At 41.0% G+C, this 72,089-nt stretch overlaps 2 protein-coding genes across 2 annotated transcripts; both read left to right on the top strand.

Moving 5' to 3' along the window:
• Positions 1-8,364: 8,364 nt before the first annotated feature.
• LOC119904410 (sodium/potassium-transporting ATPase subunit alpha-1) lies at positions 8,365-25,637 on the top strand. Its single transcript, XM_038721051.1, has 23 exons — positions 8,365-8,532; positions 8,993-9,103; positions 12,754-12,813; positions 14,829-14,930; positions 15,077-15,178; positions 15,278-15,391; positions 15,660-15,794; positions 16,335-16,452; positions 16,746-17,014; positions 17,114-17,422; positions 18,248-18,382; positions 18,700-18,892; positions 19,003-19,178; positions 19,430-19,566; positions 20,298-20,448; positions 20,579-20,747; positions 20,837-20,991; positions 21,162-21,285; positions 21,490-21,635; positions 21,762-21,892; positions 22,397-22,498; positions 23,872-23,963; positions 25,470-25,637. Exons 1-23 carry the CDS (start codon positions 8,521-8,523, stop codon positions 25,496-25,498), a joined length of 3,072 nt encoding a protein of 1,023 aa, XP_038576979.1. The 5' UTR covers positions 8,365-8,520; the 3' UTR covers positions 25,499-25,637.
• A 4,160-nt stretch (positions 25,638-29,797) lies between these two features.
• Positions 29,798-59,578, top strand: LOC119904401 (sodium/potassium-transporting ATPase subunit alpha-1). The gene is made up of 23 exons (XM_038721037.1): positions 29,798-30,024; positions 45,218-45,331; positions 46,166-46,225; positions 47,546-47,647; positions 47,824-47,925; positions 48,135-48,248; positions 48,919-49,053; positions 49,838-49,955; positions 50,079-50,347; positions 50,443-50,751; positions 52,347-52,481; positions 52,988-53,183; positions 53,314-53,489; positions 53,695-53,831; positions 54,104-54,254; positions 55,777-55,945; positions 56,085-56,239; positions 56,968-57,091; positions 58,116-58,261; positions 58,355-58,485; positions 58,792-58,893; positions 59,044-59,135; positions 59,447-59,578. Exons 1-23 carry the CDS (start codon positions 30,013-30,015, stop codon positions 59,473-59,475), a joined length of 3,078 nt encoding a protein of 1,025 aa, XP_038576965.1. The 5' UTR covers positions 29,798-30,012; the 3' UTR covers positions 59,476-59,578.
• Positions 59,579-72,089: the final 12,511 nt, after the last annotated feature.

The raw sequence follows: 72,089 nt of genomic DNA, 5'->3' as shown, positions 1-72,089 counted from the left end.
GTGACTTTAACTATGAATACAACAATACTAACAATAACAATAATCAAAATGCATCTATCGCCCTGTCTGTCTTGCTTGCTCTTCCTCCATCCATCTCTCTTTCTCATTCCTCTAATTGCAGCCGTAATCCATGGCCAGATTAGAGGGATGTGCAGGGTCTCAATGTGTGTTTGTTTGTGTGTGTCTGTGCGTGTGGTCTGAATGAACGAAGCATAGGATCTCTCTGACTCGATCCCTGTCATCATCACACGGGTTGAAACTGACAAGAATCCAAATCCAATTTACTCTCCGCCGATGTTTACTTTTAAGGGAAATGGAATCTGGCATCTTGTGAAGCCACTAAGCCAAAATACTAAGCATTTCCTTCATGGCGAGATGCTGTAATGTTTGTTGTTGTAGCCAAGTGTACAATTTGATCTGTCAGCGGTCATATCTGTTACTGATATTGGTGCTGATTTGTATCCTTAATATATTCACTAATTCTGCTCTAGTTTTCCTCTGATATAAAAGCCTGATTTCATAAATCCTGCCTGCTCTCTCTTTAATACAGGTTGGCCTGGAAGGAATGGCGTTTCAGGCAAATGTTTGGACCTATAAATAGCAGCAGATTCCTCTCCCCTGCATAGTCTGACCTGGTTGTCTTGTGTCTTAATTAGTGTGTATTTATTGTCCATCCTTTTAAGTGTAATTTATTACCTTGTCTTTTGTTAGTTCTTTTAAACAAGGCCAAAATTCCTAAATACATTTTTATCTCTGGGCAGCCAAATAGAGAAGCATCCTCACTCTGTAACAGTTGCACTTTAATGATTGAAGCTATAATTTCCCTGAGCTGTGTGTGAATTTTTGCAGAGGAGTATTTTAGCTCATTGTGGAATGAATTTTCATTGCTACACAGAGATATAGGAGATACTGCCAAAATGATGCCTTAAGAGTTTAAAGGGGCAGGACATTTGGTGGCCAGTGGTTGAGATGCGTACTATATGCTATGATCAAAATGTCCCCCTGGCTTGGTTCTGGTCGGGGACCTTTGTTGCATGTCATTCCCTATCTCTTTCTCAATTCCTGCAATCTCTCCACTGTCTGCTTTCAAATAGAAGAAATGTGAGTGCATTTACTTAACAGTCCAGACTCTTTTTCCGACAAGAAGAAGCTTTTCAGCATCTCACTTGCTTAATATTGGCTGAATGCTTGCATATTTTCTGAGATGAAAGAATATTGTTTTTGTTAATCTGTTAGGCTCAATATTCATGGATAGTCTTTTGCTCATAGAGTGAGCCAAAAATAATGTTGGCTTGCCTTTGTTGAGGTTTGCTCCTTCACTGACTTTAAGGCATTTGTGTCATTTTGCTCTACTAAATAAAGTTTCATAAACTAGATTCTCGACTCCACCGGTTCCCGCACACCTTCTTGCCAGCAGAAACTGGTCTGCTCTTCACTCACGCATCCATCGGCACGGATCTGACTCCTTCCCTTCATCCCTCACATGTCTTCCCCCCAACCCTTCATTCATCACGCCTCGACCCCTACCCCTCTTCCCACGACCGTCTCCCCCATCCCTCAACCCACCCTCTGGGCACTCGATCCGTTCTTTTCGTACAATCTACCTCGGCTCCATTACAAGCAATAAACCATTTTAAATCTTCTATGTTCGTGGGCGTGGTCTTTGTTAGTGAATAAACATAATTGTGTCATCGGCATAGCTGTTTAAATTGTAGTTGTGCTTTCTGATAACATCAACTGGGGTAGCCATGTATACTGTGAAGGTCGTTGGAGCAAGTCACTTCCTGTTCCTGATGGTTGTGATTTTTTTCTATTTTTTTTATTTGCAGTATAATTTTTAAATATATTTTCTGAAGATGTTCTTGTTTCACAGTAAGTGCAGAGCTCATAAGTTACTTTTGCACATTCCTGTTAACATCACTGATTGAAAGCAACTTAGTGGGATCCAGTTACATTACGTCCAGTTCCTTTGTCAGGCGTCAGCTTGTTGTAGACGTAGAGGAAGACCAGGGAGGCAAACTTTTTGTGCCGTTACTGTTCATATCAGGCTTGCCAGCCTGGGCAAGAGCGTGTTGTTTTCTCTTTCTGTTGTCACTTTTATCTGTGTTTTTGACAATTTCCAGAGAAGGGATACTGGACCTTGACCCAAAGATCCCCCATAGCAGATGAGTGAGAAGACTGGGGTTGATGGAGTCACATGTCTGGTATCCATGGTGTCTTTATCTCCCTCATCTGGGATTTTTCTCTGTAAAAGAGGGAGGCTTAAAGCACATCTGAAGCCCTTACATTTTTGTTCTGTTCTGGTGAAAGCCAACCATTTGAAAGCAACCTCTGTTCTCCAAAGACAAACCTTAATTCTCAATAACAATGAAATTTGAAACCACACATGCTGAATTGAGCTAGATGTAGAGCGCTAAGAGTCAACAGAGAGATTCCACTCTTTCCTTGAATGAGGATCAGGCCTGGGTTGGTAATTTCACCTGGGTTGGGAATTTCGAGCAGGTGTGCGAAGTCTCTTTTTGGGATCTCTGATTCCCTACTGGGGTAAATATTCTAGGCCAAGTCCCTGACCATGATGTTCAGTAGACTTCATGTTTTTAGCAGTTTGCTCTTAAAGCTTCTTGGCTCTCAAACCAAGACAACTGTTACTGGCTTGTTGGTGTGCTTTTATACAAAGACATACTTACTTAGAGCATTGGCACTGCCAGCGTTAAGCTTGTGTCTGGCAATGACGTCGGCGTGCGTCAGAGAGATGCTTTCATGGGAATTGCAGGTGTCACCAGCCGATGCTTTCCGGCTTCATTTTCAGAGAAATAACACTGGATACAGTCTGTTGTCGGATTATTTTCAATTCCATCCTGTTTGGTTTGATGCACCAGGAGTAGAACATGAGATAGTCTTTTGACTTGCACTATGAAAAAGCCAGTAAGCCATTCACCCAAATCTCCGACATGGGGTGGATTGTGAAGTTCATTAGGTCCATGGAGTCCAAGATTTTCTCGTCTTTCTGTGTCTGGTATAAGACAGGTTCTGCTTTCAGCTTCTGCTATAATTCGAGAACTCTCTGTGTTTTGCTTTCCAAATTGGCTGCAATTTTGACTCTCAGCTTGATACAGCCAGTGCACTCGGCACAGGGAAAAAAGAGGGAGATGACATCTTGTTCAGTGTGATTTAAAGCTCAAGATCCTGTAAGAGACTTGCAGTGAGTATACTGCAGTTCACATGTTAGAGAAATGCACAGCAGAAAGTCCCTAGGTATCAATTCAGACTGATGGAAATATTAATTTTTGATTGATCCAAATTATTTATTAATAAATTATAGAAAAAATAAACACATTGGAAAACCTACATTTAACTGTGAAATGACGTTCCATTAAAAGCCTATATTATTTATGAGTAAAAGAGTTGGTCTGTTCTCTCATTTTCACTGAATTTCTGGGACTCATTGGGAAATGTGCTATGCTTACAGCATCTACGAATGTGTTATATATTACACACAGAGCAGTAAAGGAATATATACAAGTCATGTGCACTGTTAGTAGTGCTGTAGAGGCAAAGAAAATCAGCGTGAGAGGTGACTGTGGGGAGTAATTTTCCACAAATAAAAACACATTTTCTGGCTAGAAAGCTCATTTGAGTACAAAGAAAAGGTTCTTTTGATAGCTTGATAATAAATAAGTTACATTGCAACGTGGAAATACTGGAAGGTCAGTGTGCTGAGAAACATACTGTTCTCATAATGTGGTGGGTTGGAATTTGACTCATGACTGTGGTTATTCACTTCCTCGCGGCTGTCTTTCCCATTGCATGTTGTATGTATAGTTTATATTATAATATCATAGAAACATAGTCAGTAACAAAAGTATCTTAATGTTGAATTGAATTTAACACATAGTGGCTAAAATAAAATAAAAATAAAATCCAAAAGGGTATAAATAAGAATGAGTTTTTCAAACAATAATGCTTTTATGACTAGATCTTTTAATACCATATAGCAAAGTCTAGTTACCATTTCTGTCGATATAATTTTGGTCTGTTGCCAACATTATAAATTGAACTTTTGTATATCCTAATTTAGGCTCAATTTAAGGACCCTGTACTACAATATGTTTGGTCTAATTTTTAAGGGGTTTATTCTTGGTTTTCATTCACAGACAGTTTTGAGTCTGTCTGACACACAACGGAGGTGAGTTTAGCTCTACAATTCCTCAATGAATAAAAGTTTCCATGCTTTGTATGCCCAATGCAAAATGTTCATTAATAATGGTAATAGAGTTGCACCTGTGCGATATTGCAAGCAGGCCCAGTGAACACACATTTACATGTTTGCCAGATAAACTTCAGACAGCTTGTCAGTATGTAAATGTAATCTCAGGTAGTGGTGTTGGAATAACCATTTATCTATTTGGATAGATGCTGACTGTCTCCAGCTGCATTTCCCCTCCTCCCCTTCTCTGTGTCTGACTCTCTTCTCTTTTCTGTGTCAATCAGTGCCGGACTAACAGTCATTTTAGGTTTGATTATTAAACATTTTAAAATGCCTCTTTGGTGCAAAGTTCAGAACAGTTTGAGTACTACAAGGGCATCCTGCAGCAGTGTGAAACATTTACAATGTATGTATGTATTTACACTTTTGGACTATCCAAAGGAATATTTAAATGTAGTTCAGACTCCTGCACCCAGAATAAGTATAATAAATGGGAAACTGAGAGAGCCTTTGAGATTTCTCCCTCCTTCCCACTTACAATAGAGGTGACTGGACAGATATTAGATATCTGTGTCGCTATATACAACTACAGGTAAGTCAGGAAGTCTTTTTCTAATTGAACTGAACCTTTAACTTATTTTCGATTGTAGAGGACACAAAACATTAGGTATGGAGTGCATAAAGAAGACATAAAACAGCTCTTCTTACTACATACACTAATAGTGTTAAATCTAGTACAAAAATGGGTATTAAATTGTAGTTATCCTACGTCACTTGCTACTAATATGTTTCCACTAATAATATTACTCATTGTACTTGCTACTACAGTGGCATTACAAAGGCTGATTTTTATGTTTTCCTGCTGTTTATGTATGGCAGAGCATTGTTTGGGGTTAAACAAGAACTTATACTGCATTAATTATGGAGCTGAAACCCCCATCAGCCACCTAAAAACTCAGAAGGAGCCACTTAGGCTCAATCATGGTTTGCAGTATTGGTTTTATTGATGCAGCAGTACCATCACTGCAGCGTGGGAGGTCGTTTTCCCAAAGACTTACATACTCAAGTACAAATCGAGCAAATGAAAGTGCAAACAGAAATTGTGTGTGTGTGTGTGTGTGTGTGTGTGTGTGTGTGTGTGTGTGTGTTCAAATGTGTTTGAATAGGAGGTGTGGTCATATGTCATTGTGAAGCTAAAGAGGCAGGTACTGTATACTAATTAAATCCAGTTCTGTTAACAGGGATGGAATTCCAGGAGAAAGAGGACGGTGATGCAAGACATTGAGAAACAAATTCAACAGGTTTGCAACTTATAGAGCATTTTTAACCATGAATTCAATTTTACTGATACACATGCATGTAACTGTTATCTACAATTACAAATTCCACTGTCACAGTTGTTTTGCTCCAGTAATAGCTTCATAGAACAGAAAGTATGCCCACACACATCTACAGCTGTTGACATGATGTGCTGTGAAGCACATGTTGTTAACATCTCAATGAATTTCAAGGGATTATCATGAGTAACTGCACCACAAGCCTGTTTCCATTGGGTTATGTTGTATTGTGGTGAGATGTAGTCATTATCTCTGTGGATATGCAGCACTGTGGGTAAGAAGGAAAATGAGCTTTATTTTATTTTGGGTTGAACTGTCCCCGAAAGGGTTTTCTCAACCTTTCTCTATCTCTTACATCACCGTCCTCTTTCTCGTGGATCTATTTCATCCTTGTAGATAGAATTGGAACAAACTGAATTCAATACATTGCAGGCTCCACTGCCATGGCAGGTTCTATAGACCTCTGTACTACCAAAGCAGCAACACAGTGAGCTACTTTCATTGTACAAAAACAAGAACAATACCTGCCTCTCATACTGTTGTCCATCTTTTGCCCATTTAATTTTTTCCTCCTCCCTTTCATTTCCACTTTCCTCTTTTCTCAGAATTCCTATTTTCGTCCTTCCCTGCCATTTTACAATCTCCCCCTCCTTCTTTCTCTCCCTTCCCCTCAACTTTGTATTATAACATCCCCCTCCTCCCATAGTCTAATGACTATAAACAGTCGGACGTTTACTACAAACACATCCAACAACCCCCAACAACGAGCCAAGCGATGAGGGCAATCCCTCCTCCTCTCTGCAAGTTACAATGAACAGGAAGAGCACTTCTTGGTTTTGTAGAGACTTCAGGGTCATGAGTGTCCTTTGGTGCAGCTAAGGGGGCCGCCATAGATCTGTGTTGACATTGTGACTTAAGTGAGACTCAGAAAGCTGGGCCAGAAAGGTTTTTTACAGTGCATCTCCTGCACAAGCATACATAATTTTTGCCATCTAGCTTTTCTTTACCAGCCTGATGACCAGTTGCGAAATCACTTTGTCTGTTCAAGGACACGGTGTATTTCAGGGTCATTAGGTGGCTCAATCATTCATTTAAAACCCTCTCACTTCAACTTTATGGCTTTGCTTTAGATTTCTGCTAACCGCAAGAACAATGAGGTGGGGCTTACCCTTGTAGCCACAAACCTTTTGGTTCCTGTTAGTGTATCAGCTAGGCAAGTTAAATACATAGTTGTCTCCATGTGCTGGGTTAGTTGCAGCTGATCTTTGCCCAAGTTTAGACAGAAAACCTAAATCTCACCTGAACACTTAGAGGACTGGGTCTTAAATGGGATTTTTGTGTTTTTCTCAGGATGATTAACATATATTAATCCTTTTGCCACTGTATGGGAGCAGCAGGCAGTAGGCCAAGGACATTTTTGAGCTTACTAAGTGTTGCAGCAATGTGAATCTATGCAAAACACAATGGTTTAGCATTGTGAAAGAAATTACAGCCCTGGTCTTTTGACTTCTCCTCAGGTGGAAGGACTTCAGAATCAATTACAAGGTCGTTTTTTTTTCAGGGCACGTTGACCTCAGATAGAGAGGGAAAGCTAAAGGCACAGTGGATTCCTCCCTTTGCATTCCACTTGTTATCTTTGCTATGAGAAACAGTTTTGTCCAGCCTCTTTCTCCCAAGCCCTCATGGGGAAAAAAATGTTAGTCAGTTTTAATCAGCTTGGGTGGTATCAAGGTGCGATATAGCATGGTATTTGGAAATCCCGACGGTGTGACTTTGAATATCGGCATAAATGCAGACGCTGCTCTTTCTGTTAAGCTGATACAGAGATGCTGTGTTGAGGTGATGTATTGTAGTGTACGCCCTCAAAGGAGGCAGGCGCCGCGGCGTAAAACTGCCACACATCCTCTTCAACGCGAGAACCTCCTTCTCCTTGGCAGCAGTTAGGAAATAACAAACACACGGGGCCTTTAGCTGTCGACTACACTGAACACGTACTGCTAATCTTCACTACTCACCTTTTCCAATGCATTCACCATCAATTTCTGCCGCTCACTGTCTCTCGCCCAACCACACACTCACTCCGCCCACAGACAATCTTGTCTAAGTTGGCTAATTGTAATTGTAGGCTACTGCATTGTAGGCCAATGGCATACATGTTTTTTTTTGTTGACGAAATGTCAGGAAAGTATGATTATGTGAAAGCATATATACCGGCCAAGCCCTTTTCTCTTTCAGTCTTTTATTGAAATACCTCGTTCAGCTTAGGGCAATCAGTCTCCTGTAGAACAGGACTTTCACCTTTCTAGCTCTGCTTTTATCTCTGTGTCTTATTTCACTACTGTCTACTATCTTGTCTTTACCCCCCCCCCCCCCCCCCCCCCCCCCCATTCATCCCTGTTTTTACTGTAAACTGAGCACACAGAGAGCGCAAGGATTGACTTGGGTTACTCCGGAGCTGAAGGGCGTGGGGTGTTTGGCCGTCCAAACCTGTTGCAAGTAAAGGTCAAAACTTAAACCCTGTGTGGAAGGAGGAATGTATTGAGGAAAGACAGTAAATGATTAAAGAGTGAAAGATGGAGAAGGGAAGCAGTAAGAACAAAACAGGGAAGTTGAGCAAGATTTACCCCTCCCCTTTCTCCCGTACTCCTCCTCACTGTATGGCTCCCTCCCCCGGTAACCACCCACGCTTCCCTCCCCAACACTACTACTCACCTGTCTAGTTTCACCCCTCTCCATCTCCCCTCCCCCCAAGCTCCTCCTCTCAGCAGGGCAGGTGAGCCAGTTGTGGGTATAAAGGCATGCTAACGTCAAGCAATGTATCTTCTCTGCTCTGGGGAGTGCGGAAGACAGGAGGAAACAGGGTTGAGAGAGCGAGAGTGTATGAGAGAGAGAGAGAGAGTGAGAGAGAGGCGGAGTAGGAAAGCTGTAATTTAAAAAGACAATTGGATTGACTGTTCTCAGACTTGCATTGCAAACATGGGGCTGGGAGTAAGTACTGGAACTTTGTCACATGTTTTGGCCTGGTTTCTAAGAGTCTTCAGATTTAGGTTAAGATTAGGTAGTTATGTTCTTCAGTTTTGAGCTCAGACCAAGTTACGTTCACAAGTTATTGGTTAAGCTTGACAGTTGTAGAATGCCTGAAGTACTTTGAAGTATCTTGGTTTCGAAATCTGTTGTGTGAGCGTATAGTTTTTGTGTGTGTGTTTTTTTTTTTTTTTACAGTTTAGAGCTCTTCAGACTTTTCAAAGTAGAGATTTTTACAGGAGTAACTCACAATCCTTCTAATAATGATTAACACAAGTTTTAGAGCATGTTTGAACAGCGAAGTTGACACAGCTTTCTTGCTGCTTTCTTACTCGTGACACAAAAGAGGAAGCTTCAGAGCAATCTTCCTGCATGTACTCAATCTTGTGCAGAAGCTAATTTTGTCTCACTTTCTTTCATCCAGAGAGGGAAAGATGAGTACAAACCGGCAGCAACCGCAGATAGCCATGAGAAGAAAGGCAAGAAAGGTAAAGCTAAGAAGGACATGGATGAGCTGAAGAAAGAAGTTGACCTGGTGAGTACACAAACAAAAAGTCCAACCAATCTGTGATTATCTGGTAGCGCATGATTGGGGCGATTTCACTATGTGAACACAAAAGTGACTTTGTTAATCACTTTGTTAAAAGTGTTTGTAAATTGCAAAATTCACCTTAATTAAAACCGAAAAGAACAGGCGTTAAATAGAATGACCTTCTTGAACTTTACAACCATGTTCTCCCACACACATCGCTTTTCTCATACTTAATGACAGTCTTGGACAGCCATGTTAATACTGTTGGTCTACTGTAGGTCACTACCATTGGTCACAGCAATGAGGCTGAGACAAACCTCACGGCTAGTCACATGAGATGTAGCTGTCTGCTTCGTATTTCATAAAGATTGCTACTTACACTGATGCGTGTACTGTCACGTGTTATTAAGGAGTTCACAGCTATACTTAACTTCTATGTCATGCTTATCTAGATTGGGTTTCAGCGCTGAAGTGTTGGTTGGGAGGCTCTATTGTCATTATTATCTTCAGTTTCTCAAAACACATGAACTGTTCCTTACCGCAGCTGCTAAACATGTATTTTTCTGCATTTTACTTCCTTTTGTTCATTTATCTCTGGCCACAATCAGATACAAAATTTTCACCACTTTACTCAGCTACTTTTGATGCATAGGCATTTGCAGAGTTGTAAAGTTGCATGCATTGAGGTTTAGGTGCATTTGACGTATCCTGTGTGGCCCAATTTCCACTGGTGTCAGCCTTTTCCTCTCAATCTGAAGCTGTAGCTGGCTGAGGTCGTTTCCCAAGGTCAGTGAGGCACTCTTGCATTAAGTTCATCCCCAAGTCAATGTAAAGGGCTCATGAATGATATGAGACAGCATTTTTAAATGTATGATGGTGGCATTTTATAAAGCAGAAGTAGATTTGTTAAAGGTATTAAGGTTTAATCTGTAAATTCTTTGAAGTTTTCCACAGTTGTTCTCACTTTGTTCATGAGCTACCCTTAAAACAGCTTGTTAAAAGACAAAGTGCCTTTTACCCTCTGAACAAACGTGTCCTTCACAAGGTCAGTTCACAAGGAGGCAGATTCAGCTTTCACTCACAAAGCACTAAGTAGACATTAGTGAACCTGACATGATAAAATGGCCTGCTAATGATTTGATAATATAATTATGATTTACATTTTCTGTTTTTTGATGCATGATGTCTTATAGATTTAAACTGGTCTTTGACTTTCACAAGGTCATCAATTAATGGTGTAGATTGATGCTGTTAGCTTGTAGCAGATATGCTGTTTGTTTCTAAAGTAACTTTTCAAAACAGCAAGATAATATGGATTTCATGGCTTGTCGCCAGTTTTATAATTAATCCATTTAATTATTGCATATTTTTCTGGAATCCCTACCCAATGTCACCCACCAGGTCAAAGAGCACTGCAGGTTATTGGGTAATAAAACTCCCATCTAGGTGAAATATTAATGATTATTGTCCTCTGTACGTCTTAACTAGATCTCAAAGTCCTGCTGCTGCTGAAGGACATCTCAATGCCATGGCAACCGTACCACCAGTCTGCCATAACCTCCCCAACTCAGCATATCATTTACTGCAATTAACAGCTGGCACTGTCTTTAATGTGTCTTTCTGCTAAGAGTGTGTTGTGTCTTCAGAAAGGCTTTCATTTCCAAAAAAGTTTCACACAGAAAGGGCAACAGTGTCATGTATTGATAATCCTCAGGTTTCAGATTTGAACTATGGTTAAAAAATAATAGCATATTGGGCAGTAGTAAAACAGTAGTAAGATTGTGAGTGAGTCTCTATGGCGCCCATGAAGCTGCCATGTTAATGATTATTGCACCATCGTGTTATTAAGGAGTCAAAGTCCAGCTAAAGACAATGGACACTATTCCCATAGCAACATAAAGCGTACAGTGATTTGGTCCATCAGAATATGCTAAAAATAGACTCGTGTTCAATTTGGCCGAGTTCAAAATCAATGGGTTCTGTAAGACATTTCTCAAAGTAGGCCTGGAATGTGTGTTTGGCCATCCAAACTTTATCCAAATGTGTGTGTTTATGAGCCGCAGTATCAAAGCTAGGGAAGAAATTTCCTCTACAGGCTTCAAAAGAACTGCAGACTAACAGCATGTGATAAATCATTATGCATGGCACGTTTGAACACTTGACTTGCTTATTATAATGCAAAACGATGGCAGGCCAGGCAGAACCGTGCAATTACACCCATTTTCTCCACTGTCTGTAAAGAGTGCACATAGATGTAAAGGGACTCACTTCATCCATTAACAGCTTAGGACTTCACATTTTCAGCCATCAAATTACCATTACGCAAGTGTCTAATTTTATACAGTGCTTACTATCAAGAAGTGGATGATTTGAAACATTCAACTTTAAAAGGTCAAAGTAAACTTACATAATATCTTGGGACACTGTCACTGAGTGGTGTGAACTGATGCATTTTTCATTTGTTTCTTAATTAATTCCCTTAATTATTCATTCATTCACTATGGACAAACAGCTGAGAACAAAGCTGCACTATTATAGGCCATTTAAGGCTTTTACTAAAGATCATTAAAACGGGTGTGCATGATTTAAACAAATAACCATGTTATCGTCTCAGATATTTTTCCTTGTACTCCATGTAATAATAATGAATACAAGCAGAGACGTGACACACTTTCCTTTTAAATAATAGTTGGCTCATTGCATTTATTCAAGGTGTAGCAAGCTGTGCAGCTTCTTATTTAAAGAAAAAGTAATTACTGAGGAAAAAAAAATTATTAATGCCATACCGAAGTGGAAAATTCAGGACCAGAATTCCTCACATGTGTGAGGTCAGTAAACCACCACAGAAACCAGCGTGGGCGTCTTTACTTGGACTATTTCACCCTCTTGCATTTTGTATAAAGATTACAATACTTTGATGTTTCGCAGTATTAAACAAAAACGAAAAGTGGGAGTCAGATATTGTGGCAGATCCTCCAAATTACATTGGAAATCTCTATTCATTCACTCACTGTAGGCGTTATTTCAAAAAACACAGTGTAGGCGCATGAATGTGGCAGCGTCTCTGGTTGTTCTTTTGCAGATTCACAAAAATGAAGAGATGCTACTGGATGAAACCTTTTTTAAAAGAATTATAGCCACTATGATCAAAATACACCTGAAAACAACACTTCAGCTAATCATTTCATCCACCAAATGAATTTTGATGGCACTGGTGTTGGGTTCAGCTGTGAGTGTGAAAGAGTGGGCTCCACTCCTGGGTAAACTCCACCAAAATGTCAGCAGTCCTGTGTGCAAGCATCAGTACATCAGTTGGGTAGCACTGATTCGGCTGGAAGGACTGTTTGGGTGAGCCCATACATAACTGAGCTCATGGCGGCTTAGCCAGGTCTTGGCTGCAAGTTTTCAATCACCAGCAAACTCGAATGTCTGCTTTGACTAATCTTAAAATCACACTGTATGGACGGGCATGCATCCATAATCCTGATCAGATGGTCGGTTTTCGCCATGTCATCTTTATGTTCCCCCTGTACCTCTGGAGGCCATGACAGGACATTTTTTAATCCTCAAAGGAGGTAATATCTGCGGTTTTAAAATGACAGACTTGTTTTACACAATGTCTCTCAATCTCTTTCTGTCTGTGTCTCTCTTAGGATGACCACAAGCTAACCATGGATGAACTTCACAGAAAATATGGAACCGACCTAAACAGGGTGAGCACTTTCTCAGACTGATGAGTTATTTATCCACCATTCTAATGTTAGAGTAATGCAAAGTAGTGCAGATGCAGACAATTTTGCAACATATTCTCACTCAATTCAATTCAATTCAATTTTATTTATATAGTGCCAAATCACAACAACAGTTATCTCACAGCACTTTTCATAAAAGAGCAGGTCTAGACCGTACTCTATGATGCTATTTACAGAAGCCCAACAGTTCCCACCAAGAGCAAGCACTAGGCGACAGAGGCAAGGAAAAACTTCCTTTTAAGAGGCAGAAACCTCGAGCAGAACCATGGCTCAGGGTGGGCGGCCATCTGCCTCGACCGGTTGGGGTGAAGGAGAGAGAGAGAGAGAGATAGAGGGCAGGAGAGGAACAGAGAGAAAAAGAGAGGGATGGAAGGAGAGAGAGGGGAGGGAGGCAGCCTACACAATTTACACACACAGAGGTACAGACAGTAAAGGTGATGTTGCTATAGACTAAATGAAAAATGGTACAGATATTTATAGTAGTGTTAATGATAACAATCGTAATGTTAATGATTATAAAAACAATAATAATAATAGGACTAGTAACAATAGTCGTTGCAGCAGAGGGTGCCGAGCAGGAACACGGTTTATCACAAGTTGATAAAATTATTATTAAGGGGTGAGTTCAACCAAATTAGTAATAAAATTAAACCTCCAGTGGTGTCTGGCTATTCAGAAAGTTTTGGTTTTATTCGTCCACAAACTCTAACAGAAATGTAGAGTTTTTTATTTCACATACTTTAAATCACGATGTGAACCCCCCAGATTTGTTTTAGGATCCCATGGTGGGGTCAACCCACTGCTCTGGATAGTCCATGGTTTACCTAGGTACTATTTCTTCAGTAGAAAGTAGTTCCAATAAATGTCCATAGGTAAGTCTGCGGATTACCCAGAGTAACTGTGTAACTGCATTGTGTCTTAGAAACAAATGTTGCTGTTTAACTTTTCAATGCAGCACAAAAGGAATTTTATTCACCTACATTGTGTTGGGGTGTTTGCAGAAATCTCAGAGATGTACACAAATAGAATAAAAACTATGAGCATGGCCAAATACCACTAGAGGTAGGAAAGAAATTGCTGTGATTTGTGTGAACTGATCCTGAACGTGTCAATAGATGTCACATTGTACATAAAAGGGGAAACTCAAAAAATGTGCTTTTCATGTTTCATTCTTCATCGAGCTGAGGACACACACACAGAATCCCAGTACACCCCTACGGTGGCCAAATGCTTGACTGATGCTGCTTATCTGTAGAAATCTGATCTGTCTGAATTTGCCCCAAAACAAAGACTTCATTCACGCAGGAACACTGGCCTTATTGACCCTAACCACAAGGGGAAAAATGCTGCTTTTCACTCCTGGTACCCCGCCAAAGAGACCTTCAGTTACACTCTTAATTCTTCTACTCTCTTCTATTTTTTGACACTGTAAGAAAATATGACCGTCACCTTGTTGAACTACCCACCGTTCGTTGATAATAGAGATACAACAGATCTTCCCTCGTGCTGTAATCACTCTTTCCATATCACACCTGGGATTTACCTCAAGCTTAAAGTCTAATTACACAGAATCATGACAATCAGTAATTGTATGATTAGTGAGATCTTTATTCCTGTGGATGTGGTTGCTTTTGTTTTTGTTTCAGCCAAATTTAATCCACCAACTCCTGAGGTAATAGCACTGTAGTAGCGTAGCAGTATAAAGAGTTCAGCAGGGAACATGTCGCTCTAACTTGTCCTTCAGAGTGTTTCCCTCCTGTAAATGAACAAAGACAAAGCTGTAGAGTAGCAGGGCAAAAACTGGACACACAGGTTTTTCTTAGTTGACACAGACATAACCACACAGGTACTTCAGGCGGGATGATGCATTACTTAATCCTGTTTGTGTTTTTCTGTCAATCTGTCAGGCTGTTGGTGGGCTAACTGTATTTTAGCTAACACGCAAAGTTTCTTCTTTCTTCGTTGTCTCTTTTTAGGGTCTTTCCGGCTTCAGAGCAAAGGAGATCCTGGCCCGGGATGGCCCAAACGCCCTCACGCCTCCTCCCACAACGCCTGAATGGGTCAAGTTCTGTAAACAGGTAAAGATCAACCCTGGGCTGAACTTCCCAGAAGGGAGTGCAACATTTTCAATGCAAAACACATTTTGCATATTCAAATTCTAGAAAGGCAAATTCACTAATTTTAAGCAGCAAAGTCTTGAAACTTGAATGTTAATGTATTCCAGCTGTTTGGTGGCTTCTCCATGCTGCTGTGGATTGGCGCTATCCTCTGCTTCCTCGCTTACAGTATCCAGGCTGCAGCAGAAGATGAACCAGCCAATGATAACGTAAGGAGGTCTTTGTCAGTGTATCATATGTTAATTTTATCTATTAAATAAATACCACCAAAGATGAGCTGACTCACAGCCTTTTCCCTCTCCCTGTAGTTGTACCTGGGTGTTGTGCTTTCCGCTGTTGTCATCATCACTGGTTGCTTCTCCTACTACCAAGAGGCCAAGAGCTCCAAGATCATGGACTCCTTCAAGAACCTGGTCCCACAGGTGAGTTTGTTTCTTGACTTTTGGACCTTCATATCTGTGTCCCAGTTTTCCTAAACAGAAAACAGTACAATTGAAAAGCTGACTAATGATAGAACATGTTGAACAAGTATTACTTCATCCATTACTTCAATTTATCTTCTGGTTTCTTCTGGTTTCTTGCTGCTGGGAATAAAAGCAAAACCTGTTCAGACAGAGTAATGCCTTTTGACATGTATAAATCTGTTCAAAAATTGTCCTAAAAACATATATTTCTCCTTTGGTCTCTTAGCAAGCCCTGGTAATCCGTGACGGTGAGAAGAGCAGCATCAACGCTGAAGAGGTGGTGGTCGGAGATTTGGTGGAGGTTAAAGGCGGAGACAGGATCCCAGCTGATCTGAGAATCATCTCTGCTCAAGGCTGCAAGGTCCGTCCCTCAGAGGCTTGTTTGTACAGACATTCTTATGGAGTCTTTGTTTGAAACAGCACTTAAGATATTGAATAATTGTTTATTTAGATTGTATTTGGGCTGTACACATGTATGTGTTTGTAGTTTACGTATTATTAGAGTTTTTAAGTTCAACTTAAGTTTTCTTGTTCGAGTGGATACTAAGACAAATTAAATCATCAGTCTGTCGGTAAGTCAGAGATAAAGTTGCTTAACATCTGATGGGAATGACAATATGTTGACAGATGTGGTTTATTTAGCATCATTTTGCTTCGTCTTGATCACTTTCTGAAAAAAAAGCTTTCTTTTGACTGACTCAAAACTTGTCTTGTTTGTTCCTTAGTTTAAATTTATTTAGATGCAAATGTCTCATCTTCTTCCTTACTTCTTTTCCCGCTTTTGTCAGAGACCACCAATGAAAGTCTTGGATTTTTTACATTGTCCTGCAGACATCAAGTCATTTTCACTTCTTTGGATGTTTTCTTCTGATATTTCATTCTTGCTTTGCTGCTCCGTTAGGTGGACAACTCCTCTCTGACTGGAGAATCCGAGCCCCAGACTCGTACTCCAGACTTCTCCAACGACAACCCTCTGGAAACCAGGAACATTGCTTTCTTCTCCACTAACTGTGTTGAAGGTAGAGAACAAACAGAGAAATTCATTTGTCTACAGTTTTAATTAGATTCAATTTAAGTCCAAGTAAGAAGGAGATTAAACTTAAATCTTCAAAATTTTCGAATGCGCTGGGCAACTTTTATGGAGATAATTTGGTTTAAGTAGAAGTTGAAGAAAAGTGAGAATTTACCAAACATTTTAAGATGAAGACATCTAATATTGAAATGTTGGTGATGGTGTTTTTCAACAATGCGAGAGTAATTAAATAATAATTTGATAGGTGAACTCATCAAATCAGTCTCTTGCTCTCTCCAGGTACTGCCAAAGGAGTGGTCATCAACACTGGAGACCGTACCGTGATGGGTCGTATTGCCACCCTGGCTTCCAGTCTGGATTGCGGCAAAACTCCCATCGCCATCGAGATCGAGCACTTCATCCACATCATCACCGGCGTGGCCGTCTTCCTGGGTGTGTCCTTCTTCATCCTTTCGCTCATCCTTGGGTACGGGTGGCTGGAGGCCGTCATCTTCCTCATTGGTATCATTGTTGCCAATGTGCCTGAAGGTCTCCTGGCTACTGTCACTGTGAGTTGTGATTGTCCAGGTTCCAGCATTTCTGCCCGAGTCTCATTCTCTCACAATAGAATGATGTGATAGGTAAAAATGCTCAATGTCTGTCTCTAGGTGTGTCTGACTCTGACTGCTAAGCGTATGGCCAAGAAGAACTGCCTGGTGAAGAACCTGGAAGCCGTCGAGACCCTGGGCTCCACCTCCACCATCTGCTCCGACAAGACCGGCACCCTGACCCAGAACAGGATGACCGTGGCCCACATGTGGTTCGACAACCAGATCCACGAGGCCGACACCACAGAGAACCAGAGCGGGGCCTCCTTCGACAGGAGCTCTGCCACCTGGGCTGCTCTGGCCAGAATCGCCGGACTGTGCAACCGCGCCGTATTCCTGGCAGAGCAGAGCAATGTTCCCATCCTGAAGGTGAGCAGTGTTTGCATGCAGAGTCATCTGTTAAACTCTTCTGGTCACCAACACTAAACTTTTTGCTGTAATTCGCCCATTCTGATCACAAAAGAGTCAAAATAATTCTCCAGTGTAAAAAGATATCAGTAACATTGACTTTTGGCGTAACACCATCTCTTAGTCCTGGTTGTAAACAAGCACATTTTACCCTCATGACCTCATGGAATATTTGTCTTCCTTCAAACACTTTGTTGAATTGGATACTGTACCCAGATGAATGCTGTGATCCAGTGGCTGTGTGGGAGGTGCCTCTGCATTATGACTTGGCAAGAAACTTTTTGGATCCCAGAAAATACAAATCCAGCTCAACTGCACTACAAATCTTTATAAAAAGCACTCAACATAATTAAAGGCCTTTTCAGAAATATATAGCTGCCGCTATAGCAAGAGGTGGCTAGACAGGCCTATTCATTTATTTCTTAACGAGTACTGACAAGTGTATTTCTTTCTCAAACCACACACTGGGAGCAGGATGAAATGAGGCATGCCAGGCTTTTCACTGGAAAATTGTCTACCTAATATATTTTTAAATCATTGAACTTGAAGCTGATCCTAATTCATCTGATTTATAAAGAAGCAAAAACAACTCTTGAATTTGGTCTTTCTGTTTACATAGATTTCTCATTGTCAGTGTCTTGTAGAAATCTTTTATGTGACTCCCCACCCAGAGTAAATGTGGATAAATTATCCTTAATTTGACTTAAATGTGTATTGTTAAAAAAGAAGGACCAATCTCGGACAAACCCACTCATCCAACTCTTTGTCCTTTGCTTGAATCCAAAGAGAGATGTAGCCGGTGACGCCTCAGAAGCTGCCTTGCTAAAGTGTATTGAGCTGTGCTGCGGATCTGTAAGCGGCATGAGAGAAAAATACCCCAATATTGCTGAGATCCCCTTCAACTCCACCAACAAATACCAGGTAAAGAATCCACAAATCAACAATTCAAAAAAATCAAACATTACAGCTTCTACATTTGTTGTTAATTACGTAGTATATTGCAGGTGAGGTAATGTACATCTCAATCCATAAAAACTTGGCAAACCCGACCGACATTGTAAGACAATACTTGTAGTGTTATCGTAGAGAAATGTTGATGTACGCCCTCTAGTGGTTAGATTTGTGCATGTCTTTCAAGAGCCATTTTTGACAAATGAGGACCTATGTTTCTTGACACAAATTATTGCTCGCAACTACGAAACAAGTATTTAAAATCCAGGCTTCCTCTTGTCCCACAGCTCTCCATCCACAAGAATACAACTCCTGGAGAGTCCAAGCACCTGCTGGTGATGAAAGGAGCCCCAGAGAGGATTTTGGATCGCTGCTCCTCCATCATGATCCAGGGCAAAGAGCAGGTTCTGGATGATGAGATGAAAGACGCCTTCCAGAACGCCTATGTTGAGCTGGGAGGACTTGGAGAGAGAGTGCTGGGTACACCATAGCCTTAATTATAGTAATATTCTTAGTGGTTTTTAATTAGTTGGTGAATAAAAAAGGAATCGGCGCACTCCTGACAAGCATTTTGTTCCTGTCTTACTCAGGTTTCTGCCATTTCAACTTGCCTGATGACCAGTTCCAAGATGGCTTTGCTTTTGACACTGACGAGGTGAACTTCCCCACTGAGAACCTGTGCTTCATTGGCCTCATGTCCATGATCGACCCCCCTCGTGCTGCTGTGCCCGATGCCGTGGGCAAATGCAGGAGCGCTGGAATCAAGGTATATAACTGTAGTCTTTTCAGGTGAGGTCTGTATCTAAAATATGTGTCAGTTCAGGACCAAAACCTCAATTATAAATATACACCCTTAGCTAAAATAAATGTCTCACCATCCAAATTCCTCAAAACCTGAAAACACTGCAATTGGTTGAATTGGTTTACTCACTTATCATGAAAGTTCATATCTTCCCCATTTTTGGGTTATTGTACTTTGCAATCATGTTCTTTGTAAATACTTGACTATCTCTACAGGTTATCATGGTCACAGGTGACCATCCCATCACAGCCAAGGCTATCGCTAAGGGTGTGGGTATCATCTCTGAAGGCAACGAGACAGTCGAAGACATTGCTGCCCGCCTCAATGTACCCGTCTCAGAGGTCAATCCTAGGTGAGTACACTTACTAAAGCTTGTGGCACTAAACATTAAGAGGATATACATTCTTGCAGGTTGAACACCATGCTTAAAATGATTTTCTAGCATCAGCACTAGTTAATTCAAGTCTTCCTTCTAAACATGTCTCTTCTACTAATGCTTGCACTAATAGAGCAAAATTAAATCAGCTTTGGCTAACAAGCCCTGCAAACTACTCAGCCAAAAAGGCTTTTATCATGACAATTCACTGTAGACAAATAAATCTACATGTGTCTCTGAGATGGCAGTTTCACTATTTCTTCATCTGCAAGTTTAGTCCGTGTTCAGATCACAGTCACACTGTAAAAATCCCCAAACATGGACATTAAAAATTATCCTAGGCAGAAACCTCATGCAGGCTTCCATATATACAGGCAAAAGATTACACTATCCTGTACAATGGGACTGATAAAATGTTAAAAATATATATAATTCAATGTCTGTAGTAAAGGTTTGATGTTTTAGCAGGTCCTGAAGATGTAGATCACTTTATTCTAAATCTAACTTTTTGCTGTCGATGCCATGATTTTCCTGTAAGAGATGTCGAGGCTGTTTTCAAAAAGAATTTCCTGTTTTACCAGTTTGTCCATTCCACATGATTTTCTTTTTGTATTTCCCTGATTACAGCCCCATCCTCAGTCTTCCCCTTGGAAACAGGATGTGGCATTACAACTGGTGTCCTAATGTTGCTGTGATTTCCTCTCCAGGGATGCCAAGGCCTGTGTTGTCCACGGTGGCGAGCTGAAAGACATGACTTCAGAGCAGCTTGACGATGTGCTGAAGCACCACACTGAAATTGTCTTTGCCAGAACCTCCCCTCAGCAGAAACTTATCATTGTAGAAGGTTGCCAGAGACAGGTCAGCATCATGGGGAATTGTTCACAGACACAAGCTTTCAGAAATGTCTGTTGTCCTGGATTTTTGTTTTTGTAAAAGACAAAAATCCTGCACCAAGTGGACATCCTAACACGTCTTCCGTCTCTCTCAGGGAGCCATTGTGGCTGTGACAGGTGATGGTGTGAACGACTCTCCTGCTCTGAAGAAGGCTGACATTGGCGTTGCTATGGGTATCGCTGGATCTGACGTCTCCAAGCAGGCTGCTGACATGATCCTGCTTGACGACAACTTTGCCTCCATTGTCACTGGAGTGGAAGAAGGTAAGACCTACAGAGTGCAAAAAGCGTCTTTTTAACTGCTCAATTATCCCTATTTCCTCACAAGATTAATTTTTAAATGTCTTTGTCAGGCCGTCTGATCTTTGACAACTTGAAGAAGTCCATTGCCTACACTCTGACCAGTAACATCCCTGAGATCTCACCCTTCCTCCTCTTCATCATCGCCAACATCCCTCTGCCTCTGGGAACCGTCACCATCCTCTGCATTGACCTGGGAACTGACATGGTGAGAGCCCTTATTTCTTGACACCATACACATTTGTCATCAAAGGAAAATTATTGTAAGGTCATATCTGTGCAACCAAGATTAAAGGAGGAAGCTACATTACGTGAATATGGGTGCACAATTTACCTAATTTACTTTTTAACCCTCTTAATTTACTTGCTGTCTCCCAGGTCCCCGCCATCTCCCTGGCTTATGAAGAAGCTGAGAGCGACATCATGAAGAGACAGCCCAGAAACCCCAAAACAGACAAACTGGTGAATGAGAGGCTCATCAGCATGGCCTATGGACAAATCGGTAAGAATAAGGATACCTAAGGATACCTGAATGAAATGTAGTTAATATGGTTATGGACTGTAGCATTAACAATTTTCATTTTATTACAATGGCTTCTCAAACTGACATTTGTGAGAGTTGGTTGTTGTGGGGAATTTTATTTAAATCTTTTCCATCTGGGCAATGCCTTGTCTAAAATGTTACACTGCTCTTCTTCTCTGTTAGGTATGATACAGGCCACAGCTGGGTTCTTCACATACTTTGTGATCCTGGCTGAAAACGGTTTCCTCCCCATGGACCTGCTGGGGATCCGAGTGCTGTGGGACGACAAATATGTAAATGACCTGGAAGACAGCTACGGACAGCAGTGGGTCAGTAATCCTAGTTTTTTTTTTTTTAAGAATACTAAGGTCTGTCATTAGCAGTAATGCTTGAGCGAAAATGTGAAGAATAGAATTGGAAAATGTCCTAATCTTTTTACATTTACTTTCCACCAGACATACGAGCGCAGAAAGATCATAGAGTTCACCTGCCACACAGCTTTCTTCACCAGCATTGTCATCGTCCAGTGGGCCGATCTGATCATCTGTAAGACTAGGAAGAACTCTATCGTGCAGCAAGGCATGAAGTATGTACATGTAAAAACATATAAGATCTTTTAAGGTACAAACAGTCACTTACAAACTTTTTTTCTCAGATGATAAATTCAAGCAGGGAACTTTTGTAGTCTGACCTTCATGTTTAATATCTTCTCTTTTCTTCAAACAGGTTTAAACATTTTATTTTACGGTGAAACACCCACAGCTGTTAAGGTCAAATATTTTTACAACAATTATGTTAGGATCTGGTCAGGGCAGAAGGCAAATGATCTTTCCCAGTGATAGTCTGGGTTTATTCAGGATACCACCAGTTTGTCTACGATGACAACAATGGAGTCACTCAAGTGTCAGTCAAATGTCAAAACATCCAAGACTAAATTGGGGTCTAGATATTTCTTGTGGGAGTCTTTATTACTTCAGGAGTTGTCATCCTAACAGTAATCACAGTGTAGAGTGCTCTCATGTTAAGTCATGTTAAGAAGTAGCAGAAATTAGTTGATTGTTCTAACCGTGTTAACTCTTTGCCTCCACAGGAACCATATCCTCATCTTTGGTCTATTTGAGGAGACAGCTCTGGCTGCATTTCTGTCATATTGCCCGGGCATGGATGTTGCCCTCAGAATGTATCCACTCAAGTGAGTAAAACACACACACACACACAAGGATACACCCATACTGTGATTTTGAACTGAACTAAAACACTTTTTGCACTAATCTTTTATTATATGAGCACAATATGGATTAAGTGTATCCCTATTAAAGTAATTGTAATGTAATTGTTATCCATAAAATAATATTCAACATTCACTACACTTCCCAGAGGCCTCTTGTTAATCTGTGCAGCCAGAGCTTTGACATTGTTTTCCTTGGAGTCCGCAATTGTGAAGTTTAAGACTGTGCTGTTTTACCTTTATTATCTTGTTTAAAAAAAGGTGGATATATTAGTGTCACCAGTAATTTCCACTTCAGAGGCAGAGTGAAGCAGAAGAGCTGCTATAGTAATGAGATTCTTTGCCCAAAAGAGAAAAATAGAAAGCAGTGCGGGCACGTTAAGCTCGTTAGCACAGGAGTTTCACACGCAGCTGAAATCTCCCCATCTTGCTCTCCTCGTTATTGTTTTGCATCTTCCCCTGCTCCTGCTCCTCCTTTCTTCCTCGCCGACTTTTTATCTGTTCCCAGCGTCTCTCTCTCTTCTTTCTCAAACTCCACATCCACCCACTCACCCACTCACCATTCTCCAAGGGTGACTGCCGATGTTTTACTAACCTTGGCTTCTCTTCCTTTCTTGTCTGAGCCCCTTGTGTCTCTCCTCTCGGTTTTTGTTGTCCTGTCCCTATTTCTGTCCTGTCTGCTTTCTGTGTGTGTGTTTTTTTTCTCTTTTTTATTTCTGCCTTTACCTCTAAGGTTCTCTCTTGCAGTTTATATTCAGATATGAGATAGAAAGGTATTTATTGCTAAAGGAAGATCTACAGAAAATTGACAGCAAATTATCAATTAATTAAACAAAAGTGGGTCTTCTTAGATAGTTTGAAAGTGTTAATGCATTTGAAACCATACTGTACATATTTTTGACATTTGAAGAGATAATGTGTACTCTCCCGATTGACATTTTAAGAAGTCCATTTTGGTATTTTTGTAATGGTCTGTGTGCAAATATTTGGAGCAATGCATTATGGGGTTTTATAACAGTTTTTTTGCGTTTGGCAGAGAGGACTCTCAAAGAGATTAACACATCAACGTCCTTATATTTAACACTACTGCTTCATTTTGCTTACACAGAGATTCTGAATGAATCCTAATAGTTAGGTCTCAAAAGCCTGATGTTCACCCCCAAAGCTTTTCATGTGCTCTTAGGGAACCTTCAACAAGCCATAATGCCATAAAACTCTCTATGCTGGTATTACTCACTAACTCAGCCTCTTCAACAGCCTGTGAAGAGTGCCCTTGTGTTTTTTTTGCCACATTCCAGTTGTAACTCAAACTCTCTTTCTGTCCGTCCATCCCTTAGGCCATCTTGGTGGTTCTGTGCCTTCCCCTACTCCCTCCTCATATTCCTGTACGACGAAGTCCGAAAATATATCCTCAGACGCAGCCCAGGCGGTAAGACCTTTACTGACTCTTCGTTTTGCTTTTTGATAGTTGAAGCTATTGGACAGGACAGGATAATCTCATTTTGGCCAAATCAGAATCAGACAAAAAAGTTCTGTCATTTTTAGTTGTGGTCCAAAGAGAACCATGAATCTCCAAAGTCTGCAATTTTTTTGATAAATGGAACAATTACATTTGACTTATTCATAAGCTACTCTTACTTCTAAAAAAACCTTTTAAAAACCCACTTTATTAGCGAAAAACAAATAGCTGGTTTCCACCAAATCCCCCCCCCCCGCCCAGATGTGGAAATGACACTCATGATATACAGACTGATTTGTAATACGAAGGTGTTTTAGTGAATGTATTAGAAAGTTAATGAACAACATGCGTGTATATGTGTGTTTGGCGTGTGCTGTGCATGTGCCCCTGTGTGCATGTGTCTGTTATCCCAAGCCGCAACTGGGTCTCCACACAGACCAGTGAACCGTGGCAGTTGGCAGGGCCCAGCGGGATTTCAACCCTCAACCCTGCCATTGTTAATGCCTCGTTCCACCCACGGAGCTGGGTAGAACCTGTATGCAGAGCTGGCTCTGATGCAGCTGTGTCTGTGCGTGTGTGTGTGTGTGTGTGTGCTACAGCTGAGCCCCAAAGCACAGATCAGTGAACATCCCATTGCCCATCCATGGTGAATAATGTGTTACAATTAGAGAGAAAAGACGAGTTAAACTGTCACAGTTTCAAACTACTTTGAATGAATTTTAAATGAATGTTAAAATAAGATTAATTTAGTTACTCTCACAAAATCATAGTAAATGAGGTTTTTCCACTGTGTACAACTGTCCTCCAGATTATTTTTAACCCTGGGCTGAATAAAGTTTCACAGTTTTGCTCAAAAGTGGAAACCATGATTCCAGCCCAGTGATTTTTATCCCTCTGTGAAACACATGAATTTCAGTGGTTCAGACCTAAAAATAAAATGTAGCTTTGGGCTCAGTGGGAAGATGCCAAATCACATAATTCAAGCATCCACACCTTGGAGTCACACTGACTCCGAACACAATCTTGTTTGATTGCGAGTACATCTAATGATACCACAGTTCCTCATGTTGTTTGAGCTGCATTGTCAGGTCATTTTAGTCATATGGATGATATCGTCATCTCATGAGCAAATGACAAAAAATTCCACAACCTCCATGTCCCCTGCAGGACTCAACTCTTAATGTTGTCATCAAGAAAGCCATGGTGGCGTTGGCTCTAAATTCAGGATGTGTCTTGCCCACACTCACTAATCAGGTCATATTTCTTTGAATCACTGTCAGCAAACATGATGGATGATATCATCCTGCAGGCTGACTGCAAAGTTAAAGGTCACGGCCTTTTCAGATCCACCAAGTCAACCTTCCTGTTATATCCCTTATTCTGATTGGTCTGTGAAAGAGGAGAATTTTAGACCCCACATGTTAGGCGAAATATCCCAAAACCCATGTCCCTAATTCTGTCTCCTTTGGTTTCTAGGTTGGGTGGAGCAAGAGACATACTACTGAGTCACCACAGAGGGAGCAGTCAGTGTTTCATCGTTATTTACTGCCATGTTAGTAAGACCCCGAAAACACAGAGCATGGATAAATTAAGAATACCTTGATGTATATGTCATTCACAATAAAATATTTCCGTACCATTGTATATTAAGGCTGCTGGGGAGTTTGTTTCTTTTCCTTCTCTCTGATATGGGAAGGATAAATACAGCATTTCAGGAGCTTCATGCAGTGTGTTGTTTCAAGGTTCAATAGGTATGTAGCAGTGAGTCAGGTTCGGTGACCCATGCAGTGGGATTATCCACCTCAACAGTTCCGTAACTTCGGTTCTGGGGTCAGGAGCATGCATTTAAAATAAAACAACTATTAGAGAGAGAGAATTGTCTTCACAAAGCAAATTAGGTGTTTTTGGATTTTTTTTTTTATAAGAAGTGTCTTAACTACAGCATAGTGGTCACATCTAGTACCTCCTATTTTGAAAGCTCCCTTCCAGTATCCACCAAATGTTTCTAGTATATCAAAAACAGAAAATTTAATCAGATTTAACTGCCAAATTTGATTGATTGGGTGAATTGAAATCAGTTAATTATCTGTTAACTGGTTTATCATTTACTAATCATGTCAGTGTTATCTGCATTTACACTGGGTTTTACCTTTTTTTAATCTTTATTTTGCCATGACTTTATCCAGCTACCTACCAGATATTAAAAAAAGCATGTAAGAGCAGTGTGTGTGTGTGTGTGTGTGTGTGTGTGTGTGTCCATTATCTCAAGGGCCAGTCTGCCACAGTGGCGTTTGCAATGGATTGCTTTGTTGACCGCTAATGCAAAGAGGCCCTCAGTGAAAATTAACTGAAGCCACTCTAGTGCTATCTACTTTGTGTTTACCCTGGTCATTATGAACGCCCCTTTTCTCCCTCTACCCCTCTGTGTGTGTGTGTGTGTGTGTGTGTGTGTGTGTGTGTGTGTGCGTGTGTGTACACAGTATCCTACTGTATCATCATACTAACCAGGTCACAGATGGCCTGCTTCACACACACATGCACACACTTGAGCTAGCAGGCTAGAAATTATGAATTGTCCTGTAGTGAAAACTGCGCATGCCGCCTAATTCAGGTTGGATGTTTCAACCGGCCAATCAGGTCATTTTCAGGGGATTTCTTTTACAGCAGAGGGTGCTAGTGCAAGACAGACAGCAAGGGTCTGCAGACAAAAGGATGGAGGGATGTGGAGGAAAAAAAAGGGAGATAGAGAATGAGGTTGATGGGCGGTGAGAAGAGTGAGTCGATGCGATAAAGAGGAAGGAAGAGTCGGAGCAAGGGAACAACAAACATTGGCGTTTTGTGGCGCACATTTTCAAGACATGTAATGAATCATCTCATTATGGTTTGCCAGCACAAAGGGTTGTGTGCGTGGGGGGGGTTCCTTACTGCTTTGTTGATTTTTTCTGATGAATTGTCATTCAGCTGAGATAAATTGAGCAGAGGGGGAGAGAGTGTGAGAGAGAGAGAGAGAGAGAGAGAGAGAGAGAGAAAGAAAGAGACTGCAGACAGACACTAACATTTTCATGCCTTCATCCTTCCTTCACAAGCAGGGCCCCTGAATGCGCCTGTTGCTATGGCAACTCATTTGAGAGCCCCCCCTTACCCCCTCCCCACCACCACCACCAACATCTAAATAAAATCTAGGCTATTTATAGACCAACATGTGAGCCACAATGCTGCTTGCACATACATGGATGTGAATGCACTCACCGAAAAACAAAAATACAGTAGACCGTAGAGACTGTACATGTATGTACATATACTGTGCCGGTGAATGAGCACACACATGCCTCAGCTGGCTGCTGCGTGTCCACCTGTGAATTAAGTCCACTTGTGGTTTTGTTTGTTTACTTGTGATTTTGAGGTAGAAGAAAGGATGGTTAGGTAATAAAGCAAGTAGTATGTGTTTGTGTGTGTGGTGTGTGTGTGTGTGTGTGTGTGTGTGTGTGTGTGTGTGTGTTTGTAAAAGCTGAAGATGAACTCCTTACTGAAGCCCTGCAGTGAAGTTTTCCCGTCACTGTTTGATCTGTCTCAGATTTATCTTGTCAGTTGACATGAAGTGCTCTCCCGGCCAACTGATAAGGTCTATTAGAATACACAGACAGTGAGTGACACAGTTCACCTTATCAGGATACAATAGCACTCCACTGGGGTTTGTCCTAGAAATATGTAGAATATGAAGCTCTGGTAGAGGTTTGCATGATGGAGGTAAGGCTGAAACACCTCCTCTTCTGTCCGTACAACAAGTGGCTGAATGTTTCTAGTTTCAGGCATAGATCCAGGGATGAAAGACTAAATCTCCCATTTGTGTTGTGGGATGAAAAGGGTTTAAGAGCTCTTGAAACAGATGCAAATGGCCGTAAGGGCGCTGCTCCCGGGGTACAGGACAGCTAAACGCGCTATCATGGCTGCAATGTGATGATCGATGGCTCTGCATGCAAGCCACCCCCCCGTCAGGATGCAAATATTTGTAGAGACCAGTTAACAGTGAAGACAGAGAAATATGTGTGAGGAAACAATGGACCAGGACTCCGCTAGTTAGGGGAAGAGGAGGAATACTTTCAAGGGTCCCCACACGCCGTGGAATCTCTTATTATAAAACAGTTAAACACATGCAATACTCTTATTTGTTGATGGTGTCAAAGTCACTGTTTACCTAGTCATTCACTGCTGCTGTGCATCTGTGCCAGTGGCAGTGCGTCGATTACCACAAAGACGGCAGTGCTACACAGATAAATCTACTTTTGCAGCTCTGGACTTAGAGGCAGAGGGTTCAGAAGTTGGCTGTCCACTATCAGCACGCAACAACCTTGTCAAAGCAGCAGGGGAAAGGAGGTGTCTGCGTACACCGCTGTTAAGCAGGGTGAGGTGTAGATGGACCAGAAGTGTGCGTGTGTGTGTGTGTGTGTGTGGCAGGGTATGGTGGGGGTGAGGCCCTTCAAGTTCCAGTTGAAGTTAAAGTAATACTTCCACATTTTGGGAAATGTGTTTATTTGCTTTCTTGCTGACATTTAGGTGAGAGGAGGGATCCCATGCAAATATTTGTCTTCTAATTATATGGCTACAGCCAACAGTCAATTATCTTAGCTTAGCAGAAAGACTGGAAACGGGCATGCAGCTAAGTTAGAAGGGAACAAAATCCAGCTATCAGCACTTCTTAAACTTGTTGTATTTGGTTTAAACTGTACAAATAGTTTTTAAATGACAAGTCACTGTGTTACAGGGGATAATGTGCCAAACTATTTCTTGTCTGAAAGCAGTTGCCAGACAAAGAGACTGATGTGTCAGTAAAATGTTATTTTTACACTTTGGTTTTTGTATGAATTAAAAAAACAAGATTTAACATGTAAAATTAGTGAGTTTTTGAGTAGCCTGGCTAGCTTTTTACCCCTATTTGCAGTCTTTGTGCTAAGCTAAGCTAAGCTAAGCTAACCGGCTTTCCACATCAGATCAGACATAACGGGCTTTACAGGTTGCAAAACAGGAGGTGCACTGCCTGAAAAAGAAGCAGTGTGGTGCATTTTATTATTGTTACTAGATAACCACTGGATCGCCTGTCCTTAGCCTACCCCTGATTTTACTGTGAAGTAAACTTACAGCTCTGTACCTTTTTATGTACTACTAACTAGCTAAATATTAAAATGATAATGTTGATGAAAGTGAGCTAACGTTACTTAAACACAAACCATGAACTGTATGTTTCAAAAAGTGGTAACAGTGGTTGGTAAAATCATATAGCTCAGGGTATTCAGAGCACTCCTTCAAAAACGCGAGGCGACCAGGGCACATTAGCCACATGTAAAACGCTCACTGCCTATAGAAAACAACTGGAAAAGGACACCTCGGCTTGTCTGATCGCTGCTTTTAAGACATGATATCACATTTAACACAGTCAACAAATGGAAATTAAAATGCAGTAAGATGTTTGTGTATTATGGGGGGTGGTTTCTTTCTTTCAAACTTCTGCATTATTTTGTTTTGTTTTTCCAATGTTATCATTGTACTTTCTAGTAATATTATGATTGTTTTTGATAATTTATCTCTGATCTTTGTAATTGGCTCAGTGTCCATCCATGGTGAATGCTGTATCTATGTGAATGGTGTGTGTTTTGTGTGTGTGCTGCATGGCAAGCTGAAGGGGGAAAAAAACTGACAAACCGCCCAATAATGGAGGACGCTCCGCCTCCATCCGTGGGGTTACCATGGCAAACGGCGTCGACGTCACAATGGAGGGAACGCCGTCTATAAGTATTGGAGGGTCTGCCGCGGCGGCTCGCGAGCTCGGATGTGCGTTCTGGAGGAGTGACACGTGCTGAAGGGGAAAAAAACAACTTAAAAAAAACATTTAAAAAAATAAATAACGGGCACATCCAGGAGTCATACTTTGGTTTAATATATTTTTTACTGTACATAATTTTAAGGTGGATTTTTGTTTGTCAATACTTGAAGTGGGAAGAACTAAGTCCACATCTTAGCAACCATGGGAAGAGGAGTGAGTATAACCGTTCTTTATGTTTGACTTCGTAGCCGTCGAGATATGTGTGTTGGGGGAAACAAGAGATGGCTTTCGAAACTTCCATCATTCAAACAAGTGGTTTAGTTAATCGATGATGATGTTGTCACGGGGGGCAGTTGGAGGGGATCACATGTAAGATAAGCAACAAGCCTCCTTTTTCTCAGAAAAAAAAAGCCTGCTGCTTGAAAGTACTTTTGATGACTTCCGTGTTCTGAAACCCCCAGAGCACAAGACCCTTTTCTCAATTAAATAGGCTGGCACGGAAAAGATCTCGTCAGAAACAAGTTTCCATCGCTCACAAAGATGCTTCTCAGCGCCTTCAAGCAACTCGGTGTCCGGTTACATAACGGGATGTTCTCAAACGCCAGGACTGTCAAAGTTTAACTAGCTAACGGTATTAGCCGCGACGCTGCAGCCGTGGACATAAAACAAAAACGTTTAAACTGAGTAAACGGCGTGAATGGCTGCGGGGGGCAATTTCACGCTCTGGAGGGATGTTTAAGTTTTAATTCTGTCGAAAAATAGTGCCAGATATACTCTTCGTGCGTGTGAATATTATTAAATGAGTATGATACATGTATGAAGTAGCCCCCTCTATCGCTTGTGCTCTCTCTTCAGGAGGAAATATTTGGTGTTTTGCTTTTTTTTCATAAGTCTGGCACTTTTTTTTTTTTTTTTTTTTTTTAGAGCAGCTGTGTACTCTGGGTATAATGGCTTGGCAGTGGGAGGGAGGGATATGCTCAAAGTCCAACCCACATTTTCCCCTGCTGGGAGATGAGAGCTCTGTGACCACTTATCTTAAACTTATCTGAAGTCAGATCTACACACCTTTTTAGGGAGAATAGCTCAGCTTGGCTGCCCTTTAGGCTGACACACTTTCGTGGGATGAAAGTATAAAAAAGTATTAAATGGCATTAAAGTGGTGCTCTTGCGGGAGTCAGTTGTCAGAAAGTGTATAAAAAGGAACTTAGATAAAAATGTGAAATTTGCACCAACTACCAGTTATCCATCGCTGATAGATTATTGATCTTGAAATTAGAATAGGTCATGTCAGGTGTCAGTAGTGTCAAGTTATTCTTAAACATTGTAATATGATCTCCATCTTTCTTCTTGCTTTTTATTCCCTCTGCAGGCATCTTTGGCTTCAGACCATTTTTTTAATTTGAGCTGTGTTGTAAAATATTTCATTCACATGCCCTTTTTGTTATAAAGTTCTATTACTTGCACTCAGACTATGAGTGGCAACATTAGGAGGCGGTCATGTGAAAAGACGAATGATTTAGACCCTACCTAGCAGATTCACCAACAGCCCTTCTGTTCTCACTGTTCTGTGTCTTGAGTGTTGTTTTTAGGCACACAACCCGGCTGTTATTTTCCACAAACTTGGAATTGTATGGGATGAAATTGAGCCGCGTTGTATCAATTGTCAGTTGTCGCCACACCCTGCCATGCTGCGCAATAGAAACACTCATTATAGATTCAGCCTGCGAAGGATGGAGAGGTGGATGGAAGGAAGGAGAGGAAGGTGGACCGAGGGGAGGGGGGAGGGGGGGGGGGTCTGGCGGGAGATGTGAAGCAGGCTCATTCAGCCTTGCCTCCTTTCTCCGTGACGCTCATTTACGATTCTGAAAATAATCGCTCGTTCTCTTTTGGCTTCTTGGCTGCTGGCTGTCTCTCTTTTTTCTTTTTTTTTCTTTTTTTTTTTCTCCCCCTTCCATATGTGATGAGAGCAATGCCCTGCCCCCATCCAACCTCCTTCCACTTCCCACTGCGTGTCACCCCCCCACCCGCCAAAGTCCTCCGCTCCAAGTCCTCCTCCCCTCCAATGCAGTCAGTGCTGGCACAGGCAAATAGCTAGACTTGGAAGAGACAATCACCACTACAGTTCCTGGTGCGAGGAGGGAGAGGTGGAGGGGGGGAGAGGAAGGATGAGAAGTTGTTATGTTGTAATGGAGAAGAATCAGGGCAGTGAGGAGCAGCACAGGTATGAGGGGAGTCTAGCGGTGATGACTTATTTATTTTTTTCCCAGGTGGCCCTCAGTGTTTTTGGACATGCACCTCCCGCACCTTTCTAATATGAGATTACCCTTTTGCTGCCCTTCTCATGCTTTTCACTGTTTTCTCATCATATTGGCAGCACAGTGCAATAAATGGAAAAGAGCAAGTGAGCTGAGAGGAGCGAGAGGAGAGATTGATCGCTTCAGAGAAGGGAGGTGGTGGTGGGGTGACATTAGGGGCGAGCCAAGAGGCACCAGTTGCCGCATTGCCACTGTTCAGCAACTTGGCTCTCAGACATAATAACGAGGAGCGAGAAAAGAGGCTGGGGTGGGTGAGTGGGTGGGGCTGAAGACTGATATGTTTCTAAAGTGCTGGATCCATTGCAGAGCTTTAAATGAAAGGGTCGTTTGGAAAGAGGAGCAGGTACCTTAAACTGTAATTTGTTTATATTTTAGTGGCTAATTTCTTTCTTATTTAAATTAATGTAGGTATAGAATATATAATACATAATCTGATGCTAAAGGATGTTACAACTTCACCTGCCCTTAACTCGCCAGCGACGCAGAGCAGAAATTGGAAGACAGATGTCGAACTTCCTCCCTAACTAGCTACATTATGAAGCTGGCAGCAATTTACAAACTACACTTCCTCCCAAATTGTTGACTTTTATTTTACCCAGCTCTGTGGATATGACGCATTACAAGGAACACGTTGCTGTCATTAACATTGATATTCCCAGTAAGGGATGTTGATGTAAACACTTACTATCATATTATCGCTTTTGCTGATACTCAATAACTGGCGTGTACATTATGTGAGCGTAGTTCATTTAGAACGTATGACAACCCGTCCTTGATTGTCTTTTTGTTTTTGAGCATCAGGGCCTTTAATCCAGTAAAGACACCCATGAACTCAGCTGAAGCAGGCAAATCTTGCTGTTCCTCTTACTTTAAAGTATCACACAGACGAAAAAAGAGGGACCATCGGGGTCAATGGGAGAAAGGAGAAGGTATCTTCCTTGTAACTTCTCATCTCTTCAGTGGCCAGCGACCGCAAACCAGCCTCCCCAGTGTCCGAGTGGGGACTCTGCTAGTTGCAATTTTGCACTGTTCTTCCCACTGTCAACAGACCTAGGATGTCAGCCCTTGGGCCACCTTTAATCCCCACCACCCCGACTGCACCTTCACATCCATTCTTTACAGTCTGTTTCCCTCTTGTTCTCTCTGTTTGTACCTGTTTTCATTCTCTCTCTCCCCCCCCACCTCTCCCTCTCTCTCCGAGGATTTAACATTCTTTCCGCTCAGCAGTCATTCTGCATTAACCGGGGCTTTTGTCACACGCCACCCCTTGTCTCTGACAGAACACAGCGTACTCCCTCTCTCATTCTTTTTCTCTTTTTCACACTCACTCCATTTCTGGCTCCCTGTTTCTTCCCCGTCTGTAATTCCCTTGTGCCTTGTTGTTGTACCTCGTTTAATCCATGTATTCACCGTTTCTCTTGTCGTCTTCTGCTCTTTTGTCTTTTTCTTTCCCTCTTTGCTTTCCTCTCTGGCTCCCCCCCGCTCTTTTTTTTCTCCCGTTCTTCTTACACACCATCTCTCTCATTCTTTGCCTCTGTTTGGCTAAGCAGCTTGAGCCGTGCGATATTTGTTTTTTGTTTTTCCATGGCAGCTCTTTTGAACTTTCACTGCAAGCCTGTTGCTCAGCAAAAGTGGAACATTCGCATTAAAAATAACAAACTCCAGAGCGCACTGTTCCTCTGCCTCTGTCCATTCATCTCCTCCATGAGGAAATATGACATTTTCTATGCCAAAGGAAACACATGTCATAATCCAGGTCTTAGTTACTGTAGCCTGAATCACAGACTAGCTTGTGCCTGTGATTATGACAACATAAAATCAGGTATTTGAGAGAAATGCAACGCATTGAGCTTTTTCCCCCTCTTGAGGAAATGATGCAACTTGTAGCTATGGTGTCTTGGCATGTTAATGTCATGGAGGTGTGGCTAAGGCCTGAAAGTGGGAAGATAAAGAGCCATTGATTTATTGGTTCATTCATTCTAGTTCAGAGCAGCTCTGGGTTGCCTGTCCAGCTCTTAGTGACTTGTTTTTTTCCCCCCACATAGACAACAGTTTATCTTGGAAGAGTACAAAATAAAAGAATTTACTGTTGGGGGCTTGTTTAAACCCATGGCTTAAACCTTATTGGCATGCAATAGTTCTTTGCAGAGGGCTCAGTGAAAGCTAACATTTTGTTCGTGAAACTTTAAGTTTCTTAAAAGCTGCGTCTGTGTCAGCAGCTGGATGTCATATTGAACAGGATAGAACAGGAGCAGGACTGCGATACAAAGGCTGAAAGATTCTTCCACTTTCCACACAAATGTCACAATTAATTGAATATTGATCGCGATTATCATTTTAGCTTCCTACAATTAAATGAACATGATCAACGGCAATATCACTGCTTAAAATGCATGCTCCGCTCATGGAAAACTCTGCTGCATATCAAATCAAGCGCTTCCTAAACAACCAAGGGGGTGATTTGGCTGTGTGCGCACCCTCTTGCTGCTACAGTTCAGAGTAGACCGCAAAGTCCACGAGTGTGCCTGTGTCTGCTGCACTGCGGCCGCCGGAGCTAGTCGCAGCCTTTCTAGTCAATGTTTGGGAGTCCATCAGACGCAGCGCGTCCCAGAAGCGTGCCAGAAGCAGGTCTCTGTTCCGGAATTGAAGAAAGCCGCGTCAAGCTGCACAGAGAGGATCAAACTGGGCAGGAAGTCAAACACAGAACGGCCTAGAGAATCTGGTCAATTTTCTAAATAAAATGCCCTGTGCATACTCATGATCATTAATCGACAAAAAACTGGCAAAAAGAACCATTATTCTACTTAATCATTGAAGATGCACAAAAATCAAGCACCGATTATGAAATTAACAAAATCACAACATTTCAGCAAAATAAGGCAGGCAAAACCCTCTGATTCTGAAATGCAGCCGTGCAGACAACCGAACAAAACCGGGTCACAAAGAGCCGATGCTGGTAAGCAGGGTAGAAGCACAAAAAGGACAAAGTAACAAGAAGCCAACAATGTGCTTAGCTCCTGAAATGCATCTCAGATGCTTCCAGTGGAAGTTAACGGTGGGACGTAAAAAAATTGTGGCACAGCAGTAGCCGGACTCAGTGGACTTTCCTGGTAAAATGTTATTTATATTTTGCTTCTACGAGATGAAGCACTTTAAGGACCAGTCTTATTATGATTGTGATTTTATATTATTTGAAAAATATGTTGTCCCTAAAATCAGTGAATAATCGTGATCTCAATATAGATCAAAATAATCGTGATTATCATTTTGGCCAGAATCGTGCAGCCCGAGGAACTTGGTGATCTCATAGTGCAGAACAGCCAGAAAAACATTGAACACAGCATTCTAATAAACCCGTTATATTAATCAGTAAAATAGAATATGCCTTAAAGATGCCAAGAGAGACATGAGACAGATTGGCCAGTGATTTTAAGATGCAGTCTTGACCGTTAACTCTAGTACATTTGTCTCAGCAGAAGTCAGGCTATCAAAACAAACTAATGGAGAAAAAACATTAGCACATATTCCACAACTGATGTGTAAAACTGGACAATATAGCTTTACCCGAAGCACCCTGGAAAAATAATAAGAGTGGGCTTGTGACTAGACGATGCCACATTCACATGATGTACATGAACCAAAGCGCTGGCTGTAAATCGAATGTATAGGAACAAATAAACCATTACATAATTGACAGTTATGGTAGAAAGACAATACATTTTAAGAAGGAAGTTTTTAAGGACGGGTATGCGTCACCCCGGCAGTAGAGAAGTTGCCCACAAGGGAAGGCATTGATTCATTCATTCACTTTTGTTCCGCTAGAAGAAAGCTGAATGTTGCGCGGGACGTGAAGGGAGTGTAAAACACGGGCCCCGTGTAAATTAACACACTTTCGTTTCACAGTTTGAACAGAAAACGGGGTAGTTGGAGGAAATGAAAAGATAAAGGAGGAGGGAGAGAAATGGGAGAGTAGAGAGGGGACGTGGGAAGGAGGAGGGAGAAAGAGAGGGGGGGAGCGGCTACAACACTTGACTTTGTCCATTCACATATTGCAAGAGGTGTGGCAATAGTCGCCGGTAGCAACGGGGCAAAGTCCCAGGCGTGTGTGTGTGTGGGCAGGCACAGTTGAATGAGCAGCTTGTGTATCTGGCAAAAGACCCTGGCACCAGCAATGAGTGTTCATAGGAATTCAAGTCTGCCTGTACAAAGTGCGTTTTAAAATATGTGACCGCTTGACCGAACGCTCTCGTCTGTTTGTTTGAGCCTGTAGGACTTTGCTCTGTCAGGCCAGAATAAAAGTGGGTAAAGGGAGGGAAAGAAGCCTCAGAAATGATCATTTGGGGGGGGGGGGGGCTTGTTCATTCAACTATATGGTCTCTCTCAGATGTGTTCTCAATGTTCTTCTCACACTAATCCTTGCTTTTCTTTGTCTGTTTTCCCTCTCTTCAGTTTCAGCAAAAATTCCAGTTAACTTTCATTCAGCTTCCTGACCAAGGTATATAACGTTTAGTTTGCAACCTTTACAGTGTTCAGCTGAATCAGGATCGGTATTGGGTCTCTAATGACAACAACACTTAAACTGGTATAACTTTACGTCACTGAATGAGGCGACTCAGTCTGTAATCTGTACCGAGACTTTGATCAGATCTAACTGTAGCCTGGTTGACAGTTCCAGGAAAACAGAAAAGGTGTTTTGCAAATACCATAAACCCAACCCGTAAATAAGCTGCAGTTTTGTTCCTTGGTCATAGTCCATTTTCAAATCTCCATAAAAAGCTGAAGACAATGCCGTGTTGGTCAGCGTCACTGCTGGATAAAGTATCCCACACGCTCGTGGTCTTAACAGTCACATGAATGATTTCAGAGCCTTTTGTTTGTGTTTTTGATGCAGATTTATGGAAGTTGTACAAAGGGCCATTGTTCTGAGTCCAGTAGGGAGGGGGGTGTGTGTGTGTGTGACACATCCCACGGCAGTTTGTGGTTCACGTTTCATCGCAGCCAATACTCCTTCACGCCTATCTTCTCCTTTCCTTTGTACCTCCGTATCATGATTTTTGTTTTTCTATCAATATATTCTCCTCCCGCTCTGCTGCTGCTGATAAGGTTATGTTGACCTTGAACTTCTACTGTGTGAAAGCTGCATAAAAAAGAAAACATGGAAAAACAAAATGGGTAACATTTCAGAGGCGCCACTATTGGTAGCATTTGCAGAACCTCTACTTCAGGAGCGTCCTGTAAGTGTTAAATAACACCTATAAAGTATATGGGCTTTGAGGTGTGTGGTAATGTTGCCAAATCAACTTAAGAAAATCTGTAGCCTATGATGTCAAGATAAACAGGATGGTCTCCACCCCACGTTAATACGTCGACCAGGGCCGTAGCAGAGTTTAGAAATACTATGGTCCAACTCACCCCTACCAAAACCACCCTCACTAATCAATTATACTTTCTGTAAATATTATTTTGCTAACATGCAAATTAAAATCCTAATTCCCCACAAAAATACTGTGGACATGTCCTCAATACCCTCAGCCTTGCATTATACTACATAGGTGTGAAGAAAATGGATGTGTGTACATGCAGATACACATTGGTGCACCAATGGTTGATGTCTGTCGTATACACCTGTTATCTGTCGGAGCTGATCTGTGTGATATGCACCATCATGTAAGGCACTGTGGTCTTAACACTATTGACTCAGTACCTTGATATTTAATCTCATCAAAACTGCTGTAAGTGGATTTTGTGGTCTGACTGAAGGAAGAGAGCAGTTAGAGGCAATCGTTGAAAAGAGAAAATGAGAAGATTTTGTGCCCTCGCTGTGTTAATTCTAGGAAAACATGATGGTCAAGCTACACAACCCCAGAAGATGCCACTGGACTGAGCGTAAGTGCAGTTCAAACACACACCAGTCTCAGGGATTTTATAATGTGTCGGCAACAGTCAGTAAAGTCACAAGTGCAGTTATGTTACAAAACTTCACCAGGAAGTGGGTAAACTCATTTCTGTACAACGTGAGTAAGATGGCTGAGCTGACTAAATTCCAGACAGGTCTCTCTACGGCTTATTTGAGAGTGTGACAAGTGCACTTGTTAGTGAAGTATGATACTATCTGATTACATGGGACTTTCCCTTGGAGGCCCTGCACCCAGGTGTGTTGAGTACTGATACAAATAATGAAAATGCTAAAACTGAAGATGAAAGTGTTAGTCGAGTGTGGTAGTTGGGGTCTTAGCACCATGTGAGAAGATATCGTACTGAATACATAAGTGTTAAAAATTCTTCAAGGTCAGATACTCCACGACCCAGGTGGAGATGTGTCATTGCCTGCTTGGTTTTTTTTCTGGTAAAGCCGTTGCCTGATTGCAAAAGCCACATATTGGTGTGGGAGTGATATTGCAGAAAGATATTTTAAACCAGCCAATCGTGGTTACATTTCAAATGAGATAACGATAACATTTCAATGTCAGTTGAAGTAAGCGGAGACTTGAAACAAACGAACAAACGAATGCTCTGATTGAGTAAAGAGAGCGGGCAGGGACACAGTGCTGAAAACACAAACTTTGGGGCAAAGGGAGAAATCACAGTTCAATTTGACTTGAAAGGAAATGCCAAGTGCAGACATGCACTAGGGGGGGACTGTGCAGCTGCGTCGGCTTCACTGTTGCTTGTCAGACGTAAACAACCGCTGGTCTAATATAGGAGCAGCTTTCCAGAGCAGGAAACTGTAGTCTTAATTTAAATCTTTGAATATCAGCTTGCTCTTTGAGTTTGTTATTAGGGACGATGTGCCCTGAAATGGGCTCACACTTCTACCCTGGCACTTCCTCGGCCTGTATTTATTTGCTTGAAGTGGGGCATTTGAGGTATCAGGTGTTTGGATCTTGCAGATATACAGGCCTTATTGGTTGCTATGCAAACTCTTCAGGTAACCAAAGAGCTAGCAAGTGAGCAATTTTGATTTTCTCTAGCATTGATTAATTGCTCTTGTGTATAATTTGTTCACTTGTTGGTATACCATAACACTCGGGACGGGGCTTGTTAATTTTTATTGATACCGTTATTGAGACTGCTTAGCGATCCGATTCTTTATCGATACTTTACTATTATTTGGTGACAGTTATTTGGTGAGACCAGAACCAACGGGCTTGATGTAGGCCTGCACGGTATGAGGAAAATATTTAATGTGCGAAAACATTGTTCTATGTTGATGACATATGACTTGCGATAAATAAATATTGTAGTGTGCATAATAACGGCCTAGTTGTTCTTAAATTAATTTATAGGATTAGAATTGAATATTTTAAATAAAGCTAAATGTTGTTTCTAGAGCAGCAACATTAATGTTTACAACAGCAACATCACTATATGCAGCAAATATGTGACATCACAATACTGACGTTCAGAAAGAATAAAAATCTCAGCAGTCAGCATCTTCTCACTGCCTGCCAGTAATGTTACCTGGTAGGAGGAGTGGCTGGTTTGTCTCAGCCAGCAGCTGAGTTTTTAACAATGTGCCAGATTTTAAGAATACAGACTATGCTCCAAACAGCTTTCAATTTAGCTCGTTTGTAACATTTGGCTAATTGCCAAGCTAACGCTGTGCTTGTATAGAACATACAGGATGACAGACTGAGGATAGATGATTAAATGAACCCTTTCTAAATGTTTACCTTACAGACAGGTGTATTGATAAAGTATTGTCTTTTTACTCGCAAAGGATTTATTGCACGTATTTTCAGTAATGAGCGTAGCTGTCTGCAACTCGAGTAGTTTGGAGCTAGCTTAACTTTACTGTCTCCAAAGCGACGGCGCGGCTTCTCTCTCTGCTGGGTGCTGTGTGTGTATGTAGGAGCCGACAAAGAGCGGCAGAGGCTGCAGCCTGATGATGAACAGTACCGATGTTATGCCGAATTTTGCATGCCTGCCGAGAATTGCACGCACTTCCAAATACTGCTTTCAATGCTATAATATTCTTTGTGGGGTTCATCAATAGTGATAAATTATCATATCAAACTGGAGTTAATGACTAGGTTAGCAACTAACTTCAGTGTTTCCCACAGATTGACAGCGTAACTGGGGCGGGGGGGTTTAGCAGTTGACTGTCACAGGTGTTATACCGAATTTTGCATGCCTGCCGAGAATTGTAGGAAAATGCATTAAAGTTCTGCTTTTAAACGCTATACTATTCTTTGTGGGGTTCATCAATAGTGATAAATGATCAGTATATACTTTATGAACATTAATCGTTAATATATTACCATTTCTTGAGATTCAGCAAACATGTGGTGTTAACCACGTTCAAACAGCAAAGTGTCCTAAAAGAACCTTAAGAAGTGAATTGTATAATTCGTAAAAACTGATAACGATATATCACTAGACCTTGTAATGGGAATTCTTGGGAGCAAGGCCTGAGTAAGCTCAAGCAGTCTATCGGAGGTAGATTGTGTCTGACTTGACTGCGCTGTTTTTATTCCCCTATCTATCAAGTCGGCGAAAGTCAGCTAGTTATCTTGAACACACCTGTAGACTACCAGTTATATAGCGTGCTAACTTCGACTGCTGTTTTCCAAAGTTAACATAGCTATGCTTATTAGCTAGGCTCCTTACATGCTTGCTAATAGGGCCTAACTGTTTTGAAGATGGGTCTCCGACATTGACAGCATTGTGTTGGACTGATTTGTGCAGCGGTGTTTATGTTTATGTTGTCCGTGTTTGCGAGAGAGAGAGCGACCGAGTGAGACGATGTGCGGAGCAAATATGCACAGCGCTGCAATCAAGAACGTTTTTAAAATGGGTAGCCAAATTTACTTTGCCCGCTGTTAATCTACCTGGGCAGCCCGCCCAAGTAAAGCCTATGTATGGGAAACAATGACACTTACTTTGTAATGCACAGCAAGGACACCATTCTTTGGCAGGTAATTGATGTATTATTAATAAAATGTTTAGTACTGTCATTGTTACACAAAGTTTTAGAAATGTTATTTTTTTATTTCTCAAATGTCACTGAATGAATGCCATCACCTCTAAATATCTAAATAATACACCAGTATATCAATGTTTTTATAAAAAGGATTTGACCACAGTATATTCTTACAGACCTTCTGTAATTGTGTGCTATACATAAATATAGGAAACCATAAATATATCTTATAGAAAATTAGGCTGAAAAACCCACTAGTACTTCTGTCATGTCTGTTGGAAACAAGTCTGTGTTCCAACGTCGGGCTCTGGACCACTGTTTGTGAAACATTTGCCTCAAGCCAGATGGCCTCTGGAGGGCCCTCAGGGTTCCAGAGACTAAGATCTGGCCGCAGTGATCCAGAACTATTCTCAGTGTTTTCCCAGCTTAGCTGGCCAGGGGGCTCGAGCAACAATAACAACATGTGCTGGGATCATACCCTCTGCTCTGGTGACTGCCTGGGAAACTTTAAAAGGCTAATGCAGTAGAAAAACAATATTAGTTAGCATATTTCCATGACTGGGACTGTGCAGGATGTCCATATATGGTCATACCACATACACGGGTCACTCTGTGTCCAATATATGGCCTTCTAAAGAGTTTTCAAAATGGCTACTGCACACTGTGGTGTTGCATGCAGACAAATAGCTCATTAGTAGTCTTTCGGCAGCCTTCTTCCCTTCCTGCTAACATGCTAACACCTCTGATCCTTGTACAGTGCTGAATTATAGATGAGCCTTAACCGCTAATCCATGTCAACTTCTAGTGTTGCAATCTCCTGTTACCTACCTGAAACATGCACAGGCTTATCCTTCTCTCCCTCTCTGTGATTGGCGCTCACACTAACAGGCCTACACATTTTTCACCTGTTAAGTGATGCTGCAAGTGCCATTGGGCCCCTAACGTGTATATAACACCTGGATGCTATTCATTGGCTGGGTGTTGTATTTGTTTATAGAGTGGGTAATATGCAGGGCTCCAGACTAACTTTTTTCCACCAGCCCCGGTAATATGGATACAATCTTAAGCCATGGAATATGCAGTTTTATACTGCAATATAAGATGTACCATGATACACAGCCACGCTAGCAGCTGAGGTTGTACCTAGGCACAGCGCTGTTTTGAGCTAAATGCTTACATCAGCATGCGAAAATTCTCACAGTGACAATGCTAACAGACATGTTAGCATGTGTGACAGCATGCTAATATAGGCTAATTGGCACTAAACACAAAGTACATCTGACACTGCCATCCTGTAAAACACCATAACGTCCTAGCAATGGATTAACATAGCCCACAATATGAGACATATTTCTCATGATATATTTCGTCACATCACACAATCCAAGTTTATGCGGTGTATCTTTAAATTCACTGTTTGTTTGTATTTTGGGATTATTAGTCATGTTTATGGATTTGGTGGACTCTAGACTGTCTAGACTGTGAAAGAAGGATGTTCATATCCTTTATAAAATGATATCAGGTGTGGCTACGCTGGCCATCTGGATAATGTGGAATAATTATGTTTGGCTGTGGGGAGTGTCTATAAATCAAGTGTGTAGGCTCATACAGGTGCTGGTTGCAACTCACCTGATTATACCAGCGGCAAGACTGCTAGGAAGGATGGTGCAGATTTTCTGTTGTGCAAGAGATATCATCTATCTTTTTGATGTTTGCTTCAGTGTGATTTTCTTTTTTAGTGGGAATTTTACTTTCATACTTGTGGTTTAGTGCTCAATTTAGCAAATTCAGGTTTGTTTAAATTGTACTTCTTCCCCCACCTCATCTGTCTCTCTGGCCCTCTTTCTTCCTCCCTATCTCACTTTCCCTCTCTTTCTGTCACTTTGTCTCACACACCCTCTGGCTTACAGCCATCTAGAAGACACAATCTTTGCCCGGGCCTTTGTTGGCTCTGTCAGCCACAGTGACCGCTGATAATGAGAGGGGATGCATGTGGAGGAGACAGCAGAGAGAAAGGGACAGAGGAGAGGGCCCACTGTCATTCTGCGCCAAAGTGCCAGAGCAGATGGTGTGATAGGGGATGTCAAGTGAGAGAAGAAACACACAAATTAAGGCTATTTCTGTACTTGAAATGTTTGTGTTTCATCTAGTTCTACAACTTAAATTATTATTAGGATAGATGACTGTGTGTGTTCCTCTGAGATCCAAAACTTGGAAATGTTGTTTTGTTGAATAAAATCCTTTTTTCCTTGCTTTTTTTTTATTTCCTGCCTACAGCGAGATAATTTGTATCACAGCCAGAGTTAAAATCAACAAAATGTGCCTGAGTGTGATTACCAGAAAATGACTCTAGTGTGGTTTGGTGTTCCACTCTTGGTTTGGCTGAGGTACTTTAATTGGTGAGGTTATGTGTAGGGAAGCTGTTGGTGAATGACTAGCCTAAAGCATTATGTATTTTCTCACTCAGTGACACCCTTTCTTGCAAAGTTGGGTGTTAAACAAGGGGGATTTTGTTTTCTCTCTGCAGCCTAATCTGTCTCACTTATCACTTATCTACCAACCGACTAAAGACCATGTGACGCTTGTTCCTCCCTTTCATTCTTGTTGTACACTGTCAAAGTGTCATGCTTGAGCTTGACTGATCCTTTCAGAATGTTTTATTTCAATGGTTGAATAAATTTTCTTTCTCAGAGGTCGCAAAATATTCTGCTGATCAGTAAAAAAACAACCCTGCACTCAGTGATCGTCACTGGTTTGAAAGATTAAGAGTTCACGGGTGGAGCAGAATGTTAATATCCCGGGTTTCACTTGTGGATTACTTAGGATTAATACTCAATAATCAAAACACACATATTAAAGACATGCGTAGCAAGCAGAGTTTTGGTCTGATGTAGATGAAATGTGGTTTATAAAAAGCTGCTCTCACAATAGAAAGCCTTTAAAAAGTTTGTAAGCGGATCCCCATAGGAGTTGTTTGCTTTGGCAGATGGCACGCGTGTCCATAAAGCCAGGGTCTCAGACTTTATTCACTATTCTGCTCATCCGACAGGGCTCTTGATCAAAACCTAACTCTATGTGACGAGTAAAGAGGTGACTCTTTCTTTTTGTTTCTTTTTTTTCCTTGGACTATCAAAGTTTGTGGCAGTTTGTCTCCCCAATTTAGGCCACAGTTTTCTCTGTTTAGACTGGGCTGTGTTGACTTTGTTTTTTTTTTTTGTTTTTTTAATAATATATGTGGTTCTATGTGAGTTGACCCACATGGAGTCTCAAAAAGATGCAGGATGAGAAAATGTCTTCTGGCACTTCTGGCGCGCTCACGTTTCATCAGACACACCTCAGCAACAGTCAGCATGTTACTTATGCATGACCCATTACATTACCCCCTAAATGTTCTCAAATAAAACATCCTTTGTTGAAATGGCCGTCATGCATAGACATGTCGAGTTTGTGAAGTTGTTGTTAAGTGTGTAAATTGTAGCTTGTATTTGGGCCAGAATGATCTCTGTCTTGATCCCTTTGACATTTAAAAAAAAAAATAAATTGTGCCCTTTATAGTCTGTAATACAGCCATGGTTGGTATCAAGCACTGTTAACTGAGGCTTTTGAGTACTGCTCATTTCTAGGAACTTTGTTCCTTGTGCCCAAGTGCAGCTCCACCCAAAGGACCCATGAGACAAAGATTTGAGACAATAGAGCGGCAGTTTTACAAGATGTTATGTTTATCACTGTTTTATCACTATAGGGAAGTACAGGACCTTAGAGGGCACCTTGCACCGAAGTATCTATAATCATACTTTAGAATATCCATTGTGCGTTATATCTTTTCTAAAACGCTTGTGCATTGCCTAAAAAGAGCCCCACCAGAGTCGAAACGATGCTAACTAGCTCATTGCCCGCGACGAGTTGGCATAACAACCGATAAAGCACATTTCTAAACCCCTCAGGCTGCTTGGTTGAAAGGAACTGTTGTACTTTCACTGTTTATGCTGTGTCCCAGTTGTTGGTCTGTATCACTGCTGAAGGCAGCATTGCTCATCACTGATATTATCCACAAATTGGCACCGCAATAATGGTAGGTAGGTTTGTTTGAGCTGGGAGATGATCTGTTTTTCAGAGTTGTTATTTAAAAGGGTTAATAAACTGTGTTTCTCATCCATTGTGTTTCCAGGATGGACGTGAGCAGTATGAGCTGGCTGCGACCTCGGAGCAGTGCAGCAAGAAGAAGGCGAAGGGGAAGAAGAAAGAGAAGGATATGGATGAACTGAAGAAGGAAGTGGATATGGTGAGTGTCTCAGCTTTACTTTCGTGTTTCACTCTGTTCACTGGCCTCAGGACGTCTTCCTCCGATTATCCACTGGCTCCAGCTTCCAACATGACTATCCCATCCTCTCCATTGTGGGGATTTTATTTCTTTTACTGCTCCTCCCTCCATGTGCCTCTTCTTGCCACACCCCTCTCTCTCATGTCACAGTCAAGAGCTAAAAATATCCAAATTCAAGGTTAAAAATTGAAGTACTAAGGCCTTTAAATATTCTATTTAAAGGCCTGTAAATGTAATGAAGCTATAAAAGTAGACAGTTGGATTTCTGGATCCATTAGATATTATTCTTTACTTATTAAGTATCCCATTTGTCTTAAATTTAATTCCAGGCTTCACTTTATGGTGTGGTAACGTACATTTAGCTTCTTAAAAAATTGCAGACACATTGAATGTGTCTTTGCTTCCTTTTATCTGTGCCAACTTATTCTGAATTTTTTATCCAACTCCATCCCTTTCTCACTTCATATCATGCTCCTCTTTTCTCAATTTATTGCTCGCTTACCATACAACATATTTCACTTTTATGCCTCCCGTCCTTTTCTTCCTCTTTCTTACCTCCCCTGTGTCTTTTATTGGCTCCCCATCCATCCATCCATTCATTCTTTTCACCTAAACGGTGAATTTTCCTGTCATTGTTGTGGCTCTACCTTGTGAGAGGTAGTCATTTTAAAATGAAAGGTCAGCACACAATGCGCTGTAAATGTCACTGGAATTTGGCATATTGAACACACATACATGCGCACAGATGTAAACACTGGACTGATGCCACCTGCTTTTCTCCATGTGTCTTTGCAGGATGATCACAAGCTGACCCTTGATGAGCTCCATCGCAAATATGGAACAGACCTGAACAACGTGAGTGAGATAAAGAGGGGAAACAAGCTGTATTATGTATCTGTTTTTGAATGTGTTCTGCCTGAAATGTGTTACACCTGCAGCTTTAAAAGTCACACTGAGATGCAAATTTGGCAGCTGGTGTTTCTAGATTTATCATGATAAGCAGATAAATATCAGATATCAGCAGCATACTGGCTGCTGCTGGCCGTTAACTTCCATGCTTCTCTTCAGTCTGGCAGTTGATATTCAGTTAATGAATGATTAATGAGGCTTATATGAATTAAACAGTGGACTTTGTTTAAAGCGGGATGATATCTTCTCTCACATCGTGAAGGAAATGTCATTGCGGATGTGATCAGCTACTTAAGGCTCTGCACTTCCAGGGTTTATTAAACAGAGTGTGGATCTAGAGAGAGGAGGAGGGGGAAGGTTAAAGGGCAAAAGAAGGTTTGAGATTGAGACGAAGGGTGGAGAGAGAGATTTGATCTCAAAGGTAGGTAGGTAGGTTTTTGCTAGGTTTAGGGTTATGCTTTTTAGAGTTCAAAAACTCCTCCATTCCAAATAAATAATTTTTATGGAATTGTCTCACCCATCTTAACGCTCATGATGAATCATGTAAAAACTAGCTGGAACAGTAAATGTTCCTCGTTTTCGACCACATTTCTATTTTAACAAAAGTATGGCATTGAGTTTCTTGTGCCACCTTTTAAAGAGAAAGACACTTGCTTTCTTGCCGAGAGGGAGACAAGAAGCCTCTAAATATGAAGCTACAACCAGCAGCCAGATAGGCTGGCTGTAGTTTCATACTTGCCATACAGATATGAAAGTGTCAGCCTTTTCCTCAGATAACTCTCCACAAGAAAACAAACAAACAAATATATTTCAGAAAAAATTTAATGATACCTTTTTAAATGGCATAAATTTCAGGTTATCAAACTCCATTTAGCCCTCTCTGCTCATGCAAATGTGCTCCTGGTCATGCAGAAAAGATCAAGGAGAATAGTTAATCAGTGCCTCTGTAGTGGTGTCTCCAAACTCTGCATGTGCTTGCATGCGTATGCAGCAGTTGTGAATAATTTATTAGCTACAGAAGCCCGTGTGTCCTGATTTCATATGATGCTATTTGGCTCATCTTGTCTCCTCTCCTTTACCTTCACTACTCTTCATTTCTTCTTCCTCTTCCTTCTGTTTTCTTCCTCCTACCTGTCCCATTTTTCCTGTTGATGCTGTGTTGCTAGGCAACTAGTAGCACCTACATCCCCCTCTTTTGTCACCGAGTTTGTTTGGCTGGTTAACAACAAGCAATTGTTTAAAATCTACGTCTTCTCCCCATATAAGGGTTTGACGAGCGCGAAGGCTGCTGAGATTCTGGCCCGTGACGGGCCCAACGCCCTCACTCCTCCTCCCACCACCCCAGAGTGGGTCAAATTCTGCAAACAGGTTAGATAAGCTTGGTGGCTTGCACAGTTGTTGATATTGATGCCTTACCAGGTTTTTAGCCTCTGTATTAAAGTTTTTTAATAATTTACACTTTTTCACAGACTGAAAGTACTTACTCACATTCCAGGTTTAGAAGGTCACTCCTGTCTTTCTTTCTTTTTCTTTTTTTTCTTCAGATGTTTGGCGGTTTCTCCATGCTTCTGTGGACTGGTGCTATCCTCTGTTTCCTGGCCTATGGTATCCAGGCTGCAATGGAGGATGAGCCCGCGAATGATAACGTAAGATAAAGGTCCTTTTAAAATATCTATGTAATGTCTCGATGTGACAATATGATATTGTTTTATGATGCATTTAGAGTATCAAGTTTCAAGTTTGTTTGCTAGTACCAACGTGTAAAATAAAACGTATATTTCTTAATTGTGCAGTTGATCGTGGTAATTGAAATGTTGGATTAAAATGTTTCCTTTGATATTTTTGATCCTCACAGTTGTACCTGGGTGTTGTGCTTTCTGCTGTTGTCATCATCACTGGTTGCTTCTCCTACTACCAAGAGGCCAAGAGCTCCAAGATCATGGACTCCTTCAAGAACCTGGTCCCACAGGTACCGCTCACATTTTATACCTTTCTTCTTCTTTTTTTTCTTTTTTTTCTTCAGTAACCGCATCGGCGTTTGGTCCCCGTTGACTGTTTTTGAAATATTCATAAATGGATTAAGATCACAAGAAATTACTGGAAAACATGAGATAACACTGTGTAACTACATTGAAACCGCTTCTTTGAAAAAACCTCAGTGTTGTCATGATGTCTTAATTGTAATATATTAATTCAAAGTCTTATCCACTTTGTGGTTCAAAAACAATAGTCTTCTTGACATCTGAATCTCATTAGCCCTGTTGAATAATTTGGAGGTTATTAATGAAAATCATTTTCACAGCTTCTTCCCTAACACCATGAGACTCCTCCCTTCATCCTCAGCACTCCACCATGTAAAACAGCTTTATTTCTATGACTTATTTATCCATCCAACTAGTGTAAATCAATTTTTGTCCTTAGTTTGATTTTTGTGAGTAGCATAAAGGGATCTACAAATTCATCTTCATACAACCCTGTGTTGTAAAATGATAAATAAATCCTTGTATTATGAAAAAAAATTATCTTTGCATGCAGGATGTGGAGGTTAAGGCAGCTAAAACAGACAAAAGAAAGCCGTCAATCTCACTTTTACCGCTGTCTTACACGAGTGTCTCTCTCTGTCCCGTCTTTTCTCGTAGCAAGCCCTGGTCGTCCGTGATGGTGAAAAGAGCAGCATCAACGCTGAGGAGGTGGTGGTTGGCGATTTAGTGGAGGTGAAAGGTGGTGACAGGATCCCCGCTGATCTGCGAATCATCTCCGCCCACGGCTGCAAGGTGGGCGTCTTTGACACAAGTCATTTTTTTTCTGTGCAAGACCCATATTTAAGGAATTAATAATTCTCTCCATCAAAGCAGTTAAAGGGGTACCTTGACTCCTTGAATTTCAGTTTGCTGCTGCGCTTTAGCTGGCACGTGAAAAACATTTGTTTTTCAGTGAAACTTCTTGCAGTTGGCATGTATTTGTTCTTGAAATGTAAAAAGCTTCCCCTCATAAAACTCAGCACAAGCTGCTAGATGTGAGCAATTACTATCTTGTTTTTTTTTTAAAATAATCTCAAGCCCTTTGTCTGTACATTTAATTATCAGAGTGTGACTGTGAAGAAGAGGTTGAAGCACCTAATTGCCCTCTCAGACTTTTCCTTTGAAGTCACTATTTTTATAAATTGACTTTTTTCATGCATTATTGTGGGGCAGAAAACGAGTCTGTGACCCATTTTGGGTCCTAAACTGAACTCGAGACCTAAGAGCAACACTTGACCCAATTCTGCCCCATGGTTTCCTGTCAGCCTCTGCATCATTCATTGTTATATCTTGTCACCTGCCTTTGCATCATTTAGCTGTTGCTCCATAATGGACCCAAAGAGGGTAACTTGACCTGAATCTGCCATCTGCCCGTCTGTAGCTGTTTTAACCACAGAGATGAGGGGTTGACATTTGAGGAGAAAGTTTTCCTCCCTGAGAAAGGAACTTTTTGGCAGCCATCTTCTCAGTGTTTATATCTTTTCTTTCCAAAGGTGCATTGTTTTTCATCAATCACAGTTGATGTTTCATTTCTCAGGTGGACAACTCCTCTCTGACCGGCGAGTCAGAGCCGCAGACTCGTACTCCGGACTTCTCCAATGAAAACCCGCTGGAGACCAGAAACATTGCTTTCTTCTCCACCAACTGTGTTGAAGGTATGATGACGGCACACATCAAAGCCATTCAGACAGTGCTGCATTGTATCTTTACTACAGAGACTCTGCAGTGAATCAGAGATGTTTTCTGTTTAAAAAAAAAAAAAATCATCCCCGCCACAGGAACTGCCCGCGGTGTTGTGATCAGCACCGGAGACCGTACCGTCATGGGTCGTATTGCCACGTTAGCCTCTGGCCTCGAAGTTGGACGCACCCCTATCTCCATCGAGATCGAGCACTTCATCCACATCATCACTGGCGTGGCGGTCTTCCTCGGCGTGTCCTTCTTCGTTCTCTCCCTCATCCTTGGATACTCCTGGCTGGAGGCCGTCATCTTCCTCATCGGTATCATTGTCGCCAACGTGCCAGAAGGTCTCCTGGCTACTGTCACTGTGAGTTTGTGTGTTTTTTATGAGTGTTAAAGGTCCAATTATGGATCCCAAAAACAACTCAGCCACTAACTGACTCATGCAAATCCCACCTCTAGGTGTGTCTGACTCTGACTGCTAAGCGTATGGCCAAGAAGAACTGCCTGGTGAAGAACTTGGAAGCCGTCGAGACCCTGGGCTCCACCTCCACCATCTGCTCGGACAAGACCGGCACTCTGACACAGAACAGGATGACCGTGGCCCACATGTGGTTTGACAACCAGATCCACGAGGCCGACACCACAGAGAACCAGAGCGGGACCTCCTTCGACAGGAGCTCTGCCACCTGGGCTGCTCTGGCCAGAATCGCTGGACTCTGCAACCGCGCCGTATTCCTGGCAGAGCAGAGCAACCTCCCCATTCTGAAGGTTGGTATTTTACCCTCCTTTCCCCTGCCATCGGCTTTCTCTTTCTCTGTTTAATCCACATATTAAGTCTTCTCTGAGACAACCATTGTCTGAGCAGAGATATTTCCCATGCACTGTGTAATGTTATCAGAGAAGTAATTATCCCTTAAAACTGAAAAAACAAACTGTTATCTTTCATCCTTTGTTCAACATCAAGGAAGCCTTTTCTGTTGTTCTAGGTCTTTAGTTTGTGTGCTTATGATGTGGGCAGGATTTAGAAATCCTGTACTGCTGATTCATTTCCCAGTTTGAATGTGCCCTTTTCCAAGCAGTTGGAAAACTGCAGTACCAAACAAGTGTTCCTCTTCCCTTTTGTACTTTTTGTTCCCTGATTTTGGCTTCATCTAATTTCTAGTAATGCCAGCACCTGTTCCAAGTGCACCTCATGAAACATGGTATTTAAACAGCTCTCACAAACTCTAGAAAGGAGGGGGTTTAGCTAGCGTTAGCCGTCTCTCTCCTGTGGATCCAGTTGTGGTGACGGCAATCAAAACCCACCGCAACGAGTGATCCTGCATTACCCCGTGACTCGAATTATGAGAAGTCACAGATGGGAATGAGCAATGGCTGAGGCCGTGTGTAGCCGTTGGAACTGTGGTGATATTGTGATGGAAGTATTTTTAGTGCCCACCCACACAGATTGGCACGAATCACAACCAGAACCAGCATAGTCGGTCAGTATCAGATATTAACACCTTTTGGGAAGCAATGTAGAGGTCACACATACACTCTATGGGGTTATTGCAGAAAAATGTATAAAACTTGATATTTCTTTACCATTTTGACCAAATTAGTATACAAGTCGAAACAAAAAGCAATGATATGTGTACTGTACTAAAATTTTATTTCACTTCAGCTTGAAATGTCTACTATAGAAACAGAAAACTTCTGATAGGCTGACAAGGGTCTGTTAAAAAGTTGGATCTTGCTATCAGACATTGACTGACTGAAGGGCCCAAAACTTATGTTTACCAACAGGCTTGTTCTCCAGCTTACTTCTTACTCCATGGGGTGTATACACACACACGTTGTTACCTCATAATTATTCCTACCCCCACCCCAAAACGCACACACAGACAAGCACACGCACCCAGATAAGTACGTATGTCTCTTGGCTCCCAGACTTTCCTTGCAGCCAAGTCTCTGGTTTCCACCCTGTGTTAATCACCTGTAAATGTCTGGCTGGCACGGTGGCTTTAATTACCAGTCAGTCTCTCTCAATGCTCATTACTTTTCCCTCAGTCACTGTTACAAGAGTGAAAGGAGAGTAAACATGGGCTTGGTGTTTATCAAGGCCAATAATTATGATGGAAAAATATAGAAAATTAGCATTTTTCTTTCGTTTTTGTTGTTGAATTGTAGGTGGATACACAAACCTGTGGAGTAAGACATATGTTGTGTTACATTGCACTGATGGACCATTGAGTAATTAGTCTGAGGATGTTTTGTTATTCAGACTCACTGACTATGTATAAAGACAATTATGTTACTTATGAACGGTGAACTTTGTGTCTATGATTAATGTGTGTTCTCCGTTTTCCATCTTTCACCTCCAGAGAGATGTGGCTGGTGACGCCTCTGAGTCGGCTTTGCTGAAATGTATTGAGCTGTGCTGTGGATCAGTCCAGGAAATGAGAGACAAATCCCCCAAAATAGCGGAGATCCCGTTCAACTCTACAAACAAGTACCAGGTATGGAAAGAGTAGCTAGCTTGCAGCGTAATGTTTTTCACTTTGTCATTATTAGAGAGATGGAAACCTGTTTGTCATGTTTTCAGGTGCCATTACAGAAAAATCTATTTCTACTAAATGTTCCTATTGTTTGGAAATGTTATGGGCTCACAGAAACATTAATATCAGGTTATTTTCCCCTCATGTTGACAGTAAATCCACAATGTAATGTAAGATCTTGGTTCAGGAAAACATAAATCTTTGTGTGACCTTTTTATATCATTATGATTTTTTGCTAATTGTAAAAAATGGATTCATCTAGAAGAATCTGTCTGTTCAAGGGTTTTGGAAACTCTTAAAGGGTCAGTGTTGTTTTTGGTCATTTCCTCTGTTTATCATCCTTTTCTTCCTTTTTTATACAAGTTAGTGTTGGACCTAGACACAACATTAAAACCTGAATCCTCAAACTGGCCTGTTTTTTCTTTTTTTTTTTGTATGTTTTTTTATTATTTTTTATGTGCTCCTAGCTTTCCATTCACAAAAATGGCACACCTGAAGAAGAGTCCAAGCACCTGCTGGTGATGAAAGGGGCCCCAGAGAGGATTTTGGACCGCTGCTCCTCCATCATGATCCAGGGCAAAGAGCAGCCCCTGGACGACGAGATGAAAGACGCCTTCCAGAACGCCTACCTGGAGTTGGGAGGTCTTGGAGAGAGAGTGCTCGGTAAGGACCGACGGCTGCCGGGAGTGACTTAATTTTAACGGAGCAGAAACAACAAACAACCAATCAGAAAATCACTTCACTGGGCTACTTTTGTCACTCTAAAGTGCTTCTTGTCTTGCGTCCCATCCAGGTTTCTGCCATTTCAACTTGCCTGATGACCAATTCCCAGAGGACTTTGCTTTTGACACTGAAGAGGTGAACTTCCCTACTGAGAACCTGTGCTTCATTGGCCTCATGTCCATGATCGACCCTCCTCGTGCTGCCGTGCCTGATGCCGTGGGAAAATGCAGGAGCGCTGGAATCAAGGTAAAATGAAATTTACTTATTTGGTTAACATAAAGCTGTTTCAGTCAAACTACTCAGGTTATGTTAAAATACTAATACACAGTCTGCACATTTGTATGCCGTCCAAGTGGCGTGATTAATAATACATCCCTACTTCATTATGGTTGTATCCATGACAATACAATTTGAGCATAATACTCATCAGCACAATGGTCCCTTCTCTTAGGTCATCATGGTAACCGGTGATCATCCAATCACAGCTAAGGCCATCGCTAAGGGTGTGGGCATCATTTCCGAAGGCAACGAGACTGTTGAGGACATCGCTGCCCGTCTGAACATCCCAATCAACGAAGTCAACCCAAGGTACCAACTACACTGAGAAACCCTGGGTGCACAAGTGCAGATACAGGAGAAGTTTGTTAATATGTTGAGCTGTGATGGAAACAAAAGTCAGAGCTGCTCCTGGAGGACCCAGAGGTCCCATTCTGGGCCCCATTTTATTCTGAATGTGTTGTTTTCTAATCCAAGCCTTTACAGATACCCTAAACCATTTCTAATTACTTTTGTTTTTCTGCACCTACGTCTGTCTGTCTGCGTGAAGAAGTCTAACTAAAACGGCTTTGTGTTCCCTGCAGAGATGCCAAGGCCTGTGTAGTGCATGGTGGCGACCTGAAGGATCTGACTGCGGAGCAGCTGGACGACATCCTGAAGTACCACACTGAGATTGTTTTCGCTAGAACCTCCCCACAGCAGAAACTGATCATTGTGGAGGGCTGCCAGAGACAGGTAGAAACAAAACAAATGAGGAGGTGTGTTTGTGTGTCGGGGAGAGGACTCTCCTGCTCTTATGTGCCTCTGCGGTGTTTGTGTTGCTGCTTTAACAGTTTTGGCAAACACGGCATGTGCCTGCGCCTTATTATGTAAATAGATGCGCAAATATTTGATATCCCTATCCCCTAATGCTTATTTATGATTATTGCTTTAGTCTATGATGATTAAGTTGGAAGAATAATCAAGCATAGCATCTGTCAAGCTGTGACCTTACCCGCACACATGAATATTCACAAGAGAAGCAGTAGGTTGAGCACCCACAACTCTGTTAAGTGTTGTGTGAACTTGGACTATGGATTTATTTATTTATGTAAATGATTTTGTTGATTAATTCCTGATTGGGCCACCAAAAATAACCATCTATTCCTCTGATATAGTGTCAGGTTCATCTCTTGACATTTTATCTTTAAGGAAACCCTGGCTACATAATTACACGTCTGTAGAAATGGTTGAAAATAGCCAAATTTCATACAGATTAAATTGGCTTCAGTGTGGTAGTCTCCTTAGCATATTCAGAAGTTATAGTACATGTGCTATCACCAGCAATACAAGTATAGCTGACGTCTGTCATAAAGTTGCAGAAGTAATCAACCTAATGTATTCCAGTGTGCCCACATGCTGCCTGGAGGAGGAGCAGGAGGGGGATTGATTATGACATATTGACGTTTCATCTTGTGAACCCAATGACTTGAATTCTGTTACTCAGTCATTCAGCAAATAGCATTGTAATAGCACAGTATGCGTACTGTAGTTATGTCCAATGCTATTTGCAGTGTAGCATTAGCGGACTCTCAATTTTATATTTAAAATGTTGCTCCGTTCACTGAGTTGAAGAGTAGTGCAGATTTGCTGCATCAGGTAGCATGAATTATGGTCCTTCTGTAGTTTACTGGAGCACATTCAAGTGCATGGTAGCAATACAAACTTCTTAGAGCTGCCATCTTCCTAATATTTCCTTTTTTCCTTAAAGGAGGCCCCATAGGATTTTATCTTGAGATCCAAACGTTGACATTTTTGCCCAGAATACAAGCTTTGTTTCTCGACTGATCCCCACCCCTGCCTCTTATTCATTGTCATCACAGTTGTCTGTGCCGAAAAGCTTCTGAGAAATGAGGCTTTTCTTTCACACAAGAGAAAATTATGTGTGATGCAGTGTAACTTTAGAAAATGCAAATGTCACTCAACGGCAAGAATGGTGACTCTTTTTCTCTGAAAAGGAAGGGACACCTGTTACTTCAGTCGAGTGTTTCTTTTATACATAGACAGATCAGTTTGACTTCTCATCTCAGCGGAAGTCAAGCGTTTGTTTTGCTGAGAAAATGTGACATTCTCTGCTCCTCTGTATTTATTGTGCGACACATTCACAGATTAGAAGATTTCCCTCATTCATTTTATCTTAACTTTCATTTATCCTTCTCCTTCTGTGGATAATCTCCACACACAAATAATAATATTTCCCTCTTCCGTCTCTCCGCAGGGAGCCATTGTGGCTGTGACAGGTGATGGTGTGAACGACTCTCCTGCTCTGAAGAAGGCTGACATCGGCGTTGCTATGGGAATCGCTGGATCTGACGTTTCCAAGCAGGCTGCTGACATGATCCTGCTGGACGACAACTTTGCCTCCATTGTCACTGGAGTGGAAGAAGGTAACAGTAACAATGTTCTTTTAAAGCTTTTTTTAACTAAAGGACTTACAGTTACACTGGAATAAAATGTTCTTATTTAGCTGGAGGGTTGAAATGATTAAAATAATGACTGTATGCACTTGCGTCATGTTCTCACCAGGCCGTCTGATCTTTGACAACTTGAAGAAGTCCATCGCCTACACTCTGACTAGTAACATCCCTGAGATCACCCCCTTCCTCCTCTTCATCATTGCCAACATCCCCCTGCCTCTGGGAACCGTCACCATCCTCTGCATTGACCTGGGAACTGACATGGTAAAGATGAGTGAACTGCAGTCTTTCTTCTTCTGTACTGCTCAAATGTTGCACAAACATTTTCCTTATATATGGTTAATCACAGGGTTTTGTGTGTCACATCTATTGTTCTTCTTAACTTAACTGAAAAATAGCATTTGTTTCTGATTCTAGGTTTCTTCGGCTGTGTTCAGATCAGATTTTAATTTTAATTTTTATAACCGAGAGGATGAAGAGGCAAAGTCACATGGAATCGGATCTCTTCTATTTCAGGCCACTTTCATATGTGGTCCAAATCAGATACAGGTCCGATTTTTGAAATGCGCAGAATTCATGCGTCTCTGACATCGCTCTAAAGCGACTGTCGTCTCAATTCTGCACTAGGTGAAATCAAAAAGCTCCACAAAAAGCCATAATTAAAAATGCGTCCCTCTTTCTCCTCATGCTCATCATTTGCTCATGAATTCCCTTTCTTTCACCTGAAGTAAATTTAAAAAAACATAGAACCTCTGGCCTCTAGGTTTACCTCCATACGACAACGGGCTGCGTGTGATGTATTCTTTCGCTCATGTGGGTCACTATCAGCCCGTGGCCAGTTCACAAAAAAAACACAAAAATAATGTGAACAATCAATAAAAAAAGTGGTCTGGGCAATAAATCAGAATTGAGTTTTAAGGCCTGCAGTGTGAACAGAGCTTTAGCCGGTTTGCCAACTTGCTCATTGACTGGTCCTGTGTCCTGTCTCCCAGGTCCCCGCCATCTCCCTGGCTTATGAAGCTGCTGAGAGCGACATCATGAAGAGACAGCCCAGAAACCCCAAAACAGACAAACTGGTGAATGAGAGGCTCATCAGCATAGCCTACGGACAGATCGGTAAACAGACGTTTTTTGATTAGAAATCCAAATTTTACCAAAAACAGAGCTGAAAGTTTGATATCCATTGTCCCTTAGTAGATTTTTGTGGGAAGGGAGCTCAGTATCTGGGTGGTCCAAGATAACTAGAAGAGTGGCCGGCACCACAAATAGGCTCATACTGAGTGCGTGCGTACAAGCAGTGCCTCTGGTTTTTGATTTTCCCTTTTTGGTAATGAAGCCAAGAATAGGCTTGACCACCCCTGAACTAGCTTTTTATAAGGGCAGAATACAAACGAGTCATTATTTTTGGTGCAGATTTTCCTCAAAGCTGCAATGGGAAAATTTTTGTTGAGACATTGTTGTTGCTCTTTTCCTTTTCCATTACAAAATAATGTTTCACAAAGGAGCAGACCTCCTACTAATTGTCTTAAAAAGGTCGCATCGCTTGCCATAAAAACAAAAGAAACAAACACATTTTGACAAGCCTGTCTTTTGAATTCAAATATTTCTTTATAGGATTTAGAGTAACCGCTCCTTAAATATACAACTGTCTGTTATGTTTTATTGCATTTTGCTTTACATTTATTCATTGTGTCTTTGTTTATTCATCTCATAACAGTTTAAACATTTAATTGACTAAAAGACCCATACATCATTTCCATTTTGATTAAGCCTCTTAATTCCTCAGAGGACAACATAATTATTCTTTTTTTTTTTTTTTACCCAGTTATCCATCAAATTAAATATGGTTTAGTCCTCAAAATTCCCCAAAAGACTGACTATACAAATTTACTGACTCAGTCATTCACTTTCTCGTTGATTATATTTTCCCCAAAAGACACACGGCTAGTTGGTTTGCTTAATCGTATATTGATTCATGGTTTAATTTAGAATCCTAATTTGACATTAACTGCATTTGTTAATTCAGTCTGAAACTGCTCAAAAGACAGATTTCCATTTCAGTCATAAATCAAACAATTGTACAGTATCTCTATCTTGATTCGGTGGCAGATTTCTTAACTTGATGTCTTCGTCCAATCAGGTATGATCCAGGCGCTGGCAGGTTTCTTCACCTACTTTGTGATCTTGGCTGAAAATGGCTTCCTGCCCTCCACCCTGCTGGGCATCAGAGTGTCCTGGGATAATAAATACTGTAATGATCTGGAGGACAGCTATGGACAACAGTGGGTCAGTAACATTTATACAGACAGACCACAAGTAAAAGTTAAAACTTGGCCATAATCACCGTGTATAAACTGTTTCTGATCTGTTCCCTGTTAGACTTACGAGCAGAGGAAGATTGTGGAGTTCACCTGCCACACAGCCTTCTTCGTCAGCATCGTCATTGTCCAGTGGGCCGATCTGATCATCTGTAAGACCAGGAGGAACTCCGTCTTCCAACAGGGAATGAAGTGAGTGCAAGAACACCCACTATTTGTATGAAGTGAACTAGTGTCCTCGCCCAACTCTGAACTGTTAGTCTGAGTTAGAGTGGATGTTTCATCAGAAGTCCCCTCTGCCACTGGAACATATTGTAGCTGTTGTTCTTTTCATGGAGGAACTCCAGGTAACTGCTGTGTTTATTTTGGGCTTTGAAATCCTGGCACCAAAATGATAAAGATGTTAAAGTCCTAGCTATTTTTAGCCACTCGAATTAGTTTGTTTGGGTCTCCGGTTTTATTTTCTCAAATTCATAATTGCTCCCCTGTGCGTTTCAGGAACAAGATCCTTATCTTTGGGCTGTTTGAGGAGACCGCCCTGGCTGCCTTCCTCTCATACTGCCCAGGCATGGACGTCGCCCTCAGAATGTACCCTCTCAAGTGAGTAAAGCACAAACACTTACCTCCCAGTCCACCAATAAACCATGCACATCTCTGGTTGACTCTGTAATCGTGCCTTCTCCACCTACCACATGTTGTCCATCCACGCTCGGGGCACTGGATCAGTTTCTCATGTCTTTTATTTTCCAGGCCCAACTGGTGGTTCTGCGCCTTCCCCTACTCCCTGCTCATCTTTATCTATGATGAAATCCGTAAGCTTATCCTCAGACGCAGCCCAGGAGGTGAGTCCAAAATCCATGCTTTATTATATCTTCTTGTATTTTCTTACTTCTCTCTCCCTCTGCACTGTTGTTCTTTTTTTGCACACTTTTGCCTCTTCATCTCTGCTGCTTTCTCTTGTGTTTTTCCTCTACACCTCCCTCTGCCTTGTGGGATCATCTTTTTATGCTTGGTGAGGGAGGAGAAACTTAGGTCTTGTTCCTCTCTTTTAAATGCTCTGTCATCCTCTAGTTTCTTTTTAAATAAAGTATATCCAATCTACCCAAGCCTCTAAATCCCATGTTTGTTTGTTTTTCTCTCCCTGTGCGTCCAGGTTGGGTGGAACGGGAGACCTACTATTAAAGACCCATCATCCTGTCAGTCCAGTCAGCTCGCATCTTCTCCTCCACTCCCGTCTTTGCATGAATATTGTCTTGCTGCTCGGATTAAAATTTTAACCTCTGTGGAAAAAAAAATTGGAAGTGTTTTTATATTAGGGAATGCTTGATACTACTATTAGACAAATACTGAGATGGAACGTGCTGATGATGCTGATGTTGATAAATGATAATGCTAATAATGACATGAATACTGAACATTGACATGACTATGCGTGCCTTGTTTATGAAACAGGACCAATTTTATACATGTTTTTAACAGTTATAAACGTTCAATAAAAATGCGCTCGAGTCAGGTCCCACAGATGTTTCCTGTGCTCATTTAGTGTGCGTGTTTGTGTGTGTCTTGTAACCGAACAGCTTTGCATCATGTTTGAACCCCAGTCACCCACCTGAATCCCTAAAATGTTACGTACTAGAAATGTCTACACAGTAAAGGAGGGTGAATTGAAATAAATTTTAAACAAATCCTGCAAGATCAAATCACATTTTTGCTTATTGTCCTTTTTAAATTCAAGTCTTGAAATGAAAGTATCTCATGTAGCATTTGATGTACCAACATTGTTGGGTAGCAAACACACCACCTTAGCAGAGCTTATAATCAAAGGTAATGAGTAATAATCATATGACGATGCATAGGTTAATCAGACTTTGTCTTGAATTTGGAAGTTGAAGTGAATATTGAAATGATCCATTGGATAGATTGGAGCAATTTTTTTTGAGTAATTTATGTATTCCCTCAAGTTGACAGCATGGTGAACGCTCCAATAACTGCTTTTTTGCTCTGTACGGGAGGCAAAATGTTGATGCATGTTTTTCCCACCTTCCTTCTCAGCATGTGGGATGACCCTAATTAGAGTTAAATATAGGGAAAAATCCATTCGTAGTCCTAATTAAACAATCCTACACAAATCGAGAGGATTACCCACATCTTTATTTTCATTCTCAATGTTTTTCAAGGAATACATTAGTAACTCCAAAGGAATTGCTGTTCAAACTTAGCTCTATATCATAAAAGATACATAGACAAAAACCTTAATGCAGAAATATTGTTAGTGAAACTATTTCAAGACTTGGAAAAAGTGCTCTTATAGAGGATTTCAATTGTGTATCCAGAGCTTTTTGGTGAACTGTAATAGCCATATTTTGTGATTAAATCTCCTTTTTGAAATAAACTGAGCTCAGAGAAACACCTTAATCTGACCAGAGTGACATGTTTGCCTGCAGCCTGATACCTGATAATGGAACTAATTTCCTCTAAATGATATGACAACATACTGTATAAACCCCTAATCTGTTCAGCAAGGTATCTATTAATGGGAAAGGGATGATGAGTGTTTACCTAGAAAGTAGTGCCCTCATAAATTTTGAATTGTTATCATCCTCTAACAACCTACATTAAAATGATGTTGAGGTCGACCCACAGGGCAAATTGCGGGCACGCTTTTTATCAGCAGAACAAGGGAAAGTCTTATCAGCCAACTGCTTTCAGTTGATATAACTGCTGCTGTAGATACAGCTTGTGCTTACTGCACCACTAGGAACATGGTTTTAAGCTGTGGAGCACAAATGTGATCAGGTCCTGTTTGGATCAGAGCACTGTGGTGTTTAAGTGTTGTGTAATTCATTTGTGAAAACCAATACTTTCCTTGTCTTTATACTGTTTGAAAATAGATAGACTCAACTAACATGGGACTGAGTGAAATTTGTATCATTAGCAATACTGATAAAATATTGTTTTGGTGGTTTGCCAACACCAAGCAAACCAAAGACTTGAAAACAAATTTGAACACAGACTTACATGCAGCTTGAATATGAAGTCATCCTGCCAGGTTGGACATTATGAAGTTGAAGTATGAAGTCTGAAGGATGGATGATTTCTAACCTCACATGAACTTTGCAAAAGTAGCTCTGTCTCTGAGTTGTTAAGGCCATGGTGGGAGTTTTAGTTTACCAAGAGACACTGGGATGTCTAATCCAATATCCATTATGCTTAAAACTGGGAGTTTCAAGCAGCTACTGTATGCGGTCTGTCTTCCCACGCACTGCTTGCTGTGTCTTGACATTCAGGCACACACACAAACACAGAGAAAAAGAAGACTTTTAAGAATTTAAGAAGAGGAGAGCAAAATCTCAACAGCTTAGCATCCTCCTACCTTCAAAATGCACAGTTTTAGAAAAAAGAGAGAATCAGAATCAGAAATACTTTATTGATCTTCTTTGTCGCAATTGCACACTTGTCAAGGCATAAGAATAGAAATAGTAATAAAAGGTAGATAGATAAATAGCATATAAATATAAGAAAAATATAAAGGAGGGTGGGTATATACAATATTTACATTATTAGAGAATTGTTGTGGTGAACATTTACATTATTAAGAATTATTATGGTAAACCAAAAAGGACTAGTGAATAAATAGCAGCAGAGAATATTGCACATTAATTATTAAACAGATAATATTGCACAAAAATAGATAATACGGTCCAGTTTTAAGTGTCCCTGTGTCAGACACTTAGAGGGAGGAGTAAAGCTTGATGGCCACAGGCAGGAATAACTTCCTGTGTCGTTCTGTGGTGCATTTTGGGGGAATGAGTCTTGCATTGAAAGTGCTCCTGTGTTTGAGCAGCACATCATGGAGTGGGTGGGAGACATTGGGTGCTTCTCAAGTCTCTTAATTGCATCCACGTGTTGGTACTAATCAAGTCTCACAATTATCAGTGCAGAGCAGCAGGATTCTCTGTTGCCTGTTTAACAATGAGATAATGAAAAATTATAGGTTAGCCTATATGTCCTGCTCAGAGGTACAGGATAATTTCTACTGGCACAATGCTGATATTATCTGCATTTATATTTATTGATTCTGATTCATCAGATGCTTTGCTCGCTGCATTAGATACTTTGGTGCAGTTTAGCGACCTGTCCGACTCCTTACGTGTAGCCTACTATGTTTTATTGTCGTCTATTTGGACTAAACACAGGAATGACCAGCCTCACATGTGACTGAATAGAAATGACATAAATTATGTAAAACGTGTTTCATGCAGACAGACTCTCCGACTCTCTCTGACTTTAATTGTCTCCATAATAAAAGTTGAAGGGAGAAATAAAAAAACGATCTTTCTAATAAATAAATAAAGTTGTGTGGGGCTTTTGTTGTTCAGACCTACAGTGAACACAGATTTTAAGAAGACAGTATGGTAGTCAATGGCGAGGGACAACAAATATTTTGATCCCGTTTGAATTGTGCCCTGAATTACACATATGATGTTTGTCCATTTAAACGATACATTTTAAAGTCAAGAAAGTCGCAGAAGTATCACATGAAAAGTAAAGGAAGGAAAGAGAAAAGTGTTGCAACATTTTTATCAGAAGAAAAGGTGAGTTTACAAGCTTATCTAGCTGTAAATTAGACTATGACAGGTAAAACAGGCTAGCTTAATATACAGATATTATTAATTGACCTTTCTCATGGCAGACATTTTGACTTAAGTTAAAAGAGGTAAGTTAGACATAACATTAGAGAAAAAAATAAGATTAAGTAAAATAATACTTAATTACAATTATTATTTATTATATTATTATTTGAAATGTGAATATGTAACAGTAGCAAAAATGCACTTTAAGTAATAAGTAATTAGGTAAAAGTAAAATGTGCCCCTGTGAGTATATTAAATATTATGTATTAGATTACTGGATTAATATTACTGATGCAATCATGTGTTATCATTTTAATGTGGCCAGTGGAAGTGTTTTATATGTTGTTGCGTTATGTAGGCCTACTGAATAATATTTTATAAGCTCATCATGTTTTATAGATAACACATAGCATGTTCAATAACTATAGCTGTAAGATAAAAGTACAGTATTTTCCTCTGATATGTAGTGGGGTAGAGTATAAAGTGGCAGAAAATGGAAACACTCATACCTCAAATATTTATTACAGTACTTGAGTAAATGTAGCTTGGTAGGTTCCACCACTGGAACATCTTAAAGCAAAAAAAACACAGGTGCAACTAATTAGCTGTGTTCAGCTTAAGTGCCCTAGTGGAGCTGCATGCAGCATGTTTAAGTAATTTCTATTAGTAACATCTGTATTTTGACTGGGCATACTGTTCACCTGCAGAAAGTTCTGGAATAAAATCACACATATACTAAATTATGTCTAAATTCTGTCCAAGTAGTTGTTGAGACCGAAGTGGGAAGAGCGGATGAGGTGAATACAGTATTTTTGTATTAACATTCAACTTTTTGACTTTTAAACTGCAAGACTGTAACATTGTGACATACACTCTCCTCATATTACAGACTGAAGCAGTAATTTCCCTCTACCTGATGATGTTACTGAAGACATGACACACGGTGAGCTCATATAACATGCAGATAAAAGTGGCTCCCAAAAGTTATTGCAATAGTCCTGAACACCACTGGTCACCACTTGTGACCAGTGTGGCGGCACCAAGTTAAAAAAAATCACTACCCAGATATTTATTTATTTCCAAAAAGATTTCTTTTTTTCTACAAATATTAAATGCATCTCTTTGGATCAGCAGGTTTTTCTCTAAAAACAGCTACCAGACACCTTTAATATCTCAAAGTTTTTAATCATCACAGACTAACACATTGAATGTTCTTTTCCAAGATAACTGTGCCTTTTGAATATTGCTTAAGCTTCCACTTGAAGGTGGACTCTCCAGAAGGATGTCAGCTATTTTAAATTGGTTTCAACATGTCATGTGTAGGTGCATAATGCATAACCAGGCTCATATGCACCGCATATGTATGCATTTTTTATGTTTAGCTAACGTTCTTAACCCACGAGTGCATCACCAGCACTACAAGCAAATGAAAATATATAGGATAAAAAATTTAATAGCTCTGACTCTGTTGCAGTAACCATAAAATGAGAGCAACATACTGTAAAAATAAAAAAAACAAACAAACATAGGATTGAAAAAGACAAGTGGATTTAATAAAGAAAAATCCTGCATGGAGCTAGGAGCAGTGTCTTAGTCCTGCCACATCAGGTTAAAAAAAATACATTAACTTAAGGCTAATTTCCAATGTGATTGTGATGTGGTTAACAGTACGTTCTGTTTATATTTAATAGGTGAAAATACACTAAATAAGTATTGCCAAATTTCCTAATAAAGGCAGACTTGACTTCAAGTAGAGAGGACACACATGTACAAACATACACACTCTTGGTCACACAAGGGGACAGGGACAGACTGTGAGGCTCCACAGTGTGTTGCATGTGCTTCTGTGTCAGCGAACACTTCAGCTCTGTCAAGATATCGCACGTCTCCCGACTGACCCCAGTGTCACCTCTGCAACTCTGATCTCTGGTGTGTGTCTGTGGATGTGTGTGTGTGTGTGAACTCGTTGCTCTATAGTGCATGTGACAATGCAGTGTTAACTCAGCTCACATCTCTCCTCTGTCTCTGAGGGTACGCTTTGCACAGAGTGGGTTAGCTTGTGGTGACAGATGTCATATAAGCTGGCGAGGAAATGCCGTTTTGAAGAGAGAGAGAGAGAGCATATGACAGAGACACGTAAAAAAAGAAGAGAACAGCCTTCTAGCATTTCGGCTTTCTTTTTGTGTCTGGATGAAAACCATTGAGTAATTAATAGATCAGACAGTTGGTTACCTTACCATTCTGCACCAAAATCATCCTTCTATTTGGGGTAGATCATTGGCTCAGATGGCCAGTGCACACTGAACAGCTTGTCTACAGGCCTCGTAATGGGTTACGTATGTAATCGCGACCCAAAGGTGTAATTTAAGGCTTGTGTGCGCCGTGTTCAAACTGACTTGAGGCCTGGGAATCCTGTCTGCATATTGATAAGGCTTTGAACACATAACCTGTTACTCCAACTGGACTCCCTGGATTGTATTTAAGTGGCTCATCATACCTTAACAATACACCCCCACCAATGCAGCTCCTATGTGGTTTTATCGCAGGGTTGTTTTCGGTCTGAATACACTGCTGCGTCGAGTCTATGTTGTAGCCCAACAGCATTTATACTTGTGCGTTGGTGTCTGCATCACTCTGCAATTACAATGCCAAAACGTTAGTTGGTGGTAGGGTTTCTATGAGTTTCTTTACTGCTGTTTTGAGTTTAGCCACTGTAGTTGTTGGTGTAGGCTACTACAAACAATTTTTAACTAAAAGTTTAGTCGTACATTTCATGCGTGTCTGATGGACAGATTCTATTTTAACCAATACAACTGTCTACAACGAGTACAGATATCTTTTATTTTATCTGTCTCTCCCAAGTCCACCAACTTTATGGAAGGGCAGTACTAAATTGCTGAAAAATCTGTGCTTATTTCGGTGATGCCTCTTGAAGGCGAATGGGGAGGTCAGTGGTCATTAAGCTTTTTCTGCACTTGTGGGGATAGCTTTCAGACACGAAGAAGAGATAATGAGAAGAGCAAGAAAATATGAGGGAGACTAAAAAGGGCCAACTCAAAGTTAAGTTTCCTTCAGTCCTGCCATACACTGTGTACCTCATCCCAGCTCTTCATTGACCTTGTCAACCCAGTAAATCCCATTCTCAATTTATGATTACATCGAGACACAAAAGTTTGAATATAACTGTGCCTGCAGTGTTTAACAATGACTTGTTCTGCCTGATTTGCATTTGCAAGCTGATGGAAACAAGTGTTATCAATGCAGCTATAAAAAATCATTTTCAATTTCAGTGCAAACTACAGTTATATCATCTGAAAATACTGGGTTTTTTTTTAAATATTCTCTATCGCTTGTGTTTCTGACTTGTTGGCACCAGCAGCCGTGATGTGTGTGTGTGTGTGTGTGTGTGCGCGCGGATATTCATAAGGTTGGTAAGTGCTAGACTCTCGGATTTATCAGTTATTGCCTTCCTGTCTAACCTTTAATGAAATCATGACTTTAGCTGTGCGCCTGTCACACTGCTGCCTTTGTACATCTATGTTATGCGACCAGCCTTGATCGTGGGTTAGAGTCTTCTTCCTGTGTTGCATGTCAGTCCTCTCATCCTGTCTGTCTCTCACTCTCTCTCTCTCTCTCTCTCTCTCTCTCCCTCTATTGTGTAATATCGTGTTATAAACATAATCATATAAAGAGGAAACCTATCCTGGCAGAGCTCTGAGATTTGATGTCATTGAACCACATTAATATGATCACATCCATTACCACCCATGTGACTGGTCGGCAGAATGTGTTATAGACATAAATAACAGATGAACAGTTCAGTTTTGTGCAAATAATAGACAAACAACACATACTTACTCTGCTGGAGACATATAAAATGAACAGTTTGACTTGTTCCTCCCTTTAACTCGATCTCTTTGTTTTACAGGGACATTGTGTATCCTGTTTACTGTATTTGCTCTGCCCTGTCCCTGACACAGGGCTGCTTGCATAGTTTTAAATATATTCACAGAACAAAATGTGACTATTCTTTTGAACAGAATGTACCAACACTCTTCCCATCCTGGAACAGGCAGAACAAACCTGCACTGTAGCATTCTACCTAAAAGATTTTTGACAGTGAAAATGGATATGACATTTTGTGTATAATCACCATCCAAATATCAGGATAGTAATATCCTCTTAGCAAAGAAACCTTATGGAACCAAGTCAGGGATTTGATTTCTGGTTTAAAGGAATAGTTTAGTATTTTGGGAAATACACTTGCTCAATACCACTGTCATACTGGCCTGTTAAATGTGAAGCTATAGCCAGCAGCAGGTTAGCTTGGCGTAGCTTAAAGACTGGAAACAGGGGGAAACAGCTAGCCTGGCTCCATCTGAAGGTTTTGGTTTAATCTTTGCAAAAAACTCATAGTGACGACAAGACTCTAGGAAGCTGAGCATAACGTGACAGTGAGTCTGTGTTTATCTTTCTAGAAAGTCTAGATTATTGTCCAGTCATCTCTGCTGTCTGTTCTTGGTACTGACTGAGATAAAACTGTCTCCTCTCCTTATAAAGCCAAAAAGCCATGCACACATACCAGCACATCACTGTGTTGTCTGCGTGCCTTTCATTGTGCGTCATTCTGATCACTTGTGCCATATATTTCTGCAAGTCATTTATATCTTTATATCTATATATCATATATTTATACTAACAGTTTAAATAACTTTTCCCCATTATCTCTAAAGCATAAGCACAAGCAGTGTTTCCCCTAGGATAGAGTTGTAGCAGCAGAGGTGAAGCAAGAAATTTTTGCGCGCATAGTGTCTGTGTATAAAACCCCAACACAACATGTGCATTACTCTTGTGTCCATGAGATGCACATTATAATGCAAAAACATGAGCAACCAACTCCTTTCTGAGTTGCATTTTATTTGCACATTAAAATCCAAAAAGAAAGTCTCCTCATTAGCTTAAGAGGACTAGTTCGCATTCACCGTCACTTTCTGCTGCTCCCGATTCGGAGTCACGCTGTTCTTATAAAAGCACCTGTCACTTAGATGTTCTTTGAAGAATGAGGAGAGGAAGCGAGAGCCAAGCGATGAGTGTTATCATGCTCGCACAGTGTGTGAGTGAAAATTAGTAGTGCATTGATATAATAATGAGTTTGGGAAATTTTAGTAGCAGCGGTCATAATTAAGCAGCGTTGCACCACCGCTCATGAATGTACAGAGAAGTGTGATTCGTCACTCCAGAGAATCGGACGCATTGCATTGCACCTGAAACCCATTCCATGAAGCTCTCTACGCACTGTTCTTGAGCTAATCCGAAGGCCACAATGAGTTTAGAGGTCTGTAGCTATTGACTGCAGAAAGTTGGTGACTTCTGTGTACTGTGCGCCTCAGGATGTGTGACCCCTCTCTGGGATTTTTATGTTGCCTACCACTTCGTGGCTGAGTTTCTGTTTTTCTTTGTTATAATACCACTACCAGTTGACCGTGGAATATAGTGAGAAAACTTCACAAATGGACTTATTGCACAGGTGGCATCCTATCACGGTACCACGCTTGAATTCACTGAGCTCCTGAGAATGACTGTTATGGTTTGAGGTGTGGAGAAGGTTGATGGACCCAAATGCAGGACGCATAGTAGAGGAGGTACAGTTCAAAAAGGTTTATTGTGGCAAACAAAAGGTGAGCACACTTACTGGCAGAGTGGCTAAGATACATCCAAAGAATAAACACTCCAAATGAAACAGGTAATCCAAATGGGTACAGATCCAAGACAAACAGGACAGAGACGAGACAAGCACAAAGCTACACATGACAGAGCGTATTCATGCTACAATGTCTGGACAAAGATTGAGGGAAACAAGCAAGGATATATAGCTACACAGGGTTAACGTGCTGGGAGGAGGTACACAAGTAAGGGACAAGAGGCTAACGAGACACAGGCAGGCAGAGAGAGAGCAGGGGAAAACAGAGAGACTGGCATGCAGAGTGATAACTGGGGGAACAGACATGACACAGGTTACTGAAGACATAACAGATCACCAAGAATTGCAACCAATAATGAATACAGACTGAAGCAGGGATTAAAGAGAACACAGAGCAGACAAGGGCAAAATAACACAGAAGTACATAGACCAAAAGTAAACACTAAACATGAACTAAACGAGAGAAACAGAGGCAAAATAGAAGGACACATGAAACAATGGCAAAACCCAGAAACACACAGGGAAAAATACAACTCATAACAATGACATAGTCTTACACAAATGCTTGTAGAAGCAGTCTGCATGCCTAGGTTATTTTATATATCTGTGGCCATGGAAGTGATCGGAACACCTGAATTCAGTGAATTGGAGGGGTGTCCCAATACAAAAAAATTTTGGCAATATAGTGTATGTCCTGTGTATGTATTAGTGTATGTCCTAGAGGTTCACAAGATGATTGTTAGAATAATCATATTTCCAGTGGGCTTGTTTCCTATCATTTTCAGCCTTATAGGAGTCAAGGGAAGTGCAGGCTAGAACTGCCCTAATATACTGAATGGACTGGCAAACCCATAAAGCAGTAAACTGCTCAGTAGAGTTAGCTGAGATGGCATGTAGCTATCTATTCCATGTCAAACATCAAGGAATCAAATGACGGCAGTCACTAATTAACCCATGTGCCTTTTAGTATCTTTGTCCCAAAGACCCCTATAAATCCACATATTTCCCTCTTTATTACTGACAGTTGACTGAGTTCTATGTGTTGAACATGTTAAATGACTTCTGTTGAAACTGAGCTACTGCAAAATATCAAAACATATAAAGGAGTTACTGGGAAAGCTCTGGTTTGGTCAGCTCCTGGAAAGTGAACCATGGATGTCCAGGTACACAATTGCCTGGTTATATGAGGCGTGAATGGACATGAGCTAAAGGAAATGGGACAATAAATAGACTTTTATGAGTTTATAGGTCTTATTGTCATTCTAGCTACAGGCAGATGCTCCTTCTTTGCAGCCGTGCTGCCTGCCATTTCTAAAAGGACTCAATAAGCCTGAAAATTTGTCCAAAAGCAAAGAAGGAGCCTCTTGTCCCTGTGTTAGTTTTTGTATGATACTGTGCATGTGTGTTTCAGAGTGGATGGATTTCTATGTTGTTGTTCAGTCTCCTGAGGGCTAAACCAAGTGACAGAAATGTCTTCCTTCTTTCCATTCTCTTGTACGCTTTCCTCCCTCCATCCACAATGCTCTCATTCTCTCTCTTTCTCTCAGTAAGAGGCAAGAGGCACCCTCAGGCAGAAGTTATTTCTCAGGCAACTGCAGCTGTCTACTCTCTGTGCAACACACAAATTCACACACACACTCTGAAACTTTACAGATGAATAAACCATGTCACCGCTAGAAATAATAACAGGAACTGCAGTAGCATGAAAAATTTGTCTAATGATGAAATTGTCAGCTGCAGGAGTGTAATGTTGACATATGTGCTTGGACGCTAGCTTGCATTGTCATCACATTTTATTTTTTTCTTATATCATCAGTGATTCCATTTTCACAGCAGCAGGTGAGCCGCGTGTGGAGGAGACTTGTTGTTAATTACCGATAGAGACGACCGTGGTGTCAATGACATCGTCATCAACAGCCGTGTTCACTGTGTCTTTACCTGGTCCCTGCTTTAAATATCCACAGCGTCTATTTCTGTATGTTTCTCTGCAGATGTAAATAGTGAACGTTTCATCTTCTTCACTCTCATGAATAACTTCCACACACCTAAGACGTGTTTTGGCCTGTGTGTGTGTGTGTGTGTGTGGCTGTGACATGAGGCTGCTGTTCACACACATGAAACATGGCCAGTGCAGCGTGTTTGTAATGTTCAATGTTCAGAAAATTGGATATTTCACACTCGGCCCCGGTCACCGGTCAAAAACGGCCTATTTCAATCTCCAGCAGATCAATCTGTGCATCTCTAGCTGTAGAAGATGAGTTACAGTCCAATAAGCTATTAAACAAGCTACCAAATAAGCTAGGTAATGATATAATAACAGAGTTGGCTTATAGAAAAATAATCGGTTATCATAACTTTTTGTCATGATTAATTTATTTATGACTCAGCATCATCTATATTAAAGACAGAAGAATCAGTTCATCCGATGTTTAAAGTGCATAAAACAGCCCTGCCAGCCTACTTAACATTACTTGAGTTCCACAACTACTGAAGGATTTGAACTTGTTTTCTGCCACCGGACTCCTATGAGAGGGAAAGCAGGCAGTGGACCAAACCACTGTGAGGCAAGCAAGGGGGAACTCAAAATGTTTCTAAACCTAAAACGCACTTTAATTGCCCTGTTTGCGGTGTATTGTTTAACTATTTACACAATTATTCTAAGTATATATCATTGTATTATGTGATGGTTTTTCTTATTTGTGTTTTCCGTTCACAGGCAGCAACACTACATGTGTTAACTTGGCTAAGCTGACTAAAATCCTACTGCTGTAGTACCAAAATCTTCTGGGTAAAACCCATGCCCTAGAATTGTTGTTCTGCGCGTGCAAATAAAAGACATTACTAGACCATTTTGACAGTAATTGTTTGGGTCACACCAAACCAAGGACGTCGCAAAGTGAACCGAACGTCCTGTACCAAATGGTTTGGGTCAAACACACATACCGTTACCCTAATGTCTAATCAGATGTATAACACTGAATAAAAAAGGGTAATATTACAGCAACCTACTAATATGGGGATGATTTGAATGGGTCCACTGTGCTTTACTCATTTACTCTAAAATGCGTGCAAGATGCAAGTTTTGTCTGACATGATTTAGACAAATTGCACTGACATGAATATAAGTTTACATTGGTGACACTTGATGAGACGCAAGTAGGATTAAGTAAAGATTAAGTAAGATTCACAATGTGTCATTGAGTGGCATCAGAAAAAAGACTAATGGAGTACATTAAGAGAGGACTTATTACAATGCTTGGAAGACTCTAAGACAAGGAAAACAAGGAAACGTTTGTAGTTGTACTTCAAAATTATACTAAATAGTAGTTTCTGCACTGGGTCTGTGGGTGGTTTGAGTACTGAGCAGTAATCTACAACAGTTCTGTAATGATGATGTCTGGATACCTGAATATTTGAATGCCCGGCAGCTACTTTTGAAAATACTGGCCTGCAGAAGCTCT

Source organism: Micropterus salmoides, unplaced genomic scaffold, assembly GCF_014851395.1.
Source record: "Micropterus salmoides isolate LMB-PRFRI ecotype aquatic unplaced genomic scaffold, ASM1485139v1 Ms_hic_scaffold_1, whole genome shotgun sequence".
Classification (NCBI taxonomy): Eukaryota; Metazoa; Chordata; class Actinopteri; order Centrarchiformes; family Centrarchidae; genus Micropterus; species Micropterus salmoides.
Note: the sequence above shows the minus strand (reverse complement) of the source record. Positions and strands in the feature narration are given on the sequence as shown.

Bases quoted from the DNA above. Each gene is read 5' to 3' on its own strand.
- LOC119904410 (XM_038721051.1), top strand. The intron at 15,795-16,334 runs GTCCGTCCCTCA...CTGCTCCGTTAG, and splicing joins TCTCTGCTCAAGGCTGCAAG to GTGGACAACTCCTCTCTGAC. The intron at 17,423-18,247 runs GTGAGCAGTGTT...TTGAATCCAAAG, and splicing joins GCAATGTTCCCATCCTGAAG to AGAGATGTAGCCGGTGACGC.
- LOC119904401 (XM_038721037.1), top strand. The intron at 47,926-48,134 runs GTAAGATAAAGG...TGATCCTCACAG, and splicing joins ATGAGCCCGCGAATGATAAC to TTGTACCTGGGTGTTGTGCT. The intron at 53,184-53,313 runs GTAAGGACCGAC...CGTCCCATCCAG, and splicing joins TCTTGGAGAGAGAGTGCTCG to GTTTCTGCCATTTCAACTTG.